At 41.6% G+C, this 72,089-nt stretch overlaps 3 protein-coding genes and 1 pseudogene across 4 annotated transcripts; all 4 read left to right on the forward strand.

The window, feature by feature from the left end:
- The first annotated feature begins 20,679 nt into the window (after positions 1-20,679).
- On the forward strand, positions 20,680-41,575 carry LOC132095236 (gamma-crystallin M2-like). Of its 2 annotated transcripts, none has more exons than XM_059500059.1 (3): positions 20,680-20,725; positions 40,856-41,098; positions 41,290-41,575. In XM_059500059.1, the coding sequence occupies exons 1-3, from the start codon at positions 20,714-20,716 to the stop codon at positions 41,560-41,562; spliced, it is 528 nt and encodes a 175-aa protein (XP_059356042.1). In that variant the 5' UTR covers positions 20,680-20,713; the 3' UTR covers positions 41,563-41,575. The 2 variants fall into 2 exon arrangements, with proteins under 2 accessions (XP_059356042.1, XP_059356041.1); XM_059500058.1 differs by lacking the exon at positions 20,680-20,725 and adding an exon at positions 40,685-40,769.
- LOC132095239 (gamma-crystallin M2-like) lies at positions 36,398-37,427 on the forward strand. The gene is made up of 3 exons (XM_059500061.1): positions 36,398-36,509; positions 36,615-36,857; positions 37,117-37,427. The coding sequence occupies exons 1-3, from the start codon at positions 36,504-36,506 to the stop codon at positions 37,387-37,389; spliced, it is 522 nt and encodes a 173-aa protein (XP_059356044.1). The 5' UTR covers positions 36,398-36,503; the 3' UTR covers positions 37,390-37,427.
- A 3,747-nt stretch (positions 41,576-45,322) lies between the features above and the next one.
- LOC132095237 (gamma-crystallin M2-like) lies at positions 45,323-46,238 on the forward strand (annotated as a pseudogene).
- A 22,023-nt stretch (positions 46,239-68,261) lies between these two features.
- On the forward strand, positions 68,262-69,210 carry LOC132095241 (gamma-crystallin M2-like). The gene is made up of 3 exons (XM_059500063.1): positions 68,262-68,334; positions 68,435-68,677; positions 68,904-69,210. The coding sequence occupies exons 1-3, from the start codon at positions 68,329-68,331 to the stop codon at positions 69,174-69,176; spliced, it is 522 nt and encodes a 173-aa protein (XP_059356046.1). The 5' UTR covers positions 68,262-68,328; the 3' UTR covers positions 69,177-69,210.
- The last annotated feature ends 2,879 nt before the right edge of the window (positions 69,211-72,089 follow it).

Here is a 72,089-nt window from a genome sequence, read left to right on the forward strand (position 1 = left end):
CTTTCGAAACGAATTTTTGAATCTGAGCCTCTAAACGAACTTGAACTGAACTTTTCAAACAACCTTTTGAACTGATTCATTGAACTGCTGTCTACTGAACTGTTTGTTTGTATTTTGTTCAATTCGGTTGAGTTTATTGTTGAATGTGATTCAGTGAGTTGTCAACATTTACAATTGTGACCATTTGTAAAGGTTTATAGGGTTGTATTTGATATTGATTTTGAAGGTGTAGTAATTTAGGATATTCTTATAGCCTAGAGGGTACATCCAACTAATTGAACAAACCGAGTCCAGTGAAATTGTTCATTGATTGTGAATTTAATCCATATAACTGTGGTTTGATATTGATCAAAAGACTGTCACAAATTGTTTATTTAATTTATTTCAATTTATTTATTTTTTTTTAATATCAACCATTACTTCCAATCATTCATTTAAATACAAAGATTTACTTTATTATTTAACCAGTGTTGTCGTTATTACACCTCCATAGTCGAACCTATTGGCCTATAGTGAATATTAGTAACAAGTTCAATATTATTTGACACGTGTGCTACATAATTAGTGGCGAGCAGCCAGGAGGTGTAATTAATAGCTTTACTCCTACTTAACATCCAAAAAGCAAAAATAGACGAAAGAGACATTCAAATCAGTTTATTAGTGTGGCAAGTAAATTGACCCTGAGAACATGGAAATAGTACAGAAGGAAAGTATAAAAATTCCAAATGCTCTTCTATTAAGTGGACCAATTAACACTCTTGAGGATGAAGAGGTCCTTGATCTTCTAAAACGTCATGGTTCCATCGCAAGGGTCCTTCCCATTAACGATCCTGAGTCCAAGTACCATGACCACTCCATTGTAGAGTACAACTCTGGATCAGCTATTGAATCAGTAAGTCCCTTGCTACCCCTTAGCTACACAGATAAAGGCGACCCAAGCTTAACTTACCAGATAAGAGCCCTGAGCAGTGTCTACTCTTGTGAGGAGAGTTTTGGTGCCACAACCTCTTACTTATCCACCCTGAGAACCATTGCTAAGCAAAGTGGAAAATCCTTCAATGCTCTGCTACGAGAAGAACTCTCTCAGATCTCAAGCTCCTTAATTCCAGATGAGGTGGATGCAGATGAGTCTGCGCTTGATGAGTTAAATTCCACTAAAGAGCAGAATGCCTCCAAGAGGAATGTCCAGAGTCCTCGTTCCATTCTTAATGATCCAACACTTGATCAAGATGACTTGCCAAGGTCTGAAAAACGGTTGTCAGGTACTATGAGTCACATTCAGCTCAATCCTGCTGAGGTGCAGAAAGTTGTTGTGGAGCATATAGTTAAGAGTGAAGTCGCTGCAGCCATTCCATCCACTGCTGTAGTTAGTGTGTCCATTCTCAGGGAGAGTTCCACAGCCCAATAATGAATCTGATTATGACACTTGGCGTTGTAATGTTGAATTACTCTTTGATGACCCTTCTGTGTCTGACTTACAAAGAGTAAGGAGAATTATGGAGAGTCTCTTACCTCCTGCCACTGATATTGTCAAGTCTTTAGGGCTCCGTGCTTCTCCCAGAGCTTACCTTAATGTGCTTGATGCAGCTTATGGTGCAATCGATGATGGTGATGAGTTGTTCTCAAAATTCATGAACACATTTCAGAATGAGGGAGAGAAAGCATCTAGCTATCTCCAAAGGCTTCAAGTTGCTCTGAGCAAGGCAGTCAGAGGAGGTGGGATTAAATCATCTGAGGCCAACCATCATCTTATGCGACAGTTTTTCAGAGGCTGTTGGGATGACATCCTTATTGCTGAGCTTCGTCTCGAAACTCGTAGAGACGACCCTATCGAGTTCCAAGACTTACTACGTTCCCTTAGAACCAGAGAAGACAAGAGTGCACAGAAATGGGTGCGCATGAAAAACCACATCAGTGCTTCTAAGCAGAAACCACAAACATTACCTAGATCTGCTCATGCTTATAGCCAAGATACTGCCGTTGCAAGCATATCCCCTCACGAGTCAAAGTTGTTGTTTGAGACTGCTGAGTTGAAGCAGCAAATAGCTGAGTTAAAAGAACAGTTAACTTCATTGACTCTTCCAAAGCCCAGAAAGACTGTCAAACCCAAGCATAAGACATCACCCTCTTTCACCACTCCTGAGTTTGCCAAACAAGCGTTCAAATTAACCGGTGATCCTGTCACGAAATCCAGACCACGCCCTGGTTACTGTTTCAGATGTGGTGAAGATGGCCACATATCTGTTACGTGTGAAAGTTCTCCAAACCCCAGGCTAGTTGAAAAGAAAAGGAACGAATTGCGGTTGAAGCAACAAGAGTGGGATCAAGAGAACAGTCATGTCGGTGCAGCTTCTTTAAACGCCTAACAGTTCCAGTTGTGGGACAAACTGGAACTAGTGAACCTAAAAGTAGTCCCCCCAGAATAAACTCAGGCCCACACCACAAATCTACTCCACACCACCAATTCCGTATTCATCGTCTGGTCGGATCCAAGTGTACAGCGCAAGTCAACATTTCAGGTACTGAAATGTCACTGCTTACTTCACACAGGGTCGCAGGTGACCACAGTTCCTTGGTCCTTCTACCAAGCTTGTTTGATTAATCATCCCATCAAGCCCCTGAATCTTCTGCTTGAGGTCACTGGAGCAAATGGTCAGCCAGTTCCATACAAAGGATATGTAGAAATTCCAATAACTTTTCCAGAAGACATGGTCGGATCTGAGGTTGAAATTTCCACACTGGCACTAGTCGTTCCTGACTTCAAATCTGAAAAACAATCTCAAGTCTTAATTGGAATGAATACGCTTGATTCTCTGTATACTGAATGTTCTGACTTGAATATCCTTGAAAACCATTCTCCATGATACGGGTACTGTGCTGTGCTTAAAACTCTGGAATTACGGCATAAACAGAATGCCAATGGATGCCTTGGACTGGTGAGACTACAGAGCAAGGAGCCCGTCGTCATTCCAGCACAGCAGACAGTTGCTCTCTGTGGAAAAGCAAATGTGGAGTGCTTAACCACTAACGAATGTGTTCTTCTAGAGCCCCCATCAAACTCTTCCCTTCCTGGAGGTGTTCTATTCCAAAGAGGTGTAGTTCAAGTGCCATCGTTTCCAACGCAAAAGCTGAATGTCCAGCTATGGAATGAGTCTCATCGGGATGTAGTCCTGCAGCCAAATGCTGTGGTTGCTGAAATGCATGCCATCGAGAGTATCATCCCTCAAGAACGGGAGGTTAAATCTGTACCTGCTGGTCAGAGCTGTTCCGAAGCAGTGATTACTTTTGACTTTGGCGACTCACCGTTGCCCAAAGAGTGGAGGGATAGGATCAGTAAGAAGTTCAGTGATATGTCTGATGTCTTTGCGCAACATGACCTTGATTTTGGACGAACATCCAAAGTAAAGCATCACATCAAGCTGTTTGACGAAACTCCCTGTAAGCAAAGGGCACGCCCTATCCATCCTCATGACCTGGCTGCTGTCAGACGCCATTTGCAAGAGTTAAAAGAGTCAGGAGTCATCCGGGAATCTGAGTCTCCTTTTGCATCCCCAATCGTAGTCGTACGTAAGAAGAATGGCGACGTAAGACTATGTGTGGATTACAGGAAGCTTAATTCACAAACTGTGAAGGATTCCTACGCTTTGCCGAACCTTGAGGAGTCTTTTTCAGCCTTGACAGGTTCTCAATGGTTCTCTGTCCTGGACTTAAAGTCTGGTTACTACCAGATAGAAATGGAGGAGTCTGATAAGTACAAAAACGCTTTCTCTTGTCCCTTGGGATTTTGGGAATTTAATCGGATGCCTCAAGGAATTACCAATGCACCAAGTACATTCCAACGATTAATGGAAAAGTGTATGGAAGATCTACATCTCACAGAGGTCTTGGTGTTCCTTGATGACTTAATAGTGTTTTCCCAGACCCCTGAGGAGCATGAAGAACGGCTTCTAAAGGTACTGAGAAGACTAAGAGAGTATGGGTTGAAGTTATCCCCAGAAAAATGCAAGTTCTTCCAAACTTCAGTCCGGTACCTTGGCCACATAATTTCGGAGACAGGAGTCCAGACAGATCCTGAAAAGATCAGTGCTCTTAAGACCTGGCCAAAACCAAAGAACCTAAAGGAGCTAAGATCATTCTTGGGATTTTCGGGATACTATCGACGGTTCATCCGCGATTATTCCAAGATAGTGAAACCCCTAAATGAATTAACTGCTGGTTATGCCCCACTGAATTGTAAGACCATGAACAGTGAGTTGAAAGGAAGCTATTTTAACCCAAAAGAGTCATTTGGGAGCCGATGGACAACTGCTTGTGATGAAGCATTCAGCACAATTATCTCCAAACTTACTAGTGCAACTGTGCTTGGTTTTGCAGACCCGACCTTACCTTACATCCTCCACACAGACGCGAGCACCATAGGTCTTGGCGCTGCATTATATCAGGAGCAAGATGGAGAAAAAAAAGCCATAGCTTTCGCCAGTAGAGGTCTTTCCAGAAGTGAGTCTCGATATCCCGCCCATAAGTTGGAGTTTCTTGCTTTAAAGTGGGCAGTGACCGAGAAATTCTCTGACTACTTGTATGGAAATCACTTCTCTGTCATAACTGACAGTAATCCTCTTACTTGCATCCTAACTTCCGCAAAGCTTGATGCCATAAGTTATCGTTGGCTGTCAGCGTTAGCTACTTTCTCCTTTGATCTGACCTACAGATCAGGGAAGCAAAACCAAGATGCGGATGGGTTATCAAGACGTCCCCATGGCGAGTTGATCAATGACATGGTATCACAAAAGGAACTTGAACGGATACAGCAATTCACCGCCAAGCATCTGGGTAAAGATGAAGGTTTTGTCATGGACTGTGCTGTTGTACAAGCTGTGTGGGACAAGCATCTGGTTCAGAAAGGATGTGAAACTCCTCATGCTCTAGTGGAGTCCCTGGCAATGGAGCAGGATGCGATTCCTGGTTGCTTTACTCAAGACCCGACTGAAGATGAGTCTGCAGTACCCGGTTTAACTGACATAGACCTGAAACGTGAACAAAGGGAAGATGTGATTCTGAACCAAGTCATCAGTCACCTGGAAGAAGGTCAAATGCCGTGCCGGGCAGTGAGGTATGAATGTCCAGACATTTCCTTGTTGCTGAGGGAGTGGAACCGCTTGGAACTGAAAGATGGAATTCTGTACAGACGACGGCAGTGGGATGATCAAACAACTTACCAATTGGTGTTACCTGTTAAGTTCCGTGCTATGGTGCTGGAGAGCCTGCATGATCAGATGGGCCACATGGGAGTAGATCGCACCCTCGACCTTGTCCGTTCTCGCTTCTATTGGCCAAAGATGAGTGCTGATGTTGAGAGGAAGGTTAAGACCTGCGAACGGTGCGTGATGCGGAAAGCTTTGCCAGAGAAATCTGCCCCCTTAGTCAACATCCAGGTTACACGGGCCCTTGACTTGCTCTGTATAGACTTTCTTTCCATCGAACCAGACCGAAGTAATGTCCAGAATGTACTTGTCATGACGGACCATTACACCAAGTATGCGGTTGCCATACCCACCAACAACCAGAAAGCCAGGACTGTGGCTAAATGCCTTTGGGATGGATTCATTGTCCACTATGGTTTCCCGGAGAGGATACTAAGCGATCAAGGAGCCGACTTTGAATCCAAACTCATCAAAGAGCTTTGCGAGATGGCAAAAATTCACAAGGTACGGACAACTCCCTATCATCCTCGCGGTAATCCCATTGAGCGCTTCAATAGGACACTCCTAAACATGTTGGGTACCTTGAAGGAACAGGATAAGTCACATTGGCACGACTTTGTGAAACCATTAGTGCACGCCTACAATTGCACAAAAAACGAGACAACTGGATTCACGCCTTATGAGCTCATATTTGTGAGGCGACCCAGACTACCGGTCGATTTAGCCTTTGGGTTACCCGTAGAAAAACCTGTCCATGAGTCGCATTCCAAATATGTTCAAAGTCTCAAAGCCAGACTTGAGGAGAGTTACCGAATCGCCACTCAAAACACTTCAAAGTCTGCAAGAAGGAATAAGGACAGATTCGACAAACGAGTGAAAGAGTCAACTCTTGAAGTGGGAGATAAAGTCCTAGTGAGGAACGTCCGAATCAGGGGAAAACATAAACTCGCAGACAAGTGGGAATCTACTATCCATATAGTAGTGGAACGAGTAGGAGACCTGCCAGTTTATAAAGTTCGTCCACAAGATAAGGATGTTCCTCTACGAGTGTTGCACAGGGATCTATTATTACCTTGTGGTTTCCTTGCATCTTCTGAGGAGAGTGTTCCCAACCCAGTAAGCATCTCCAAGCCTAAGACACGAAGCCAAAGAAAGAGAGAACTGTTAAATGAGGAACAATCAGATTCTGAGGAGGAAATTTGCATATTCAGTAGAATTCCTGTTGGAAAAACAAAGATTATCTATGCATATGACACCGCGAAGTCAAATGCGGCTGATGGGAAAGAAAAAGACTTACCTCAGGGATCTGACTTACCTCAGGAACCAGAACTACCTCATGAAACAGAATTACCCCAGACTGTGAACGGTCCAGCTAACATTCTCCCACTGGATGAAAGTTTAGGAGAGTTCAGTAGACAGCAGACACGCTCTCTCCCACTGCAGGATCCGCTAAACCACGCCGCCCCTGCCACATACCCCCACCGCCCGACTCAGGCCGGGTAGCCATCCGGCCTGCAGCCCCCCCCCCCCTCCATTCCTGGAGAGGAAATTGGCCACAGCCATCTGAACACCCGGCCTGTGGACCACCTTGAACTTAAAAGGCTGTAAAGCTAGATAACAATGAGTGATCCGCCCGTTGGTATCCTTCATTCGGTGGAGCCACTGCAGGGGAGCGTGGTCCGAACAGAGGGTGAATTCCCATCCCAGGAGATAATAGCGGAGGTTGAGGACGGCCCACCTGATGGCCAGACACTCCTTCTCCACGGTGCTGTACTTAGTCTCTCTCTTAGAGAGCTTGCGACTAATGTACAGCACCGGCCGTTCTTCCCCTCTATCTCCTGGGCCAGGACAGCACCCAGCCCCCTGTCCGACGCGTCTGTCTGCAACAAAAAAGGGAGAGAGAAATCAGGAGAGTGAAGCAACGGCCCGCCACATAGAGCAGCCTTCACCTGGGTAAACGCCTGCTGGCACGGCTCCGTCCACTGAACCGTATCTGGTGCTTCCTTTTTAGTGAGATCAGTCAAGGGGCTGGTGAAGTCCGAATAATTAAGCACAAACCTTCTATAATATCCCACCAGCCCCAAGAACTGTCTCACCTCCTTTTTGGTCTTGGGACGCGGACAGGTCGCAACTGCTGCAGTTTTATCAATTTGGGGATGCACCTGCCCATGTCCCAAGTGAAAACCCAGATACTTTACCTCCACGCGCCCAATCGCACACTTCTTTGGGTTGGCCGTGAGCCCAGCCCCTCTCAGCGACCTCAGTACCGCCCTCACATGCTGCATATGCCGCTGCCAGTCATTACTAAATATAATGATATCATCTAGATAGGCAGCAGCATATGCACCATGGGGCCGCAACACCCTGTCCATCAGTCGCTGAAACGTAGCTGGCGCGCCGAACAGCCCGAACGGGAGTGTAACAAATTGGTGTAATCCAAACGGCGTTGTGAAAGCATTTTTTTCTCTGGATAATGGAGACAAGGGGATCTGCCAATAACCTTTTGTTAAATCCAATGTCGAAAAAAAACGAGCCGTACCGAGCGGTACCGAGCCAGTCAAGCAATTCGTCAACTCATGGCATTGGATATGCATCGAATTTCGACACAGCATTCACCTTACGAAAATCCACACAGAACCGCACTGAGCCGTCCGTCTTAGGAACCAAAACTATCGGGCTCGCCCAGTTACTGTTGGATTCTTCTATTACCCCCATTTCAAGCATCGCACCTAATTCTTCCTGAACTATTTTTTTCTTTTTTTCAGGCAAGCGATATGGCCGGCTGCAAACCACCACGCCCGGCTCTGTCTCGATATGGTGCTGAATGAGATTTGTACAGCCAGGTAGGGGAGAAAACATGTCAGCAAACTCTGCCTGTAATGTAGTCAAATCAATGAACTGGGAGGCCGAGAGATGATCTCCCCCTGGGGCCAGAGCGAGAGATTGTTTTTTTATATTCGCTTCTGGTCCAAGATCATCCTCTCCACTAATCACCGTCGCCAGCATCACTGATTCTCCCTCATTCCATTTTTTTAGGAGATTGAGGTGATATATTTGATGCACTCCTCTCCTAACTGAACGTATTACCTCATAATAGAGCTCTCCAACTTGCCGTGTGACCTCAAACGGTCCTTGCCACTTTGCAAGTAATTTTGAACTTGACGTTGGGAGTAATACAAGCACTTTATCTCCCGGTGCAAATTTACGCAAATTGGTTCCCCTGTTATGCAGCTGGCTCTGTTTGTCTTGGGCCTGTAACAAATTCTCCATGGACAGTCGCCCCAAAGTGTGGAGTTTTGTTCTCAGGTCCTTCACAAACTGAATTTCGTTTTTAGATTGAGAAGGTCCGTCCTCCCAAGTCTCTCTTATGACGTCCAGCACCCCCTGGGCTGGTGACCATAGAGCAACTCGAAGGGGGAAAACCCCATGGAGGCTTGTGGGACCTCTCGCACAGCGAACAACAGGGGTTCCAACCATCTGTCCCAATTTTTGGCGTCTTCCTGAACGAATTTACGAATCATTGTCTTAAGCGTGCGATTAAAACGTTCGACCAGCCCATCCGTTTGTGGGTGAAAGACGCTGGTTCGAAACGATTTAATACCCAATAATTCGTAAAGTTCGCATAATGTCCGTGACATAAATGCTATGCCCTGATCAGTGAGGATTTCCTTAGGAATCCCCACTCGGGAGATTAAAGAAAACAGTGCGTCAGCAACACTCTCAGTGGAAATGCTGCGGAGAGGCACTGCTTCTGGATATCGTGTTGCATAATCCACAATGACTAATGCAAAACGATGTCCTCGTGCTGATCGCTCTAATGGCCCGATGAGGTCCGTGCCAATTCTCTTGAAGGGGACCTGCATTAATGGGAGGGGGCGCAAAGGCGCTTTTGGGGTGGCCGGTGGGTTTACCAACTGACATTCACGACAAGCCGCGCACCACCTGCGCCCATTTTCGTGAATGTCCGGCCAAAAAAAAGGGTCATGATTTAGTGTCGTTCCTTGTCCTAAATGACCAGCCATTGGATTAGAATGAGCCGCCTGAAAAAGCATTTCCCGGCGGCTCCTAGGAACTAATAACTGTGTTGTATCTTCTTTTGTCTGAGAGTCTTGGGCCACTCGATACAACCTATCTTTAATTATTGCAAAATATGGATAGGTAAGCGGCTGTCCAGGATGGAGAGGCTGACTGTCGATGGTCCTGACCTGTTCAAACGCGCGTTTCAGCGTCTCATCCTGAGACTGCTCCAGGGGAAAATCATCGCGCTCCGAGAGAATAATTCTCTCGATTTCGCTCTGTTCCCCTGAGGCAGTACTCAGTGGTCCCGATTCAGTCTCTCCCTCCTGCACACTCGCATCCCCCTCCGGTGCATTCTTTCCCCAAGAGGCATCCGTGCATAAAGCCCCCAATAATTCTTTAAACGCTGGCCAATTCGTCCCCAAAATTAACGGATGCCGGAGGTGCGGATTAACTGCCACCTCAACACTGTGGTTTTGTCCCCTAAATTTGATAACGACTGGCAAAATAGGATACTCAACCACATCCCGTGTACACACCATACTTTAACCATGCGGCTCGTATCCAATGCCCTGGATTGTATCAAACTTTGATGGATTGAGGTTTGGTTACATCCTGAATCCACAAATGCCTGATACGTACCCCCCTTGATACTCACAGGTATTTGGTACCACCCAGCCTGACCGGGGGCAGCCTGCGGGACGTCCGGGACCCAAATCATCATCCTCACCTCCATAACGGGACACCTGTCCACAAAATGGTCCGGATCCCCGCAACGCCAGCAGTCCGGCCCAGACCTCCCCGCCGCTCCAGTGGCAGGGAGTGGGTTAAGCAGTTGGCGTGGAGAGAGCGGGGAAACAGGGGTGTGGTCCAACCTGGCCGATGCCCCTGGGCGGGACTCGGGGAGCCGAATAGTGATTTTGGCCATTCCCGCCCCGCCCCCGGGGCGGGACAAGAGGAGGGCCGGGCGGACGGGACCTGGGTAAAGGGACAGGTCGAGAGAGAGAAGGAGAAGAAAAAAAAGGAGAGAGAAAAGCTGATGGAAGAGATTCGCCGACCCCGGGGCACACCACCATATGGTCCTCCGCGAGATCAATAGCCGACTCCAGGGACCTGGGGCGGTGGCACTGGACCCACTTGGCAGTTTTTCTTGGCAGCCGAGTGACGAACTGCTCCAGCACCACACGATCGATTATCTTCTCCACGTCGCTTCCGTCGGCCAGCAACCATTTGCGGCAAGAGTCCCGGAGCAGTTGGGCGATCACGAAGGGTCGTCCGGACTCGCCTAGCTCCAGGGAATGGAAGCGTTGGCGATGCTGTTCCGGGCTCCGGCCGACCCGCTGGATGATGGCTTTCTTCAGGTCGTCAAAAACCAGGAGGTTCTGCACCAGAAGCTGCTGTGCCGCTACCTGGAACTCCCCGGAGAGCAGCGGGATCAGGTGCATCGGCCACTGGTCCCGTGGCCAATCCTGCACACCCGCTGGATGATGGCCCTCTTCAGGCCGTCAAAAACCAGGAGGTTCTGCACCAGAAGCTGCTGTGCCGCTACCTGGAACTCCCCGGAGAGCAGCGGGTTCAGGCGCATCGGCCACTGGTCCCGTGGCCAATCCTGTACCTCGGCTGACTTTTCGAATAAATCCAGAAATGTCTCCGGGTCGTCCTCAGGCCCCATTTTGTGCAGAGGGAGGTGGGCGGGCACATCCAGCTCCGGAACCTCTCGCGGTCTTCCTGCTGGGTTTGGAGGATGGCTTGAAACCGCCTCTCCTGATCGTGATGTATGTCCAGCAGGGCCTGGTGTTGCTCGTGTTGCATGACCGCGAGAGATGTAATCAGCTCCGCAAATGGTGCAGCGGAGGGCACAGGCCCTTACCAGTGTAACAATGTTCGTTGTGTAGGAAGGAAGACGACAGGGTCGGCTGTTACTACTGACTGCTTTATTTCAATCAAAAAAATTACAAAACAAAAGGGCACGGAAAAATAACAACAACATAAATTCCGTGCAGTGTTGGGGGTAAAGAGTTACAAAGTAACGGATTACAGTAACTATATTACTTTTTGGGGTAACGAAGTAAAGTAACGCATTACACTAATAATATTGGATACTACACTACTTTACTAGACTATAGGAACGCGCTTTCCTGCGTTACACATGCCGTGTTTGCCTGTGTGTAAAGTTCTGGCTGGGGTTTCCCGATAACGATTGATCTTAGCGCTTAACCCTCAAAGACTCATTATGGATATTCAGAGGTGCCGTTGTGTATGTGATCACGTCATCGCATTTTGACAACATTGATTCGTCAGAAGAAACCAATGCTTTCGTTCCTCTGAGCCAAACAGAAATGATTGTTGACGCTTAGTCCCACCCCCGTGCGCAGATTGGTTCAAACTCTCCCATATTTTTTGAACTACTTAACATAGCCTATTGCTTTGGAAAATGAACGAAAACAAAGTGAAAGTAAAGTCTGTCATGAGTGCATGAATACAAACACACAATAACATTTGCATGAGAAAACTCTCAGAAAAAACAGAAAAAACACTCGACAGAGTACTTTGACATAAAACAAAACAAAAACAAGGATGAAACACATATCTGATAAAGCACTGGGATTTATGTCTTGGGTCGTTAGTCGATGTCCCAGTAAAATCGATTCTGACACAGATTACAGCCAACGAATCGATCATTTATAATATGTATATTTTGTATACTAAGTAAATCATTATATCCTTATACAGTTCATAAAGATAGTTGCACTATTTTATTCTGTTGCACTCTGAATATTTCTCACTCATTTTGTGTGTAGTTTGTGAATCATTTGCACTGTTATTGCACTGTATTGTTGAAGACAATTTGTGCAATTGTTTTTACTATATGCTGCATAGTTTGTGTTTATTGTTCATACTCAGATTGAAAATATATTTCTCAGAAGAAGAAAAAAGAAATGCAATTTATCTTTAAAATAAAATCTAAATTTGTTTTGTTTTATGCCTTCATTTGATAACCAGAAAAATGTAAATACACAACAGAATTTCTGAGGGGAAAAAACATTTCATAAGGCTATTTTAAGAAAAAAATAATAAATGAAGTTGTTTTTATGCATTTAAATAATTACACATGCTAAAAAAAATAAAACATATGGTGAAGAAATAAAACATTTCATAGGGCCCTGAACATTAAATTTTTGTTAAACTTTTAATAAATTGCTGTGAAAATGTATGTGTTATGAATTAAATGAATTAGACATACTTTTTGATGAATACAATTAAATGTAACCATTAAAAAGGAGTTGAGAAAAATAAAAAGTGTAGTAATAAGTAGTGAAGTTACTTTTCAAATGCAGTAACTAGTAAAGTAATCTCATTACAATTTACAGAAGTAACTAGTAACTAGTAACTAATTACATTTTTTGAGTAACTACCCCAACACTGATTCCGTGGTCCAGGAGTGTAGCAGCCAGCAGTCCTTCTCTCTCTCCCCCGCTCCTGTTTCTCCTGGTGTTTTATACTCTCCACGCCAATTACTGCAAGCAGAGACAGGTGTTCATTATTTGTGCTTAACCCACTCACTCACCGCGCGTTTCCTGACGCTTTCTCCCGCTGCAGGGTTTGCTAAACCACGCCGCCCCTGCCACATTAACCAATTTATATATAAAAAGAATGATTTGCTTTAATAATATCAAATGTGTATGTATGCAACTTTTCCTGTTTCGCTTTAGATCTAACCTTAAAAGGGTTTAAGATAAATATGTAATGTTCTTTATTTTTATTAAGATATTTATTACATGTTTCACAAACAACCTCTGCTTGAGCACCAGCCCCTTTGCCCCTTGGTGCACAAAGTGCCCTTTTGTCAAAGCAAATTTTCCTCAAATTTTTTGTAATAACATGCCCTTTTGTGAATGCCTGCCCATGCCCAATCTAAATATTAGTAAAATTTATTAACAATAATTTAGTCGTAAATACAAAAAGGCCAACATGATGACCTTTCACCTGACGACGACGACCTCCTCCGAGCGGGACGATTCCTCTCAAGCTGCACGCGCATTTTTTAATTGCTAGAGGATATTATTAACACCGCGGCAGCTGGTAAGTGGTGTTTCATTCTCAGCGAAGTGATTTTGATGTTTATTTACTTATTATTATTTTACAAGAACGATGTGATGTGAGAACATGCAGATATGTTGTTTATTTTGCTGTGTGTAGTCTGTAGTGCATAGAGTAACGTTAGCGTGCTGTTTAAGGGAGAAAAGTTTCAAAGGCATCGAGGGGTATGGTATTTTTTATGTTATTTGACTAAACTAGTATTATATTACAGTATTTATTTATTTTTTAAAACATAGAGTGCCTTAAAAATAATTATCACAACACTGGTAATGTTTATTCAGATTTTCTCATTCTCTGAATTATCATTATAAAAATAAAAACAATTAAGAAATGAATTAAAATATAATTATATTTAAATGTGACACAAATATATATATATATATATATATATATATATATATATATATATATATATATATATATATATATATATATATATATATATATATATATCGCGGACATCAAAGTGCAGTGTGAAGGAGATGGATGAATAACACTTGTAGCCTGTCATTTGTTTACATTGCAAAGGTGTTCAATTTTAAACAACAACAACTGCAACAGTAATAATAATATTAATCACTATACTCCAGTGTATCAGTTGTTTAATGTTTTGTATCAATATTTAAGGTGGACTTATTGATTAGGTGCAAGAGTAGACAGTAGTGATGGTTAAAATAATAGATTAATGCTGAAATAGTAAATTATGCCTTGTTTCTAAATGGACAGAGAGTTTAAAATAATAGAGCTGGGGCCCGTTTCACAAAGGAAGTTCAACCAACTCTGAGTTTAAACTTGAACTCTGAGTTGACTTACCCTGAGATGGGAAACTCTGAGTTTTCGGTTACAGAAAAGCTGAAATTAGTTGGTTTAATCAACTCTAAATTGACTCTGAGTTAAGCGCGTGCACCACAACTATAAAAAGCCATTATCAATGGAGCGCCGATATTACGATTCACCATGGCAACAGCTCCCGCCAAAAAGCCGTCTGCATACTTCAGACTCGATACAAATGTAATTCTTCTCAGTGTTATAATATCACAGGTGAAAACTGGCAGAAACATTAGATTAATGAATTAATAGCTAATCATTTTATGGTATCTCATGGGCAAAGATAATCATATTAATAATAATATTTTAAGTGTATTTTTCTTATTTTACAAATGATCTGCCAATAGAGTAAGAAAAATACGGGAGTGGCTATTTACACTAAGTGGAATTGACATACTTTCTTAGCGATGGATCCTATTTACAGTATGCTAAATGCAAGTAGCTCAAGATACTATTTACAGAAAAAAATGTACAGTGAAAATTGTGATATGTTCTATTTACCATGTAAAAGTAGCAGTTCTTTGCTACAGGCTAAGTGTAAATAATAATTAGATGCTAGTTATTCTTTATACTGGCAAATACATTTGCACCTGAGTATTGTGATACATTAACAGGATGCAATAATAACATTGTAAATGATTATATTTATTACAATTATAAATAGTTGTATCATTATTAAACACTCGTTAGGCACTTTACTTCCACTTTTAGAACATTTTGTTCATTTTTATTGAAAATAAATTCTAATGTTGTTACGGATCACTCGGAGACAGAGGAGTAACAGATGAAAGATGTAGTTTATTAAATGGACACAAGCAGAGGAGCGGGAAGTAAGGAGTGGATGGGTGCTGGGATCCGTGCCGGGAAGGAGGGTACCACACACACACACCGTGGGGTCTTTGGGAGGATCTTGGAGGTAATCCTTGGAGAGAAGACGGAAGAAGAGACTTCGGAGGTTATCCTTGGAGAGAAGGTAAAGAGGAGTTAGTCCTAATAGTTAGTGCAGGAATGATCTTGTCGCGAACGTGACCGGACAATGACTGAGTGCGTGTGTGTGGCTTTTGTGGTGCTGAGGTGGATGAAGGTGATGCGGATCAGGTGGTGGTGATTAGTACTCAGGTGAGGGTGTGCATCGTGATTGTGTGGAGGAGGAACCTGGCGTGTTTGTGACAGTACCCCCCTCCCCAGGGCCCGCTCCTGAGGGCCGGGGACCCCGACGTCGTGGTGGGCGTCCTCTACCCCTGGGAGCTGGTCGGTTGGGGTGTCTTGAGTGGAAGGTATCCAGCAAGGAGGGGTCCAAGATGTCGTTGCGTGGGACCCAGGAGCGTTCCTCTGGACCGTAGCCTTCCCAGTCCACTAGATACTCAAGCTGCCCACCACGCCGCCGGGAGTCCAGGATGTCCTTGACCGAGTAGGCTGCGCCGTCATCTAGGAGGAGAGGAGGGGGGGCTTCCGTCTCGCCAGGTTCTGTGGAGGGAAGAACAGAAGGATGGTGAGGTTTCAGGAGTGAGACATGGAATGTGGGGTGAATCCGGTACTCGGGAGGAAGTTGCAGTTTGTAGGTGACCGGATTGGTCTGCTGAGTGATAGTGAACGGGCCAATGAATCTGGGACTAAGCTTGCGGCAGGGTAGACACAGGCGGATGTCCCGGGTAGACAGCCAGACCTTCTGACCGGGTTGGTACTGGGGGGCCTCGGAACGGCGAAGGTCGGCTGCCGTCCTGCGTCTACGGAGCGGCCGTGGAAGTTGGTGATGGGCCGCGTCCCAGACCCTCTCGCTCTCCTGGAACCAATAGGAAACAGGGGTGGCTGGTAGCCGAGTACGCACTGGAAGGGTGTGAGTCCGGTGGTGGGTTGACGGAGGGAGTTCTGTGCGTACTCGGCCCACCCCAGGAATTGGTTCCAGGAGTTCTGGTGGCCGTGACAGAAGGTACGGAGGAAGCGTCCGATCTCCTGAACCTTCCTTTCCGTCTGCCCGTTGGACTGCGGGTGGTAGCCGGAGGACAGGCTGATGGCCACACCTAGGAGGGAGTGAAATGCTTTCCATACCCGGGAGATGAATTGGGGGCCCCGATCCGACACTATGTCCTCTGGGATGCCGAAGTACCTGAAGACATGGTTAAACATCAATTCTGCCGTTTCCATGGCAGTGGGGAGACCCTTCAGAGGAAGAAGACGACATGCTTTAGAAAATCTATCCACAACAATCAGAATACATGTGTTATTGTCAGAGGGAGGAAGGTCGGTCATGAAATCCACTCCCAGGTGTGACCACGGGCGGTAGGGGACGGGCAGAGGATGGAGTTTGCCAGATGGTAGATGGCGAGGACTCTTGGACATGGTGCAGCTGTTACATCCCCTCACGTACCTTCTGACATCCGAGGCCATGTTGGGCCACCAGAAGCGTTCCCGTAGCAACGAGAGGGTTTCATTGACCCCCAGGTGACCAGTGCCAAGTGATGTATGGGTGGCGTGGATGAGAGGAGTGCGATGTGTCCTGGGGATGTACTGGTGCCCTGGTGGGCAACCCGGCGGAGCGTTGGCAGGAGTTTCGGCTGGAGGTAGGGTTTCGGCAGACCAAGTGATAGGGGCAACAATAACTTTGTCTGGGAGGATGGGTTCGGGGTTCTCAGACCTCTCTTCGGGTGAGTAACATCTGGACAGAGCATCGGCCTTGACATTCTTTGCCCCAGGGCGGTACGTGATGGAGAACTGGAAGCGGGTGAAGAATAGCGCCCAGCGGGCTTGCCTGGGGTTGAGTCTCTTGGCTGCCCTAAGGTATTCCAGGTTTTTATGGTCAGTGAGAACTTGAAAGGGGTGTTTGGCTCCCTCCAGCCAATGTCTCCACTCCTCCAGGGCAAGCTTGATGGCAAGTAGCTCCCTGTTGCCAATGTCGTAGTTTGAGCTTCCTGGAGAAGAAGGCACATGGATGGAGGCGGCTGGGCGTCCCCTGCTGCTGAGACAGGACCACACCCACTCCGGTGGTAGAGGCGTCCACCTCCACGACGAATGGTAAATCTGGGTTAGGATGCACGAGGAGTGGGGCAGTCGTAAAGGCCAGCTTCAGGGCCTGGAAGGCTTCGGTGGCGGCTGGAGTCCAAGACAGGGACTTGGGCTTCTGACGAAGGAGGTTGGTTAGAGGACTGGTGATGGTACTAAAGTTCTGAATGAATCGTCTGTAGAAGTTTGCGAAGCCCAGGAATCGCTGTACTTCCTTGATGGTGGTAGGAACGGGCCAATCCCGGACGGCGCTTACCTTCCCCTCGTCCATCCGGATGCCACTGCGGTCGATGGTATAGCCAAGGAACTGCACTGAGGGCTGATGGAATGAGCACTTCTCTGCTTTTAGGTAAAGCTGAAAGTCCCTCAGACGTTGCAGGACTTCCGCAACGTGGCGTCGATGTTCGGCCTGGCTCCCGGAATATATCAGGATGTCATCGATATACACTAGGACGAATTGATGGAGGAAATCCCGGAGCACCTCATGCATGAAATCCTGGAATACGGAGGGGGCGTTTACTAGCCTATACGGCATCACGCAGTACTCGTAGTGGCCAGTAGGGGTGATGAAGGCGGTCTTCCACTCGTCCCCCTCGCGTATCCGGATGAGGTTATACGCGCTGCGGAGGTCCAACTTGGAGAATACAGTGGCACCACGGAGATGTTCTAGGGCCGCTGGGACGAGGGGAAGAGGATAGCGAAACTTCTGAGTAATTTTATTCAGGGCTCTGTAGTCGATACATGGCCGCAAACCTCCATCCTTCTTGGCCACGAAGAAGAAACTCGAAGCAGCAGGGGAGGTAAATGGGCGGATGTATCCTTATGCCAGCTTCCCTGAAGTAATCCTCCATGGCCTACTCCTCGGGAACGGATAGGGGATAGATCCGTCCCCTAGGCACTGGTTCACCCGGCAGCAGATCTATGGCACAGTCCCATGGCCGGTGTGGAGGCAGCTTGGAGGCCCGCTTCGGGCAGAAAACATCACTGAAGGGGGCGTAGCACTGGGGTATGGAGATGGATTGGTTGACGACAGGGCTTTCAATAGAGGTGGTGTAGACTGGTAGTGATTCGGGGGGACATTCCACGGGAACTGGACAGCCGGAGATACAGGATTGAAAGCAGGCTTCGCCCCACTTCAGGATTTCTCCGGTCTTCCAGGAGATTACCGGGTTATGCTGCTCCAACCACGGGCGCCCTAGGATGACGTCAGCGGTGGAATCCTCCAGAACCAGCAGATGAATGTTCTCATGGTGAAGGAGTCCAGTTTGGAGAGAGATTGGACCCACGCAGTGGCGTACATACTTCTTGCTTAACGGCCTGCCGGTGATGGTGTGGATTTGGTAAGCAGCCGCCGTGGACGAGGTTGGGAGACTGAGTTGACGGCAGAGGGCGCCGGAGATGAAGTTGCCGGCTGACCCAGAATCGAGGAGTGCGGAAACTGGAAGAGACACATCAGCCGCAGTAAGTGTCACAACAGTGGTGAGTGGTTTCATAGAATATCGTGAAGGAAGGATGGCACCATGGGACGAGGAGGTCGGACGGGGCACCCAGCTATGGTATGCCCCGGAGCTGCACAGTACAGACAAAGATTCTGGGCCAGCCGTCTTTGACGCTCCGCCATAGTGAGGCGGTAGGAGTCCACGACCATGGGCTCGCTGGCTGGTTCTGGGGAGCTGACGTTCTCTGGCCGGCAGAGTGGAGAGGAGGAATGCGCCTGGCCCTGGTGCTCTTCTAAGCACGACTGCATACGAGTGGCGAAGCGGATGAACAGCTGGATGAATCGCTCGAGGCCGATGGTATCCTCGTATGCAGCGAGATGCAACCGCACTCTGGGCTCCAATCCTTGGCGATAGGTAGTGAGAAGGGCCTGTTCGTTCCATCCACTAGAGACCGCCAGAGTCCTGAACTGCAAGGCATAATCATTGACAGACATATTCCCTTGTTTCAAGTTGTATAATCTCTCACCTATAGAGGAGTCCCAGGCAGGTTTGCCGAAAACTTCCCGGAAGTGTTCGATGAAGCTAGAATATGACTGGGTTACAGGATTATTCTGGGTCCAGAGAGAGTCTGCCCATTGTAAAGCCTTGCCTTGTAACTGGGAGATAATGAAAGCTACCTTGGCTCGATCCGTAGGGTACGAGAACGGTTGCATCTCCAGGACCAGTGAACACTGAAGCAAGAATCCGCTGCATTCCTCCGCCGAACCAGAGTAGGGCGCTGGCCGTGCCATGGGACTGGCGTGCACGGCAGGTGAAGGAGGGATGATAGGATCCGCGGAAGTGCTCGCTGGTGGTGGTGATGCAGGTGCTGACATAAGTGTACGGCGGAGTGCATCTACTAATTCCTGGAAGGGATCCGTGAGGCTCATGCTTGTGTCTCTCGGTGCTGGTCCGGTCATCTGTTACGGATCACTCGGAGACAGAGGAGTAACAGATGAAAGATGTAGTTTATTAAATGGACACAAGCAGAGGAGCGGGAAGTAAGGAGTGGATGGGTGCTGGGATCCGTGCCGGGAAGGAGGGTACCACACACACGCACCGTGGGGTCTTTGGGAGGATCTTGGAGGTAATCCTTGGAGAGAAGGTAAAGAGGAGTTAGTCCTAATAGTTAGCGCAGGAATGATCTTGTCGCGAACGTGACCGGACAATGACTGAGTGCGTGTGTGTGGCTTTTGTGGTGCTGAGGTGGATGAAGGTGATGCGGATCAGGTGGTGGTGATTAGTACTCAGGTGAGGGTGTGCGTCGTGATTGTGTGGAGGAGGAACCTGGCGTGTTTGTGACAAATGTGACATGTGATGGGAAAAGTGAGAAGAATGAGCTCGGCAAAAGCCTGACTCTAACCCAATCAATAGCGTTACAAGCTAGTTTCCGTGCCAAAAACATTACTGCCTAGTGCCTACACCAATGAAGCCATTATTCACATGTGTCATATTTAACCTTATGTGTCGATGGAGGGCGGAGCTAAAGTAGATTTGGACTTAGTAATAGAAACTCAGAATAAGGTTTACCATTTGCATTAAGATTATTTTTATTACCACACTAGCATATAATTTTGCTTAAGTAAAATGCACTTAATTTAGATCCCCCCCAGGAAACAAGACAAAATTTCTTATATCATTTTCTTATATAGAAAATCTTTATTTAAATTTTTTTTTTAATATTTGTACTTGGGCAAAAAAAGAAGAAAAAAAACCACTTTTTAAAAAGGGGGAGTAGAGTGAAATAAACTCTGGGTTTATCGAAGGAAACCTGCTCCCAACCAGGTTAGGTTCATAGTGTAAGTTACCATGGTAACTGACTCTGAATGTAAGAGTGTATTTGCTGCCGTATCAATACATAATCATCCATATCGATACGCGAATCAGCAAGGAATGCATCACAATATATTGCTGTATTGATATTTTGAACAGTGCCATTTAAAGCCTTGTTCCACGTGCCCCTTTTATACTTTGAGCACCTGCCCCTCCAAAGGTCTCTGCACGTCCTTGCAGGTGACAGTCAGTCAACAAGCAGAATCAGCTTCAGCTTCTCCTTCGTGGAACTACTGAGGATCAGTCAGTGCAAACATGATGGGCAAGGTAAACTTCATACCAGCTAACATTTTCAATGTGCAATGTACAATAAAAAAAATCAATCAAACAACTAAATGTTAAAATGTGATTTTTCAGGTAATATTCTATGAAGAAAGAAATTTCCAGGGTCGCTCTTATGAGTGTATGGGCGACTGTGGTGACTTCTCCTCCTACATGAGCTGCTGTAACTCTTGCAGAGTGGAGAGTGGATGTTGGATGATGTATGATCAACCCAACTACATGGGAAATCAGTATTTCTTTAGGAGAGGAGACTATGCCGATTACATGTCTATGTTTGGAATGAACAACTGCCGTATGATCCCTATGGTGAGTTCCAAGAATATTTTGATGTAATTTATATCCTCACTCTCTCTTGGCCCCTCTCCTCCTGACTAAAAACTTTATCATAAGATGTCCGACTTGACAGTTTCTCTGATTTCAGCCAGTTAAGCATATTTATAATATATATTATGGAATGAATGAAACGAGTTGGCACGCATATTAGCCTGCAGTACATAAAAGAACAGTGAGTTGAAGACAGCATCTGTCTTTTCCATCGAAAACTAATAAATTATAGTTTTTTTAATTTAAAATAAAAGCGATTACAAAGGAAATGTTTACTGTTCATTTTTTTTTAATTGTATGGAAAAATCCCATTTAAAAAAAACAGACCGCCATTACATTTTTCCTCTCGTGCACCCCCTGGTGCGCGCACCACACTTTGGGAATCCCTGAACTAAACGATCATGAAGTCGCTGAAGAATATACTGCTTTAGATATTCCTAAATTATAAGAAGAGAAAGATGCATTTCAATGTACAGACAATATATTTACAAATTAAACAACGTTTCTAAATATCTGATGTTGTTTATCTTTATTGAACTACATTGCTTCAACGTAGTGGTTAACAATGACTAGGCTACATGTTTTAAAATGTATTACTGTAAGAAAGTACACACTGACCTAACAGACATCAATTTATAAAACAAGATTATTTAGAATTATAATTTCACAACTCTCAAAATGTTACTTTTGTCTTTACAGGTCTTTCTTTTTACTATCCTGATTGCAGTTTAATTTATAATTACTGTAACTGTCCTGTTACAACTGTATTTTTTTCTAACTAGTTTTCTAACTAGAAAAACTGTCTTGATTGAATGTGTTAACGATAAAATGTGTAAACTCAGACTTTTATGAAATAAACTAAACTCTTACCCATGCTTCCCGTTCTTCATTCGCCATGCTGGATTACTGATGTGAAGGCTTAATTTCCGTTCTAATTAATCCATATTGCGCAAAAGGTGCGCAGAATCGTGCTCCTTGAATGCACTCTCAGTGGCTTATGATATGATTGGTTGAATGGTAAGCTCGCATCTGATTAGCTAAAGAGTACGACAGACCCACGTGGGAAGAGAGCTCTGCCAGGAAAGTCTCAAAAACACACACACACACAAATCCGAGTGGATTCGTAGTAAATGACGATTTGTACATTCAGACACTCGTACATTTTAAACATTCAAAGGTTTTTGTGCACAGTTGTATATCTACAAATTGTTTTTTGCATTTGTGAAATGTATTTTATAAATATATAATTTTTTTTTGCGCTTGTGAATTGCTTTTTGTGAATATATATTTTTTTTTCATGCACGTGAATTTTTTTTGTGTGTACGTAAATTAGGTTTCATGCATGTGAAATTGTCTACGCATGTGTAAATCGTGTTTTTTGCGTGAATTATATTTGAGACTAATTTGCTTCTATAGAGAACTTCATGGGGTCAGATGTACGAGATGATGGATGATTGTGACAGCATCATGGACCGTTATCGCATGTCTCAATGCCAGTCCTGTCATGTGATGGAAGGCCACTGGCTCTTCTATGAGCAGCCCCACTACAGAGGCAGGATGTGGTACTTCAGGCCTGGAGAGTACAGGAGCTTCAGCAATATGGGTGGCATGAGATTCATGAGCATGATGCGTATCATGGACTCCTGGTACTAGTGTTTATATAAATAAAATAATTTCTCTACAACAATAAACAATGTCTTGAAAATCATTAATTCCACTAATCACAAAAAGAAAATCCACAAAACACAAATAAAAATGTAATTTTATCTTTATTTCCCAAACTTCCCAAAACTACTTCCATATTTTCTCTAGATAAGGAAATATCTATGATTTTAGAACAAATATATTTCTAACCCACTTGCTGTCCTGAAATGAAAGAAATACAGTTACTATGGGGTGGAATTTTAGGATCTAATGCTGATTCTAGAAATTACAATCCAATTCTAAAGCAATTTTTTTACTATTATTTTTTACAGACTTTGAATATCAAATTTGTATGTTCAATTTTGTTAAATTACTCATGTAAGTACTTTAATTTTACAAATAATAATAAATCAAAACAATGGTTTGTTAAGAATGAATAACTGCTGTAACAAAATTTTGCATGTTTAAACAACATACACGCAAATATGCAGTATTAAAGAACAAAGTAACACATTACAAGAACAATCAAAAAATGTTTTCTGTATCTGAGAGTGCTTAAGTATTTGAAAAATTGTAGAAGGTCTCTAGTTGGACTGAAGTTTATACAGTAGTCATATAATACAGTCTTTGTTAGAAATGTCAAAATGTTTTTTCAAATAAGTAATTTCCATGATTTTAGGATCTGTGTTTTTTTCTGTAGCACTTTTTGAACGTTTGTAAAATAAAAATTAAATATACTATGTGGTTCTATACATAGATAATAGGCCTACAACTGTTCTCTCTGGCTCACCAGCAGAGTGAAAAATGCAAATAAAGATTTTAATTTTCAAATCCTAGTGTTAAGTGTTAAGAATTTAAAAAGTAATGAACAATTATTACTGTAAGTTCTGTTGTACTACAGTAAGATAACAGGCCATCCTCTCATAATATAAAGAATGCATATTATAATAATAAATAGACCATCCTATTCCCACTGTATCATAATAACAGACTGGTGTGAATGAAGAATAATTTAACAATGGCACAGTAGCATTCCAGGGACCAGTAAACTGCAATGTATTCACTTCACCTGTTCACTACTCCATCAGTACACTGACTGAACTGCTGTGAAAAGAGAACTGAAGATGAACACGGGCAGAGCAGCTGTATTACTACAGGTGCATATCACGTCATTCATGTACATCACAAGCCAATGCGCACTTTAGTCAGAGCAGCAAAAATATTGTGATTAAGGTGTTTACATGCCTATATATTTTGCTAAATATATATTTTAAGATCTGCGTGCACCACCTATATTAATGTGAGTGAGAGATGAGAGGAGGAGTGCAAATATAAACCCCCGCCCTCAACTCAATATTCTGTTTCAGTTGGAAAGACTCCACCATACTGAAATAAAGTTGGCAGCAACCACTGGGTCACACAGACTTTAACAGACACATCACAATGACAAGGAAAGAGACTTCAAGACAGTCAAGGTTCAGCTCTTGCAAGTAAAACTTTTATATCACATTCAGTTGCACTTCATTTGCAAAGGACCCAGCATTGATGGACCTCATCTGACTCTCGCAAGTCTGAAATCAGTGTAGCCCAGTCCGCAAAAGTATAAGCAGACAGTACCTGAACCACATGGCTCATCACCCATGCAGTCTGACTGCAAAGGACCCTGTGAAGACCCATCTGACCCTGCTGCCTGGTCGACACTCTAAGGATTCTCTCAGGAGCTGGTCCACTCTAAGGAGCCAGCATATTGATTTATCAGAAAGCAACTTTGTGCCCTCCCCACTGCACACAATCTGCATCACCAGTGGAAACAGCTCTAAAACCAGACTGATCATCCGACCATGTGGAATGCAAATATTTAATTAAGATGGCACCTGTGTGTAATTTGGCATGCCGTCTTTTGTGTGTGTTCTATGTGTTACCTGTTCTTTTGCTGTTTTCATTATTGCTTGTGTACCAAGTCAACTGGCTTCACGTGTATGAGCGTGAGCTCCTGCTAAGTCTTAGAAAGTCAGATGTTGTGGCTTTTAGTTGGCACTCGGGTGGCCATTAGACATGCGATCCCCCGGACATGGCGTGTGCTTTGTAGGACTGGTTTGGGCTCATGGATTGTTGCCGATACCGAAGGAAATGCAGCAGGAGACGGGGCAAGCAAGGAGGCATGTTGGTGAGACTGACTACTGCACGTGCGTGTGCCTTCACTGCTGGTCTGGCCGGACATGCAAGCTCAGTGGTGGATGACCTCAACTTCGCAGTCCAGTATCTCTCACATTGGCTCTGGGATATAAGGTACTGTGAGCTGGTTGCACTTGTTCCCATGTCGGGAAGTGTCATCAAGATTCAAAATTATTCTTTGCCATTCTAAGCAGAGGGGGGTTAATTCTTATAACCTTCGTTCTATGGAATATGCGCCTCCAACTTACCAAATAAGGCTTCTGTTGATTTGTCTGTGAAGATGGCCTTGATAAATATCAGGTTTATTACTAATAAAACATTTTTAACTGATTTCTTCACATGGCCTGGACTTTTTTTATGACTGAGAAGGCTTAATGAGGGCGATTGGGTCTCTCTTGTGACTTTTCTTCCTTGAACTCTTCAAGGATTGGGGGTCGGGGTGGGGATGTTGCTAATATTTTTAGGAGCTGTTTTAAGTTTTTAAAGTGGATTTGACTAGGCCTTTGATTTTTGAGCTTTTATACAGACCTCCCAAATATAAAAACGATTTTATTTGGGAATTCTCTGAATTTTTATCTTCTATGATAACTTGTTGTGATAGCCTTGTCATCCTAGGCAAATTTAATATTAATCTCTGTTGTCTGGATAGGCCCCTTCAACCTTACTCAGTCAGTAGTGGGCTCTACTCACGCACATGGTCATACACTGGACTTGGTTTTGTCTTGGGGTATTTTGGTGTGTGAACTGGCTATAGAAAACATCAGGCTCTCAGATCATTATTTTATTACTTTTAATATGGTTTTCTCTATAATTACTTGAGGCAGTGAGTCAGCAGGTCATCATGTAAGGCCCATTAATAATTTTACAGAGTTTTCAGAGGCACATAAATAAGTCCCATATGCATTTGTGTGCCACAGAATTGTCCCCATCATGCCCAGATTCAAATATGTTGGTCGATAGTTTTAACTCAGAGTGTAATCGATTTCTGGATTCCATAGCCCATTTTAAAAAGGTGAAATCTAAAACTGTTTCTCAACCCTGGCTTAATGCAGAGAACCAATTAATTAGGCAAAAATGTAGACAGACAGAGAGGAAATTGAAAAGAGATAAGCTCCAAAACCCTATGAGATTCTCAGAGATGCATGCCTACAAACAGTTTGTTAAATCTCTTAAAGCACATTATTTTTCAGCTCCAAGCTCACAGAATCATCTTGGTCTGAGAGTGCTATTTCGTACAATAATTACAGTCCTGAATACTGGAGGCTCAGCTGTTTTTGATAATTCTGAGAAAGCCTGCAAAAGTTTCTCACAATTTTTTTGTGTGGATAAGATCAGTACAACTAGAGCTAATATCTCAATCTCTGCTTCAAATCCTATCTGTCTCCTTGCTCAATCTGACTCCTGAACTTCTGCTCAGTTGTCTATGTTAGAGCCAGTTTCTCTCTCTTGAGTTGCTAGTAGTTATTCAACATCTTAAGCCATCTTATTGTTCACTTGATTTTATCCCACCTCATTTATTAACACAGATCTGGGATGTGGTGGGTTCTATGATCCTGTCCATAATGAATAAGAGTCTTTCAAAGGGTGTAGTTCCAACATATTCTAAACATGCCTTGGTGCAGCCTCTTTTGAAAAAGCCCACTCTGGACTACAACTGCTTTTCTTTGCTAAGTTATTGGAGAAGGTGGTTCTGAATCAACTTTCTAAATGTTTAAATGAAAACAAAATGTTTCAGTCCAGTTTCAGGTCTCAACACGGCACTGAAACTGTCCTTCTCAAAGTGTCAAATTATTTGTTGCTGTCTGTAGACACTGGAAATTGTGCTATTTTGGTGTTTCTGAATCTTAGCACAGTGTTTGACACTGTAGATCATAGGATTCTTCTTGACTGTTTGCAGGAGTTGGGGGGGGGGCATTAAGAGGTTTGCTTAATAGTGGTTCTCTTCCTATCTACATGAAAGATCCTTTGTGGTGGAGCTAGGAAGCTCTATTTCTTCTTCATAGTTTATTTCCTCGGTGTTCCTCAGGGTTCATGTCTTGGTCCTGTGCTGTTCTCTTTATATATGATTCTGTAATGCATTAAAACGTCATAATAATCGGGAAGAAGGAGGCGGGAACCGGCGGACAATCAAACTGAAACTTTAATTACAAAATAAACACAAAACAGCGCAGCAGCCCCTCACGGCCGACTGCCGCGCACAAAAAAAAATAAAAACACAAACTAAAATCCAAGCCTGGTCCTCTCTCGGTCCTTCACTGTCGTCACTCCTGTTTTATATCCTTCCATCTCCTCCGTGGGACTCGAGATCGGTAGGTCGAGCAGGTGTCGCTCATTTCTCAATCACTCCACCGGCCTCGCCCTGTTCCCACAGCTCTTGGCCCCACCCCACTCATCACATAACTCGAGACTGCACTCTCTCGGGGGCGCTCACGGTGACCTGCGGGAACCTGGGGGTAGGACAGACGAGGCTAGAGAAAAGGTGACGGAAGAATGAAGAGCAACAGAGACGAGAGGGGAGAGAGGAGAAAAAAAAAAATTCCGGTTCCCTGATGCACTGCCGCTCGGCCCTCCACCAGTTGGGTGATCTCCTCCGCAGTGCCTGGCGGTGGCACTGGACGACCCTCGGCGGACGGACAGACACTCCTACGCCGCCCGGTGGACGACGATGGCTCCTCCGGTTTTTGGCAGCCGGCAGGAGTCCCCCGTTCCCTGCTCCTCCCCGTTCAGGCGGACGGCAGCAGGCAGCAGATTTTTGCGTACCGTTACACCCCTAATGTACATGATTGTATTTTTGAGAAAAAAAATGTTATGCGTGGTTAGTGAAAAACTAAAAATGTTCTCAAATCACCTGAATAAGGCAATAAAACACATACAGAACATTGGTTCCCGGGACTTTTGAGAACTGGAGCTTGTAGCCTGGAATTTTTCTTTCTCAATTATGTAAAAATGATCTTGTTTACTCGCTCACAGAAAACAATATATTGATTTAAATTTTCTAAGACACTTTTTGTTGGTAAAAGTCATATGCGAGTAGCCGTCAACTATCATGAATATCATTGTGATTTACACCAAAGGCCTGCATAATGAGCTGCATAATGAGCCTTTCAGTCAGCTGTGCCACTGTGAGGGAGGAGTTACAAGAAAGAATATGAGGACAAAATAAATCTATATAATTTTATGTTTGTAGTTTATAAAGAATATATTTAATTATCCCACAACATAATTTAATATCCACTTGGGGGAGCAGTTAAACAGTTTATCAGAACAATCAAAGCTGACTTCCAAACAAATTTTTTTGGCATCATTACTCCAGTCACACAATCCTTCAGAAATCCTTTTAACAATCTTATTTTCTACAAAAAACATTTATTGTTATTATTATCATTATTGTTATTATTATTATTATTAATGTTGAAAAGAGCTGAGGAATTGGATTTCTGAGGAAATCCATTTCTCAAATCCTCAACCACATCACATCTTTTTGGGGTGATTTATGTCTTGTTCCTCTCATCGCGAAGCAAACAGTAAAATAAAAAAACTTGAAGAACAGTCTCATTGTTTTTTCTTCTGTGTGGGTGTATTCAAGCCGCTCGCTTCAGTTTGAATCTGAATAGCGCGTTCAGCGCGGGGGCGTGGTCACATTAGATATAATGAAGGGAGACGTGAAAAGCGGACATCGCGTTGTTTTCATATGGATTACTGTATCACAGAATATCTGTTTTCGGCAGCACTTGTTTAGTTTAAAAGTAGACATGTCAAGCTTTCTATAGATATCTCTCTCATGTCTCTTCGTTGAGTATTCACGGAGTTACAGTTCATTTTAATGACGTGTTTGTAAATGAAGATCAGCACAGACAAAGGCTGCAGACAGCACACCTTGTTTGTTATCTTTATTTTATAAGTGCACAAAGTTTGGTTGTTATTATGTCTTTATCCAAAAAAAGTAGACCCTTTACAGATTCGATTGATGTATTGCTCTTATCTGTACGATTAAAACTGAAAGTGTAATTTAAGTTCTTTTCGGGGTTATCAGGAGAAAATGACTCATAACGCGTATCCGTGTTAATCGACTCCAGAGGGTTAAAGAAGATGTTTTTGTTTAGATCTAGAAACACTCTTCATTAACTGCAAGCTGTTCTATTCGCCGCGGGAGTTTCACTCGGTCATTCTGGTGAGTGTTTACATCCCTCCGCAAGCGCACGTGAGCCTGGCTTTACAGAAACTCGCCGATCAGATCACAGAGACAGAACAACAACATAATTCTCGGGGACTTTAATAAAGCAAATCTCTCCCGTGAAATGGCAAAATACAGACATCACATGCCCCACCAGAGACAGTAATATATTGGATCACTGTTACACCACAATAAAGGATGCATAACACTCTGTTCCACAAGCAGCTTTGGGGTACTCTGATCACTGTTTGGTTCATCGTATACCGACCTACAGGCAGAAACTATAATCAGCTAAACCTGTATTAAGGACTGTAAAAAGATGGACTAATGAAGCAGAGCAGGACTTACAATCTTGCTTTGACCTCACTGATTGGAGTGTTTTTGGAGCTGCTGTCACCGATCAGGACAAGCTCACAGAGACTGTAACATCTTAAAGCAGTTTCTGTGAGGATATCTGTATTCCTACCAGGACTTATCTAACTTACAACAATGACGAACCGTGGTTCACTGCAAAACTCAGAAAGCTCTATCAGGCCAAAGAAGATGCTTACAAGAAGGGGGGGAATGTCTTGTATAAACAGGCTAAATACACACTGGAAAAGGAGATCAGAGTGGCAAAGAGGAATTATTCAGCAAAAAATAAGGACTCAGTTCACTTCCAGTGACTCAGCATCAGTGTGGAAAAGTCTGAAGGAGATCACCAATTATAAGACACCATCCCCCAGCTCTGTGGAGAATCAACAACTGGCAGACAATCTGAACGAGTTTTACTGCAGGTTTGAAAGACCACCCATCACCTGCACTGAACACCTCTCCACAGAAATGTTCACACGATTTACACCTCTTGCAACCCGCCCTGAACACCTCTCCAAACCACCGCTCACACCCCTGCAGCCCCCCTCTCCCCCACACCTGCAATTCAGATCAGTGAAGAGGAGGTGTGCCAGGTCTTCCGGAAAAGGAAAAAGCACCAGGACCAGATTGTGTTACATCAGTCTGTCTGAAATCCTGTGCTGACCAGCTGGCCCCCATCTTCACACAGATCTTCAACAAATCACTGGAGCTGTGCGAAGACCCTTCATTCTTCAAACGCTCCACCATCCCCATTCCATCACCATCCCCATTCCAAAAAAATCCAAAATTACAGGACTAAATGACTACAGGCCTGTGGCTCTAACGTCTGTGGTCATGAAGTCATTTGAAAAACTGGTGCTGGCCCACCTGAAGGACATTACCGGACCCTTACCTCTTCAGTTTGCCTACAGAGCAAAAAGGTCTGTGGACAATGCAGTAAACATTGGACTGCATTATGTTATGCAACATATAGACAGACCAGGGACTTATGTGAGGATACTGTTTGTGGACTTCAGCTCGGTCTTTAACTCTATAATTCCAAACTCAACTCTCCATGCCCACCTCCGTCTGTCATTGTATCAACAGCTTCCTGACATACAGGTAGTAGCTAGTGAGGCTGGTAAAGTACACATACAACACCCGTATAACCTGCACTGAAACTCTTCAGGGCTGCGTTCTCTCCCCACTGCTCTTCTCCCTGTACACCCATAACTGCACATCTAATGACCCCTCTGTCAAGCACCTTTGCTGATGACACCACACTCATTGGCCTCATTCAGGACTGTGACGAGTCTACTTACAGACGGAAGGTTAAAGAACTGCCTGCCTGGTTTCCTGGAGCTCAACACGCTCAAAACACTGGAGATGATAGTGGACTTCAGGAGAAACCCCCCACTGCACTCCCCCCATTTACCATCATGAACAGCACTGTGACTGTAGTGGAGTCATTCAGGTTCCTGGGAACAACAATCTCTCAAGACCTGAAGTGGGACATTCACATTGACTCCATTGTGAAAAAGGCCCAGCAGAGGTTGTACTTCTTTCGCCAGGAAATTTAACCTACCACAAGAGCTGCTAAAACAGTTCTACTCCACATTAACTGAATCCATCCTCTGCACTTCAATAATTGTCTGGTTCAGCTCAGCTACCAAATCTGACCTCAGAAGACTACAGAGGGTAGTCCGGACTGCTGAGCGAATCATTGGTATAACCCTCCCTTCTATTCAAGAATTGTACTTATTCAGAGTGAGCAAAAGGGCTGGCAAAATCACTCTGGACCCCTCACATCCAGCACATTTCCTTTTTGAACTGTTGCCATCTGGTCGACTCTACAGAGCTCTGAGCACCAGAACTACCAGACACAGGAACAGTTTCTTCCCCCAGGCAATCCATCTAATGAACATTTGATAATAACTGTGGAAAACACAACACTATTTATACACTCATACACTTATTTATCTAACACACATACTTAGTCTGCACTTCAAATTTGCACATAATATACCTATACATATAAAACTGCCTAATGTAATATACCTGCACATTAGAGCTGAAGATCTCTGCCTGAACCCAACGGGACCCGATGGGACCCGACGGGTTCGGGCTTAATTTTTATCATCTTGCGCGGGCTCGGGCCGGGCTCGGGCTTGCGCTCCGGTTTGCTAGGTAAAGAGCGGACTGAAATGTGTTTCGATTAGCGCGAGAAAGATGCGAAAATGCTGAGTAGGTGAAACGGAGGCTTGCCTCTGGCGATTACGTTTGGGTTGCACCAGCAACTAACTGTGCATTCACACCGCCGGCGTCGAGAGCGTCAAAATCGCTCTTGCCACTCTGCTCACGACACTTCAGAAAGATTTGTGAGCACTCAGTCGCTCTGACGTTGACCGAATGCTTATTTTGTATTTAAAATGGCTGCAAAGCAAACAAGCTTGTTGATCTCGTGCAGACTAACCACAAGGAGGGTAACGTTATAAGTTAACCTCATTAAATATTGTTGTGGACGAAGTATTAAGATCCTTTACCTAATAATGTATAAAGCACTGTACTGTATACTCTGATGCAAGTAAAAGTCTTGCATTGAAAATGCTACTTAAGTAAATATAAACAAGTATAAACATTACTTGATGTAAGTATAATCAGAGAAATTTGTTTAAAAGTAAACTGGGACTACAGTACTATTATTTATTATATCATTATTCCTATAACGTAATTGCACATCAGCAACTCACCAGGAAAATGAACAATCTCAGACACCTTGGTCCACGTATCACTTTTACGCAAACAGGGACACATTATAGATTATTGCAAACGCGAAACCGCAATAATCAACCTGTCCTCCATTGTGCTTGGGAACTAATGTGGTCGGAGCTGCGTTCTCTGGAATCCTGCACGTCTTGATTTTGCTGAGTTAGATGTGTTCCTAGGTCAACATATTTTGTTGACCCTGGAACAACATTTTACTCCAAAAATATATTCTTGACCATATCCCCACACCTAAACCTAACCTTAACCATGAGTGATCCTTAAAATCAGAGGAAATGATAGATGAATGACACTGATGTACAAGCACCTAAAAGTGATTGTAAGCGTAAACTTCACAAAATCTATAAACTGGTTCTTCAAATCTGATTGGTTGATCACAATGTTGTTCCAGGGACAACAAAGATGTTGTCCCAGGAACATGTCTCACTTGGTAAAATCAGGTTCTGCCTGGAATCCTCTCAAGCGGTGGACTTCTACGTTCCGATTGGTTGCTGCCCAACCGCATCATAGCTCATTACCATAAAGTTACCTTGATTTCAACTCTCCTTGACGCTCTCAACGGCCAAGTCGCGCCACGCCGCTCCTCGCCGCTGCTCGACGCCGGCTTACATTAAAAATGAATGACTTCTGGACACTTTGATGCTCTCGACGCCGGCGGTGTGAATGCACAATAAAGCAAAGTCTGAAGTGTGGAAAAGTTTTGACCGTGTTTATAATGAGAATACTGAGTGAATAATGATGCACCATCAGTGAGCGTAGGAACGCGCTGAAGCAATCTACAGTGGATTCAATCATTTTCCTCCAAAAAAACATGTAGGTTTAGCCTAATCTCTGTGAGTAAAGGTTTTTCAAATGATAACTAAATATTCAATGAGTCTTAAATGCATAATGTGGACAGAGTATATACGCTAATGTTGGCATTATTATTTTATTAAATGTCAGCTGATAGCACTGTTGGGAACGTTACTTTAAAAAAGTAATTAGTTATAGTTACTCACTTCTTGTTCCAAAGAGTTAGTAACTGAATTACTCTATAATAAAAGTAACTCGTTACCAGGGAAAGTAACTATTTGCGTTACTGTTTAAAAAAAAAAGTTGCTATATGTCAAAGAATTTGTATTTTTTTAGCAGTTTTAACAAGTCAGTTGAAATGAGTAGAACAGACAGGTGTTCGTACATAACTTTCAATAGTTATTGCACGTCAACAGACAGCAAGAGTTTTATTCTGCACTTCAAATATTATCTTTGTAAGAAAATTGTTTTTGGCCACTAGCTTTGTAGATGCGTGTGTTGTTGTGAGATGCTTCATTAAATTAGAGTTGCTTACAACGGATGTCGACAAAGTCTTCGCTTCTGGACATAATGTACACATTACATGTACGTTCTTGCCTTTGACCACAATGAATTTGAAGTAGTGCTAATATCTCCACCTTTGAAAATGCCAACTTTTCATTGGATTGCTCCTGACTGGCCATCTCTGCTGCTGCTGCGAAGCTGTTGCTTGTGTGTGTGTGTGTGTGTGTGTGTGTGTGTGTGTGTGTGTGTGTGGTGCCGCTGGCATGTGTGCTGGCATGTGTGTAAAAATACTGGCTTTGATTGGCTGGCATGAAACACATGACTCTGCCTTAGCCAATCAAAATCGCTTATCTCGTTATTAACCAACCTCCTCACTCGCTGTTTGAGCCAGGGGTGCGTTCGGATTCGGATTATACAGTTTATTCAATCAATGCATAGTAACGCACCGCATTTAACGTCCAGTAATGTTAACGGCGTTGTAACGACGGGAAAAGTAATTAGTTAGATTACCCCGTTACTGAAAAAATAACGTCGTTACCTAACGCCATTCTTTTAAACGGCGTTATTCCAAACACTGGCTGATAGTGGCGAAGCAAATCCGCCGGTGCCTTTATCTTAATTTCGTTATTGCCAACTACCCATCTTAATAAAAAATGTATCTTAATTTAATTTGTTAAAAAAGACTCGTTTTTATTGGTGCGTTGATCTATTTTATAGGCTAAATGAGTCTAGGCCTATTTAGAGTGCTGAGATGTTACGATGTTACAGAGGACTTATTTTATTTCCTTTTCCAACTTCCAAGTGGTCTAGTCTATGTTAGTTATGAATAAATTATGTTAAAACATGTATAAATGACTCATACTTGACAAAAGGCAAAAGAGCTGTGTGTGCATGCACATTTGAATAATGTCGGGCTGTAAACGGGTTCGGGCTTTTAAAAAGTTGTCAATCAAAATTTACTTGTCGGGCTCGGGCCGAAACCTGTCGGGCCGAAACCTGTCGGGCTCGGGTCCTGTCGGTCCTAACTTTTAAGGCCCGATTATAGCTCTACTGCACATACAATTTTCAGTTTGTATATTGTTATTCCTTACCTACTTATTTGTATTTTTTTTCTTTTATTATGTGTTTTTTGTTCTGTCACTGTCATTTTGTTGCACTGTGGAAGCTTCTGTCACGAAAAAAAATTCCTTGTATGTGTAAACATACCTGGCAATAAAGCTCATTATGATTCTGATTCAAATTGAAGAGAATTATGTCTTTTGAGGATATGGAAACTGTGATGCTTATATTTAATCCAGATTGGATTATTGCAACTCAATATAAAGTTTTGATAATGGCTTTTAAAGGTTTGCGTGGCCAGAGTATATTTCATGTCTGTTTACAGCAGCTCTGTGTTGCAAAGCCTCTAAGATCATCACAGAGTTTGCTTTTACATGTTCCCAGATCACAGTTGAAAACCAAAGGTGATCAAGCCTTTTCTGTGGCAGCTCCACATCTTTGGAATAGTCTCCTATTGCACATTAGATAATGTGTTTTTACTGTTTTAGATTATTCTGTTTTAAATCAATGTTGAAAACAGACCTTTACTCTGTTGCCCCTAGCTTTTGGGACATTGATCAGTGGTGGATATTGTTGTGTATTCTGTCTGTTTAAGTAATTTTTAGGCATGAAAGCACTGTGGTCAACTGGTGTTGTTTTAAATGTACTATATAAATAAATGATGATTTACTATAAACTTGCCAAACCTCTTTCTAGAGACCTTGGCCTTAATTTATACCTAAAGCCTATGTTTTCCTAATCTGGTTAGATAACATTTACCTGGGGTCAGCATTACAAATAATAGCTATATTATTTGCTTAAAGACAAAGAAGCAGTTATTTATCATCAATTCTACCAGAACAATTATGTGGTTTCCTGTAAGAAGCATTACCATAAAGTTATTTTTTATTGCTACATTAAGCTCAACAGCATTGCGTTTATCCATTCTGTAATCACTTCCATTATTTATCTCTACAATTTAATTAAATATCTTCCTACTTGTTTCGTCACATATTATTTATTAGCAATGCATATTCATTTATTGGTATCATTAGCCTAGTAATTGTAGTATTTACTCTTGCATATCTATTGTTAATAAATCTAATTAATCTTATTACAACTGTGACTTCCTTGTGTTGATGATCCAAGGCTCTACTTGTTATCTGAAATCCCACCAATCCTTTAGATAAATCAGTTGACAATCTACCTCCAGTTTGTGTTAATTATTATTGCCAAGCTAACATTCCTTGACTGGTGCTCTGAACTAAGCGATGAGGGATTTGGTCCACTGATACTCATAACTGAAACTTAAGTGATGTGGGGAGTGGGGGGGGGGGGGGGGGGGGGGGTGAGGGTACAGCAAAAAGAAAAATATGTATATATCGTATAAATCAGAAAATGATTAAAAAAAATCTATATTAAAAAGATACAGTTCACTCACTCACAGACACTATATTTAATAATCTGTTCAGATGAGAGCTTGTCAAATCAAGTAAGTGATTTTCAGTTATATTATTTGAAATTAACAATTTATCACACAATCAGGCCAGTATAATACAGCCAGGCTTCACAAAGATATGTAATCATAAGGAAACACCAAGTATCATTGACACCCCCCCACCCCAACCCAAAAAATTAAAATAACAAAAAAATCTGCACAGTCAGAATTAGGAAATCTGGAACAAAACTATTTGTCAGAATGAAAAATAATAATTATTATTATTACTATTACTCTTTAGCATTTATTTATTAATTTTAGCAACATATACTTTAGAAATTCTACAGTTCAAACAATGTAAACACTAAAATCTACATACCAAGCTTTAACTAGAATAGCCTATGTACCAAATTGCACAGTCAGGAATTGCCTAACAATAGAGGCTGTGCAGTCTTTAGTCTTGGTCTAGTATAAAAGCACAGGTGACAGTCAGTCAACAAGCAGAAACAGCTTCAGCTTCTCCCTTGTGGAACTACTTAGGATCAGCCAGTGCAACCATGAAGGTAAACCTTTTTCCAACACCAATTTCCACACAGTTTTACTCCAAAATGATTCCATTTGTTAACTTTAATTTTAAATCGGTTAAAATATCAATTTAAAATTTTCAGGTCACCTTCTATGAAGACAGGAACTTCCAGGGTCGCTCTTATGAGTGTATGAGCGACTGTGGTGACTTCTCCTCTTACATGAGCCGCTGTCACTCTTGCAGAGTGCACAGTGGATGTTGGATGATGTATGATCAACCCAACTACATGGGAAATCAGTATTTCTTTAGGAGGGGCGAATATGCTGATTACATGTCTATGTTTGGAATGAACAACTGCATCAGGTCCTGCCGTATGATCCCTATGGTGAGTTCCAGAAATGAATTGCCTGTATCCACTCAAATCCACACGCTTTTATTAATACCATTTCTGATTAAATATTCAATTTATATTTATCTGGAATCATGAAGCAAAAAGCTGATATAGAGGCAAAAATGCCAAAGCAGAGAGGATCCTTTCAGAATGTGTATTTATGAGGCAGAACAATACAGTAATTGTATTTGTTTACATTACATGTTCTTTCTACATGACAAATTTAAAACAATGTACTTCTCTTCCACTACAGTACAGGGGATCCTACAGAATGAGGATCTACGAGAGGGAGAACTTCATGGGTCAGATGTACGAGATGATGGATGATTGTGACAGCATCATGGACCGTTATCGCATGTCTCAATGCCAGTCCTGTCATGTGATGGAAGGCCACTGGCTCTTCTATGAGCAGCCCCACTACAAAGGCAGAATGTGGTACTTCAGGCCTGGAGAGTACAGGAGCTTCAGTAATATGGGTGGCATGAGATTCATGAGCATGAGGCGTATCATGGACTCCTGGTACTAGGGTTTATATTAATAAAATAATTATTCTACAACAATAAACATTCTGTCTTGAAAATCATTGATATCAGTCATTTTTACATGAGTAGTCAAATAACACCTCATAAATTAAACAGAACTGCAAGAAATTTCTGAATTATGTTATATTATTTTAAGATAGCAATCTAACTTATGTACTGTAAACATGAGGGATACATGCTTTCAAATGACAAGGTCCAGCCAGACAAGAAACCCAAACTACCTAGACACAAATTGCATCAAAAAAAGCTGGTTCCTCACAGCCTTTGGTTAAATTACAAGTGCTTCTATTTTATTAGAATTTATCAGAAATAAATGCATCAAAAGTCCATATGGCTAAATTAAGATAAATAAATAAATAAATAAACTTTCTTATGTGGTATATTTTAATGATATTTTGATATATATATATCCATACAATGAAATTCAGTCAAGTTTAATGTTTTTGGGTCCAAGTATCTAGATAAAAATGTAAAAGTAAAAAAGTCTACATTTAAAGAAACAGAACTCGCTATGAACATCTGTGGTTCCTCTTCAAGTTGTTTGTGAGGGTTGCAGCTAGCTACAAGCAAAAAGCACCAATATTAAGAAAAAGCCATATTAAGACATAATAATAATTTAAAAAATTCATATATGCTTACAAAAAATTCCATATCTGCTGTTCAGTAGACAAACATATAAAGTTTAATTATTTAACATAGTTATATAATTCTCAGTACTAGCAGGAATTGTAGGAAATGACCAATGCTCTCTTGCATCTTCAGTAACCACGACTGAAGTGCCCTTGAGCAAGACACTTCCCGGCACTGCAGCAAAAAATGGCTGCCAACTGCTCTGGGTGTGTGTGTGTGTGTGTGTGTGTGTGTGTGTGTGTGTGTGTGTGTGTGTGCCCTTGCATGGGTCAAATGAAGAGCACAAATTCTTATTATGAGTTACCATACTTGGTCATGTCACCATCATGTCACGTCACCTTTACTGTTTTTCACAGTCTGAAATTTGCTGCCAATTCAAATTTGATGTCATTGAATTAGAGGTCTTCACTTTTCCTCCTGGATCCAAAAACCCAAGGTCCGACTGAGACCTGACTGGGTTTGGGTCCAAAACTTTGATAAGTCCCTTAGACATAGGTTAGGATTGCTATTAACAGACTTAGGTAATTTAAAATAAATGTGCTTTTAGTGAATGGACCCGAGAAAACTAATTCTTTTAAGCTATGCAAATTTTCAATTATTTGTTTTGGACATTTAACACTTTTTTATTATTTAAAACAAATATATATTAAATAATTGCTAGACAATGTTAGACAACGCAAGTATAAATTTTTCCATCTATTTCTGACAGTCTGCATTCCTGTAATTTACCAATGCCTATAGCTGCCTTTGCCAAGAACTATTTCACCACCATGTGGCTGGATGGTAGACTAACAGCAAGTATTTTAATTTCCTTTAAAGGGGTCATATGATGTTGCTAAAAAGGACATTATTCTGTGTATTTTTGATGTAATGCGATGTGTTTATGCAGTTTAAGGCTTTTATTTTCCACATACTGTACATTATTGCTGCTCCTCTATGCTCCGCCTTTCTGAAATGCGTCGATTTTTGCAAAGCTCATCATTCTGATAAGCAAGGTGCGCTCTGATTGGCCTGCTATCCAGTGCATTGTTATTGGCCGAATACCTCAAGTGTGTGACGGAAATGTTATGCCCCTTAACATTCTGTGATGCCATGTCTCAGCGCAATGACACAAAACCAATAAAAACCCATTACAAAGGAGGCATTTGTTGCATCCAGTGGGGACATTATTACTGATTATAATGACTTTTACAGGAAAAGAAGGTTCAACACTCTTCAGCAATAAAAAAAAAAAACAATGATGCCCAATTGTTTGTTTATCTTAAGTAATTTTTGTTTATTAATATGTCTGAACTGGATCATCAAAGGTCAGCAGAAAAGACATTAGTTAATAAAATGGTATTAGATACATTTGTGTTATTTAACACATTTAATTATTGCAGGTTTGCGTCAGAGTTTGCATTTCACTGTCTTAATTTATTTTGATGAATACTATCGTTTTTTTTATTTTTTTGCGAGTGGGATGAATTAATGCACATTCACATTTAGTCTAGAACTACATCATGTTCACACAGCACACACAATGCCTCTGCACTTCTGATTTCTCCCAGTATGGGGACAGGAGACTTGTCAGTTAATACACTGAAAAAAACTTTTGTTTTTACTTTTTTGAAAAAGTAACTCAGATATTTTCTTGTAAATTAAAAAGTAATGCGTTACTTTACTAGTTACTTGAAAAAAGTAATCTGATTACGTAACTCGCGTTACTTGTAATGCGTTAACACCAACACTGATCTCTAGATTATAAAACACTGTACACATCCTCCGTAGTATACCTTTATTTGTACTTAACCTATAAAACAACAAATAAACAAAAAACAATTATTTAATTAAACTAACACTGTTCACAAAAAAAGTCAAGTAACACATTCAATCGCTACATTTCTCAATGTCCTAAAGTTCTAGAAAACACTAGACAATATATCTTAAACCAAACGCACAATGTGCTAACATCTAGCCAATTAATTTCTAATTTCTAGCCAATTAATTTCTTTAAAAAATTAATTTAATTACATAACAAATTTTACATTTTATACATATAAAGAGCCCTGCTTTGCATCTTAGGGGAAAAAGACAACAACATCCTACACTGAAAAATATTTAGTGTCGGATTTGCTAGTAAACTCCAAAACAATTATGATGAAACAGCAGGCAACATTAAATTAAATGTGAAATTAGTAGAAAATAAAAAGACTGAAATTATATATTTTTGTAAAACATAAGAAAATCTCCATTTTATTATACTGAGGTAAGGATTGTGAGTAAACACACACGCATGGTTACTTCTTCATCAGTCCACAAAGATACCTAAAATTACAAGTGAGGAGATGCTAAAACATTTGCTCAGACGTTAAGAATAAAAAAATATCTAAACAGAATTTCTATATCCTAGAAAATAAATGTCAAATTTTCCCCCTACATTTTATTCTCTGTTAATGAAAGAAGCACAATTAATAAAGTATTTTATATCTCCTTCATGTGTTTAGTGCTTCATAATTACAAATTAAAGTTCTAGGACAAAGGTGAGTAGCGGGACCTAAATACTATGCTTCAGCTAAAGTGGCCTCTTTTCTAACTTGCACAGTCAGGAACTGACTAATAATGGAGGCCCTGTAGTCTTTAGTCTTGGTCTTGTATAAAAGCACAGGTGACAGTCAGTCAACAAGCAGAATCAGCTTCAGCTTCTCCTTTGTGGAACTACTGAGGACCAGTCAGCACAACCATGATGGGCAAGGTACATTTCATTCTAACATAAATATCTACACAATTTAACTCATTCATATTTGAAATGACTTAAAAATTAACTTTCATTTTTTTCAGGTCATCTTCTATGAGGACAGGAACTTCCAGGGTCGCTCTTATGAGTGTATGGGCGACTGTGGTGACTTCTCCTCCTACATGAGCCGCTGTCACTCTTGCAGAGTGGAAAGTGGATGCTGGATGATGTATGATCATCCCAACTACATGGGAAATCAGTATTTCTTTAGGAGGGGCGAATATTCTGATTACATGTCTATGTTTGGAATGAACAACTGCATCAGGTCCTGCCGTATGATCCCCATGGTGAGCACCACTAATATTCTTATTTGTAATGAATTCAAAGAAGTTATTGTGATGAAACATTCAATTTACATTGATTTGGAAACATTAAGCTGAATTTTGGGACAGTAAGGAAATAAAATGGTTACTTTCAGAATAGCTATTTATGATGCAGGACTAGACAGTGAAAATAATTGACTTCTCTTCCACTACAGTACAGGGGATCCTACAGAATGAAGATCTACGAGAGGGAAAACTTCATGGGTCAGATGTACGAGATGATGGATGATTGTGACAGCATCATGGACCGTTACCGCATGTCTCACTGCCAGTCCTGTCATGTGATGGACGGCCACTGGCTCTTCTATGAGCAGCCCCACTACAGAGGCAGGATGTGGTACTTCAGGCCTGGAGAGTACAGGAGCTTCAGCAATATGGGTGGCATGAGATTCATGAGCATGAGGCGTATCATGGACTCTTGGTACTAGAGTTCTAGTATTTATTTGTAGCATTTCTTAAATTGTTAATAAAATAATTCTTCTTCAACACAGTGTCTTGAAAAATCATTAAATGCCACTAATAATTCCATTAGTAGTCCAAAAAAACCTCACCTCATGAGGTAAATAAGTCTGGGTGGTGTATCAGTGCTACTGATACTTTCTGCTCCACTCTTACATCTTGCCCCTTATCTTTCAGGCCAGCCCGTAACACCCCTTCGGCCCCTTGGTTATCTGATGTTCTACACGAACAACGTTCTAAGCTTAGAGCTGCTGAAAGGGTGTGGCGCAAATCCAAAAATACTACTGACCTTAATGTGTATCAGTCACTCCTATCTTCCTTCTCTGCTAATGTCTCCACTGCTAAAATGACAAATGACATACTAATAACAAAATTAACAATTTGTCTAACTCATGCATGCTTTTTAAAAAAATTTCCTCACTTCTATGTCCTCCTCCTCCCCCTCCTGCTTCATCTCTAATAGCTGACGACTTTGCCATGTTTTCATTAATAAAATTAAACACATCAGTGCACAATTTTCCACACCACAATCAGTCAAGCTCATATCACCAGCAAACATACACTCATTTACATCCTTCTCTTCACTCTCTGAGGCAGAAGTCTCAAAATTCATCCTTTCTAATCAACCTACTACTTGCCCGCTTGATCCTATTCCATCTCATCTCCTTCAAGTAATTTCTCCTGCAGTTGTACCTGCACTCACTCACATCATCAACACATCCCTCCACACTGGTGTTTTCCCCTCATCATTTAGACTGGCTTAAGAAACCCACCCTCAACCCATCTCTTTTAGAGAACTACAGACCAGTTTCCCTTCTTCCTTTCATTGCAAAAACACTTCAACGAGCTGTGTTCAACCAAGTCTCTACATTTCTCACACACAACAGCCTCCTTGACCGCAACCAATCTGGCTTCAGAAGTGGACATTCAACTGAGACTGCCTTGCTCTCAGTTGTTGAAGCTCTAAGACTGGCAAGAGCGGAATCCAAATCTTCAGTACTTATTCTGCTTGATCTGTCCACTGCTTTTGACACGGTTAACCACCAGATCCTCCTATCAACCCTACTGGCAAAAGGCATCTCAGGAACCACACTTCAATGGTTTGAGTCTTGCCTATCAGATAAGTCCTTTAAAGTATCTTGGAGAGGTGAGGTGTCCAAGTCACAACATCTCTAACTACTGGGGTGCCTCAGGGCTCAGTTCTTGGACCACTTCTCTTCTCTGTCTACATGGCATCATTAGGTTCTGTCATTCAGAAACATGGCTTTTCATACCACTGCTATGCTGATGACGCTCGACTCTACCTCTCATTCCATCCTGATGATCCGACGGTAGCTACTCGAATCTCAGCTTGTATAACAGACATTTCTTGCTGGATGATGGACCATCACCTTCAACTCAACCTTGCCAAGACAGAACTGCTTGTGATTCCAGCAAACCCATCGTTTCATCACAATTTCACCATCAAGTTAGGCACATCAACCATAACTCCTTCAAAAAAAACTAGAAGCCTTGGAGTTATGATGGATGATCAGCTGACTTTCTCAGACCACTTTGCTAAAACTGTCCGATCCTGCATATTTGCTTTATTCAACATCAAGAAGATCAAGCCTTTTTTTTTTTCAGAATATGCTGCACAACTCCTTGTTCAAGCTCTTGTTCTGTCCAGGCTGGACTATTGCAATGCCCTCTTAGCAGGTCTCCCATTCAGTTCTATCAAACCTTTACAATTAATCCAGTACGCGGCAACAAGATAAATTTTTAATAAGCCAAAAAGAATACATGCCACACCTCTGTTTATCAATTTGCACTGGCTTCCAATAGCTGCTCGCATAAAATTCAAGGCATTGATGTTTGCCTACAAAACTACCACTGGCTCTGCACCCATTTACCTAAATTTGTTACTTCAGACTTATGTGCCCTCTAGAAGCTTGCGTTCTGCAAGTGAACGTTGCTTGATTGTGCCATCCCAAAGAAATACAAAGTCACTTTTACAGACTTTTAAATTAAATGTTCCCTCCTGGTGGAATGACCTCCCCAACTCAATCCGAGCAGCTGAGACCTTAGCCATCTTCAAGAATCGGCTTAAAACCCATCCCCTCCATCTTTATTTGACCCTCTAACTTTAACACTCACTATTCTAATTCTATTCTTTAAAAAAAAAAAAATCTAACTACTTTTCTAATCTTTTTGTATTCTATTTTCTTTTAATTTATTATGTAATTGTGCGTGTGTGTGTGTGTATATGTAAAGACCTCTAACACTAAAAAAGAAAAAAAAAGAAAAAAGGTGATCCTGTAGATTTTTTTAAACATTCCAATATAGCTGATAGTCAACTGATAGTCTGATTATTTGTTTGGGGGCGGTGGCAAAATACATTACCAAGAGTCAAGTCAGAAATTCACAGGGAAAATGTGCTAGGATCTTTGCAGATACAAACATGGTAAATAATGTTTTATGTTTTGATTAAAAGACAGTTAACATTAAACGTCAGCAAAACCCTAAAAAAATAAAAAAAAAAATAAAAAATAAAATATATATATATATATATATATATATATATATATATATATATATATATATATATATATATATATATATATATATATTTATCATGGTGAAGGGGGCATTTATAGGTTTACATGTTACATGCATGGCTCAGATGATTACCGTATAAATAGCTTGTGCTGTGTGTGTGGCCAAATTACAGATAATGAGCTCAGACTGAAAAAACTCTTGCTGGTTTCACATGGATTACTTTAAGAAATTTGTTCTCTATGTCTTGCTTCAAAGACACTGCAAGCTTTCCACAGACATATTTCTCATGTCTGTGTGGCAAGTAATCACAGAGTTTTGCTGAATTTTTGTGACACATTTCAGAAAGTACCGAGATGGCAGAAAGCGAACCCTGACGGTTTTCTTAATTTTACAAAATCGCTTTTTGTTGTTACTGTAAAATAAAAGTAGAAACTTTAAAGTTTCTAATTAATTGTTACTCTTATCTGTACAATCAAAAAATTATGGAGAATTTACATAATTTTCGCCGTTATCATGAAAAAATAAAACAATACTCCAGCGCAACTCACCAACCTAAGAAGATTAAATGTTAAACTTTATTTTTCTAAATAAAAGAGATACTCCTATATTCACAAATATTTACTTGATTTAATCTAATTGCTGCGAGAATGAGACCATTGTACCAGACACACAAACCTATTCATAATGTTAGCAAACATTGAGGAAAATCATGTCTCGATCAAAATTAAAAAACCTCACAGAAAAAGAGTTTTCTAAGTCATTGAAATAACAAAAACATGAAAGGCTGAATCACTCCATAATATACCTACAATTGGAAAGAGGAGAATGGCACATTAGTAATATCAAATTAGTAGGATTGTTGTGGCTCTATATTCGCACTATTTGTATAATATTGCATTTATCCAACATTTGAACAGGACAAGTATGTAAATAAATAAGAAACAACAACTTATTATTTACTATCTGGCATTGGGAACTACTCCCTTCCATCACAGAAATGATGAGTTGCTTCATGGAAGTTAAAAGCTTATTGTATTATGTTGTTTTATGAGAGAGATTGAGTGTGATTACTTGCATCTGATACAGTATTAATTTTCAGCTCAATCTCTTAAATACTATTATTAAAATACTAATATTAAATATTACTCAGATTCTCTTTTGTGGAACTACTGTGAATCAGCCAGTGCAACCATGATGGGCAAGGTAAGTTTCATTCTAGCATGTCCAAATTAATTGATATTTCACTTTAAATTTCTAAAATATTAACCAATATTTTAGGTGATCTTCTACGAGGACAGGAACTTCCAGGGTCGCTCTTATGAGTGTATGGGTGACTGTGGTGACTTCTCCTCCTACATGAGCCGCTGTCACTCTTGCAGAGTGTAGAGTGGATGCTGGATGATGTATGATCATCCCAACTACATGGGAAATCAGTATTTCTTTAGAAGAGGAGACTATGCTGATTACATGTCTATGTTTGGAATTAACAACTGCATCAGGTCCTGTCGTATGATCCCTATGGTGAGCTCAATTATCAATATATTGTTTATTTATTATTTATTTATATTATTTATTTTTAATTTTTTTGTTGGTTCTGCTTGATAAACTTGAAAATAATGCACTTCTCTTCTACTACAGTACAGGGGATCCTACAGAATGAGAATCTATGAGAGGGAGAACTACATGGTTCAGATGTACGAGATGACGGATGATTGTGACAGCATCATGGACCGTTATCGCATGTCTCAATGCCAGTCCTGTCATGTGATGGATGGCCGCTGGCTCTTCTATGAGCAGCCCCACTACAGAGGCAGGATGTGGTACTTCAGGCCTGGAGAGTACAGGAGCTTCAGCAATATGGGTGGCATGAGATTCATGAGCATGAGGCGTATCATGGACTCCTGGTACTAGTTTTCTAGCATTTCCTAAATTGTTAATAAAATAATTTCTCTACAATACTATGTGCCTGTAAAATCATTACTGCCACTAATATTTGCATGTCTAATCAATCACAAAACATAATTACTTACGGATTAAACATTAGGCTTATAAGACTACACTCAAAAAGAAAGAAAAAAGAAATAAAAAAATGCTGGTTTATTTTTTAATTCAAATTCTGGGTTCAGCCTGTTGCAATTTGGTTATCTTTAATATTTTTATCCAGGTGCTGGTTAGTTTTTCTGTAACTCTGCTGCTTGATCATTTTCACTGTCAGTAAAAAGGATGAACACTTTCACACACCTACCCAGCGCTGGGTTAGTGTAACCCAAAGTTGGGTAAACTGTGCCAAACCAGTTAAAACATGATACATTTGTTAACTGTCATTTTGTGTTCTGTCCTGAGAGAAAACCTGACAGGAACCTTTCTGAATGAAAGGTTTGCATTATATTGTATTCCTGTCAAACTGTAACTGTATAAATAGGAACATGCCTGTAGTTTTACAATTTTTCCTTTTTTTATTTTTATGTACATCACAGCCTGGCCGTAGGGGCATGTAAAAGTCTGGGCCCGTCTATTTAGAGTCTCAGCCTAAAAGGAAATAAGAGTGCAGTGGATTTATTTATTTATTTACTGTATATTGCTGCATATATAGGGTTAGCATCATCTGGGGTCCTCTGAGGGTCAGCATCATCTCTTCTCAGGTGTTCTGGATCAAGACTGAAGCTTGTGTAAATCCTAGTTACGGCAAAACAGAGAAACAAATAGAGACATAATTAGCATAGCTGCTGTTCCAACCAAATAAAATTAATTAGTTTAACCCAAGCTAAAGAACAATAATGCTAATTTGATCAGATATAACTGCAGTCCAAAATTATGAGATGCATTATTTGAATGTTTGGCCTAATAGATGAGTCTTTAATCTAGATTTAAACAGAGAGAGTGTGTGTGAACTTCTCTCTATTCCAGAGTTTGGGAGCCATATGGGAAAAAGCTTTACCTCCTTTAGTGGACTTTGTTATCCTAGGTATTACCAAAAGTCAGCGTTTTGTGACCTTAGGGAGCGTGATGGACTGTAGCATGGTAGAAGGCTAGTTAGGAATGCAAGAGCTAAATCATTTAGAGTAGCAATCCCCAACCCCCGGGCCGTGGACCAGTACCAGTCCGTGCGTCATTTGGTACTGGGCTGCACAAGAAAGAATAAATAACTTACATTAAAGCTGCAGTCGGTAACTTTTGGCGCTCGCGTCTGGTGGAAGAACATTGTAGCCGTAGCTACAGTACTTCTCTCTGTTTACATGTATGGCGAGTCACGCGGGTAATGTGCTATTCTGCAGCGTTGCTGACACCAACCAGACTAAAATTGTCCAAATATAAACACTTACTATAGGTGTACCATAGTGATTCAGGATAAGAGAAAAACACGGTTTGGAAAATGGATTCATTAAGTGTACTCGCTCATTATATATTTTTCATGTTATGTTGTTGGCGCGATGTTACGAGGACGCTGCTAATAAAGTTGCATACGAATACACAGTGGATTCATGCTTATTATTATATTTACAATATACCACAGTTTTTATGCCAGTTGTATCATTTTATTTTGGTGTATTTATCCGTCACACCTTAAAGCCCGGTCCGTGAAAATATTGTCTGATATTAAACCGGTCCTTGGCGCTAAAAGGGTTGGGGACCGCTGATTTAGAGTCTTATAGGTAAGTAATAATATTTTGTAACTGATACAGAACTTAATAGGTAGCCAGTGCAGAGACTTTAGAATTGGGACAATATGATCATATATTATTGACCTGGTAAGGACTCTGTTTGCTGCATTTTGGACTACCTGTAGCTTGTTTATTAAGGATGCAAGACAACCACCTAGAAGTGTGTTACAATAGTCCAGTCTAGAGGTCATGAATGCATGAACTAGCTTTTCTGCATCATAAACAGGTAACATGTTTCATAGCTTGGCAATGTTTCTAAGATGGAAGAATGCTGCTTTTGTAATATGGGAAATATGGTTTTCCAAAGACAAGTTCCTGTCTAATATAACACCCAGGTTTTTGACTGTAACAGTACATCTGTCTAGCTGCAAATTGTAATCTACTAGATTATGTGTACTGTTTTTGGTCCAATAAGTAATATCTCTGTCCTATCTGAATTTAATAAGATACAATTATTGGTCATCCAATCTTTTTCATTTTTAACACATTCTGTTAGCTTAGATAATTTTGAAGTTCCATCTGATCTAGTTAAGATATATAGTTGAGTGTCATCAGCATAACAGTGGAAACTAATCCCGTATTTTCTAATAATTTAGGCTATGCATCAACATTCACAAACCACTGTTCATTGTTATTCACTGTTATTTTAACAACAACAAAAAAATGCAACATGCTCGTAATCATGACTTCATAAGTGGGAAATAGGCAGTTTCCCATAGCATGTGAAGACAGCAGAAAAGTGCTCTTGCTCAGCACAGTGGAGTGCATCGTTTTGTTAACTTTATGGTTTATTATTTTTATAACACATGGCCCTCTCACAATATAGTGCTTTACAGATCTATCACATCGGTGCCCGATGCTGTTCCGGAGGCCGAGGCGGTGCCCGATGCCGAGGCGGTGTCCGTTGCCGTTCCCGATGCGGTGTCCGAAGCCGAGGCATCTCACGTCTCCACAGGCAGTCCTAATTCGAGTCAGGTGTTCATGGACCCTCCATGAGTCAGGGTTAGTCACCGTCGACCATCCAAAGTCAGGGCTAGTTCCAGTGGACCCTCCAGAGTCGAGTCAGGTCCCAGTGGACCCTCCAGAGTCGAGTCAGGTCCCAGTGGACCCTCCAGAGTCGAGTCAGGTCCCAGTGGACCCTCCAGAGTCGAGTCAGGTCCACTCAGGTCCCAGTGGACCCTCCAGAGTCGAGTCAGGTCCCAGTGGACCCTCCAGAGTCGAGTCAGGTCCCAGTGGACCCTCCAGAGTCGAGTCAGGTCCCAGTGGACCCTCCAGAGTCGAGTCAGGTCCCAGTGGACCCTCCAGAGTCGAGTCAGGTCCCAGTGGACTCTCCAGAGTCGAGTCAGGTGATTGTTGAATTTTCAGAGTCGAGTGAGGTTCCGGTTGACCTTCCAGAGGCTAGTCAGGTGCTTGTGGACCCTCCAGAGTCAGGGCCAGTCACCGCTGACCCTCCAGCGTCAGGGCCAGTCACCGCTGACCCTCCAGCGTCAGGGCCAGTCACCGCTGACCCTCCAGCGTCAGGGCCAGTCACCGCTGACCCTCCAGCGTCAGGGCCAGTCACCGCTGACCGTCCAGCGTCAGGGCCAGTCACCGCTGACCGTCCAGAGTCAGGGCCAGTCACCGAGGACCGTCCAGAGTCAGGGCCAGACACCGATGACCTTCCAGAGCCAGGGCTAGGTACCATGGACTCTCCAGAGACAAGGCTAGTCATCGTGGACTGTATGTTCGTGTTATGTTATTGGATATTCTGGTTTTGACCTTGCCTGGACTGTTTACCTCTTTTGGATTGCCCCTCAATAAAACTCGTACCTGCATTTGGATCTCTCCCTTGTTTCTTGTATCACCGTACGTGACAAAAAGTGTCTTGAGGAATAGTTAATTGAAGAAGCTTCATTATAGACTTGCTGTATTACACTTTAATTTGAACAAAATGTATCTCAATAAAGATTGCTAAACTCTAAAATACATGTTTGTCTGTGTTTTCAGGGCATGAGCTCTTACTCTGAGTTCGTGATATAAAGAGGGAGCGTGTGTACATGGTTTCTAGTTTTGGCAAGATTAAGTAAACCACTGACCAAAACACCTATTGATTTAAGAAAAGAAAAGCTTGTTTCAGGATAAATAACCAGAGGGCAAATACTGTAGAAGGCTATCCTTAAAAAAAAAATCAAGAGATTCAGAAATTGTGATAGTTAAAATATGATTCTTTTTCAGCCGTAGTCAAACCATTAACAAAATGATGCAGGTACACCCAACAACGCTACACACAGATGATGGAAATGTGGGTTACACATAAGAACAAATAACAAAAAAAGGAAATATTAGGATGTGAACTTGCAACAGACACAAAGAGTATACACTCCATGTGAGCCGGCAAGTCCCCCCATACCAGTTGGGGCAGAAGATAGGACAGGGCTTAGGCAAAGGAACATGGCACTGCTGTTCTCTACAGTGGGAATTGAATAAAACTGGGAAAGCTTACTTAAGGAGGGGAATGCTACGGAACCACATCCTGCGCATAGGAGGTAACGTGGAAATTACACATATGGACTGGCCATAGGGCAGTTCTACATATGGAAGTCCCTGTTGTAGACTCAGCCCGCCTTGGGTGAGATCACTATGCAGCAGAGATGGCAGAGAAATCTCTGCCAGGGAAAGACACAAGCTTACCGTGAGGGAAGCCGTACCATGGAATAATACACATGTGGGATCACCCGAAGGGGGAAATCACTGCACGGGCACCTAGCCCAGCACAAGGGCTGACCTTGTGCATACACACAAGTGCTGGACCTGGCGTGATGTCCACAGAGGGGAATAGCGCAGCAAGCGTGATAGACACCGAGCAGAGACCATATGTGGAGAATCCACAGGTCTGGGCACGGGTGCCAGAGTGTGCCCCCTTTCTGAGAAAGGAGATCCTTCCTCAGAAGAATATACCAAGGAGGCGCTGTCGCAAGGAGCATTATTTCTGGGAACCAAGTCCGACTGGGCCAGTATGGTGCTACTAAGAGGACCTGCTCCTCGTTCTCCCTGACCTTGCACAGCGTCTGTGTGAGAAGGCTGACTGAGGGAAACGGATACTTGCTGAGACCCCGATGCCAGCTGTGTGCCATCGCAACCGTGCTGAGGTAGAACAGCTGGCAGTGGGACGTATCCGGAGGCAAACAGGTCTACCTGAGCATCCCTGAAGCGTCTCCAGATCAGCTGGACTGTCTCGGGGTGGAGTCGCCATTCTCCCAGAAGGGCGGGCTGTCGTGAGAGCTCGTTGGCAGTGACCTTAGATGCTTCTGACTCTAAAAGAAGGAGATGGCGGTCGAGTTGCGACATGCGACGGAAGGGTAGACCCCCCTGGTGATTGATGTACTCAACGGTCACAGTGTTGTCCTTGCGGATCACTATGTGCTTGTCGCGTAGCCTCGATCTGAAGCAACACAGAGCAAGCCATACTGCCATACTGCAGGTGAGGCCAGGTCCAAGTGCCTGATGCTGTATGCCTGTTGCACATGGCACCCCAGCCGATAGCAGAGGCATCTCTTGAGAAAACAACATGCCTGGACACTTGAAATAGGGGGACCCCTGTATGCAGAAAAGCAAGGTCCGACCAGGGGCTGAAGGTTTGGCAGCAGAACGGGGTCACTAAGACCCGGTGCGTGCCGTGTTGCCATGCCCATCTCGGGACTCGATTGTGAAGCCAACACTGAAGCGGTCTCATATGAAGACTCGAAGGCCTTTCGTCTCTCTAGTGAGATCCCAATTCGTAAGTCATTGACGTAACATTGAACGTGACTGATTGAAAGGGAACCACCACATCCCAAAGGTGCTCTATTGGATTGAGATCTGGTGACTGTGGAGGCCATTTGAGTAAAGTGTACTCATTGTCATGTTCAAGAAACCAGTCAGAGATGATTTGAGCTTTGTGACATGGTGCATAATCCAGCTGGAAGTAGCCATCAGAAGATGGGTACACTGTAGTCATAAAGGGATGGACGTGGTCAGCAACAATACTCCAGTTGTCTGTGGCATTTAAAGGATGCTCAAGGGGTACTAAGGGGCCCAAAGTTTGTCAAGAAAATATCCCCCACACCATTACACCACCACAGCAAGCCTGTACCGTTGAGTCAAAAGCAGGATGGATCAATGCTTTCATGTTCTTTACACCAAATTCTGACCCTGCCATCTGAATGTTGCAGCAGATATCATGACTCGTTAGACCAGGCAACATTTTTCCAATCTTCTATTGTCCAATTTTGGTGAGCCGGTGTGAATTGTAGCCTCCATTTCCTGTTCTTAGCTGACAGGAGCGGCACCCGGTGTGGTCTTCTGCTGCTGTAGCCCATCTGCTTCAGGGTTCGGCGTGTTGTGCATTCAGAGATTGTATTCTGCATACCTTTGTTGTAATGAGTGGTTATTTGAGTTACTGTTGCCTTTCTATCATCTCTAACCAGTCTGCCCATCCTCCTCTGACCTCTGACATCAACAAGGCTTTTCATCCACACAACTGCCTCTCACTGGATATTTTCTCTTTTCCTCACCATTCTCTGTAAACCCTAGAGATGGTTGTGGGTGAAAATCACAGTAGATCAGCAGTTTTTGAAATACGCAGAGTACAACCATTCCATGTGCATAGTCACTTAAATTCCCTTTCTTCCCCATTCTGATGCTCAGTTTGAACTTCAGCAAGTCGTCTCCACCATAACTAGATGCCTGAATGCACTGAGTTGCTGCCATGTGATTGGCTGATTAGCAATTTGAGTTACCAATCAATTGAAAAGGTGTACCTAATAAAGTAGCTGGTGAGTGTATGGTAATAATGGTAAATTTGTCAAAATTTTGATTTATACATAATCTAAAAGCTGAATAAATTAAGCTTTCCATTGATCTATGGTTTGTTAGGATATGACCATTTTTGGCTGAGATACAAATCTGAAAATCAGGAATCTGAGGGTGGAAAAAATTTAAATATTGAGAAAATCACATTTAAAGTTTATTAAGTTAAATTAAGTTTTTAGCAATGCATATGTCTTATCAAAAATTAACTTTTACTATATTTAAAGTAGGAAATTTACAAAATATCTTTTTGGCATAAAATAAAAATCTGTAATTTTGACCTATAAAATGTATTTTTGGCTATTGCTACAAATATACCCCAGCGACTGGTTTAGTGGTCCAGGGTCACATATCAAGAACTTAAAATGTGTATACCGTAAGTACAAGTACAAATTCAAAAGGGACATAACATAATAAATTGGGTCTCAAATTAAATAAAAAGGTCTCCAATGAAATTAAAGTTGGACAAAAAATGATCAATCATGGTCAATCATCCTTTTTAGTAAAAAGAAATCATTGTAACAAATTGCACAAACACATTTTAAAGGGGTCATATAACGTTGCTAAAAATAACATTATTTTGTGTATTTGGTGTAATGCAATTCATTTATGCGGTTTAAAGTAAAAAAAAACAAATCAAATTTTCCACATAATGCCACAGCCATAATGACGGCCCACGGAGCCAACGAAGGGAGGAACCATAGAGGCGGAACCATAGAGGAGGAATGGCTGCCAACTCCAGGGGGCCGACCAATGGTGGCTTAGCAGGTGGTGGAGGAGCCCGAGGCGAAGACAGAGACTTGATTAGCCAGGGCGATGGGGAGGATCCGGAGGTCCTAGGTGGAGCTGATGGCACTGGGAACTGACTCAAAGGCGTGGATCTGCGAGGCTGTGGTGGAGCCGGAACGACAGAGGATGGTGGGCTGAAGGTGAGCAGAGGGGCTGCCAGATGACAGAGGAGGAGAAGCTGGTGGGAGGGCGGTCATTCATGAGACTCCAGGCATTCAGGGCTAAACTCTGGATCAAGGGCCCCCTGGCTGAATGTGGGAACAGGATTGTGCTCTGGAGGAGCAGACACTGGAGGGCACTTTCTAGGAGCGGGCACTGGAGGGCACCTCTTTGTTTAGGCACTTTGGCTATGCCATACTCAGCTCACCCTCAGCCCCTCTCTGCCCTCACACCATCCATTGCTCTTTCCCTCGTGGTGGGCTCTGTAGCTGGCTCTCGCACCTGGACTGTATCAACTCTATCACTCTCTCTGGTGATGGCTCGTCGGTCATGGTGGACTCTGGCTCTCCGTCAGCGGTGGGCTCAGGCTGATGCTCCATGTAGCAGGGTGATGGTGGGCTGAGCTCTGGGTCGGGAGTGGACATTATGGGATCATACACTGGGCAGGATTGCGATCAATTTCTCGCCAGAGTCCACTCCATGAAGGCAGCGAATTCAGCTCGAGGGTCATCTTTAGATAACAACACTCTGCATGTGGGGTTGAGGCTGGCATCATAGAACGCACAGAGCACGTCGTCTGGGGAGGTGGTGAGGTGGGCAATAGCCAGATACAGTCTGGTATGACCCTCAAGCAATTTTTGCTTCTGCCCCAGCAGGAGGAGGATGCATACAGGGTGGGCGAGGGGGAAACAAAAAACACTGACCGGAAAACGGAAACAAAATGGAGGGGAAACACACAATAAATGGTTTGTTGGTCAGTTCTTCAGTCACACTTGCCTACTGTTCAGAGCAAGGAACAAGGAAACGAGGGATTTCACTCAGAACAGACTTTAATAATCCACAGGAGGAAACAAATAGCACAACAACGTTCAGAACCAACCAACACAGACTACACAGACTGGGGCTAGTCATAAGAGTTAGGTCACCCTGTAAATGAACAGACAGAATTTGTGATATTTAAACAATGATCTAAACCATTTAACCACAATTTTATATTATTGTAACGATATCAACCTTCATATTCATCCGGAAGAAGGAGGCGGGAACCGGCGGACAATCAAAAACATTTTAATAACAAAATAAACACAAAACAGCGCACCAGCCCCTCACGGACGACTGGTGCGCATAAAATAAAAACCAAAACACAACTAAAAGCCCAGGCCTGGTCCTCTCTCGTCCTTCACTGTCGTCGCTCCAGTTTTATATCCTTCCATCTCCTCCATGGGCCTCGAGACCGGTGGGTCGAACAGGTGCAGTTCATCTCCAATCACTCCCCCGGCCTCGCTCCCATGTCCCTCGGCCCCGCCCCACTCGTCACATACCCCCATCGCCCCTCGCAGGCCGGGGGGTACTCCCGAGACTGCGCTCTACTCCCCCCCCCCCTCCCTCGGGGGGGCCGCTCACGGGGACCTGCGGGAACCTGGGGGTAGGACAGACGAGGCGAGAGAAAAGGAGATGGAAGGAGGAGCGACAGAGACGAGAGAGGGGAGAGAGGAAAAAAAAAAAATTCCGGTTCCCAGACGCACCGCTGCTCGGCCCTCCACCGGCTGGGCGATCTCCTCCGCGGTGCCTGGCGGTGGCACTGGACGGCCCTCGGCGGACGGCACGACACTCCTCCGCCGCCCGGTGGACGGCGACGGCTCCTCCGGTTTTGGGCAGCCGGCAGGAGTCCCCCGTTCCCTGCTCCTCCCCGTTCCGGCGGATGGCAGCAGGCTCCGGCCACCTGGCGAACGGCGCCGACTCCTCCGCTCCCTCACGGACGGCAGCCGTCTCTCCACATCGTGGGCGGCCGGTAGCGAGCTCGCCCGTCCCCGGCAACTCGCTCCAGCCCACCGCCTCGAGCGTCCATGGCGGCACACTCCTCGCCAGCTCGTTGGCCCCGCGGATTCACCACAGCGGCGAGGGATCTTCAGCAGCGCGTCCCTCCTTCTCCCGGGTTTCGGTACCACTGTAACGATAAAACCTTCATATTCATCCGGAAGAAGGAGGCGGGAACCGGCGGACAATCAAAAACATTTTAATAACAAAATAAACACAAAACAGCGCACCAGCCCCTCACGGACGACTGGTGCGCATAAAATAAAAACCAAAACACAACTAAAAGCCCAGGCCTGGTCCTCTCTCGTCCTTCACTGTCGTCGCTCCAGTTTTATATCCTTCCATCTCCTCCATGGGCCTCGAGACCGGTGGGTCGAACAGGTGCAGTTCATCTCCAATCACTCCCCCGGCCTCGCTCCCATGTCCCTCGGCCCCGCCCCACTCGTCACAATTATGCAGTGAATAATAGGTAAAAACAACAACAATAATTTTATATCATGCAAATCTTTGCTCAGATTTATACTTGCCTGAATATGAGAATTAGACCAATCACTCATTCTGTATGCTCATCAATTCATACTCCAGGTTATTCTGCAGTGAATCCTATGACAGCGTTTTAGTGCCATATTGAAAAAAAAATAATCTAAGATTACGATATTAAAGTCGTAATATTTTGACTTTATTCTTAAAATATTACGACTTTAATCTCGTAATCTTAGATTATTTTTTTTCAATATGGCACTAAAATGAAGTCATAGGATAAAATAAAGAATAAAGTCGAAATATTATGAGAATAAAGTCAAAATTTTTCGAAAATAAACTCAAAATATTACAAGAATAAAGTCTAAATGTTTCGAGAATAGAGTCAAAATGTTTCAAGTATAAAGTCGTAATACTTCGAGAATAAAGTAAAAATATTATGAGAATAAAGTCGTAATACTACGAGAATAAAGTCGAAATGTTTCAAGAGTTTTAATAGTAGAAAATAAAGTTATATTATTTTGAGAGTATAGCCTTTATTGCACATGGAAATATCCCTGATTGAGAGCACAAGGAGAAGTTGCAGGCCATCGGGATTGATTTGAATATTGAGGAAGAGTCAGATTTAAGGACTTGCAGAAACAGCTTAATATCAAGAATATGATATTTATTAACAGACTGAACAGCAACAACCTTTTATCTTAACATCAGCTCACACACCCAATCAACATTCCTTTGGGGGGTGCTGTGGCTCTCTTATTTAACCCTTTTTTTTAATACAGTACACTACAAATATATGTGGGATTATAAGCAGAAATCATACCATGTGTCATACTCGCGAGGCTATGAAATAATATTTCATATCTTCCATTGCATTCGTTATTTGTAGTGCGCCAGCCACCCAATAGCAATAAGATTTGTGCTTTTGATAGACCTACTTTTAATGTATCAGCTTTCAAAATCAGTTATATAGTGAAACACAAATTGTGTCTTATGTGTTTTTCAAGCTCTTTAATGATCAGATCACTGTATTTATGTGAAACAATTCATTAAATGAAACTATTTTTTTGGTAAAAATTCCAAATATGTGAACATTTATTCTTGTAATATTTCAACATTATTCTGGAAACATTTCAACTTTAATCTCGAAATATTGCGACTTTATTCTCTAAATATGTCGACATTAATCTCGTAATATTTCAACTTTATTCTCGAAACATTTTTACTTTAATCTTGTAATATTTCAACTTTATTCTCGTAGTAGGCCTATTTTGACCTCATAATTATTTTTTTGTAACGCGGCACTAAAACCCCATCGTAGAATCCAAAGCCTTTCTCTTGATAATAAAAAAAGTGTTCATAAGACTTTGCTTTTTAACCAAAAAATGAAAGATTGTTTGAGCAAAAGAAAGATTTAACTGACAAGACTGGATGGAATTAACTATAATTAAGTTGAACACCATCATAAAGAAGCGTAAAACACATTTACTAACACTTTCTATTCACACTTTTCAAAATCAGTCCTATAAAACATAATCACTGGTGGCAACAGGTGCTTCAGGGTTAGGCAGTATGTTAGCTTAGCATAAAAAAAAAAAAATCCGGTTCCCAGACGCACTGCTGCTCGGCCCTTCACCAACTGGGCGATCTCCTCCGCGGTGCCTGGCGGTGGCACTGGACGGCCCTCGGCGGACGGCACGACACTCCTCCGCCGCCCGGTGGACGGCGACGGCTCCTCCAGTTTTGGGCAGCCGACAGGAGTCCCCCGTTCCCTGCTCCTCCCCGTTCAGGCGGACGGCAGTAGGCTCCGGCTCTCTGGCGAACGGCGCAGACTCCTCCGCTCCCTCACGGACGGTAGCCGCCCCTCCACATTGCACATAGCTCGCCCGTCCCGGCAACTCACTCCAGTCCACCGCCTCGAGCGTCCATGGCGGCATCCTCCTCGCCTGCTCGATGGCACCACGGATTCACAGCGGCGAGGGATCTTCAGCAGCGCGTCCCTCCTTCTCCCGGGTTTCGGCACCACTGTAACAATATAAAAACTCCATAATCATCGGCAAGAAGGAGGCGGGAACCGGTGGACAATCAAATAAAGACTTTAATTACAAAATAAACACAAAACATAAAATAAAGCCCAGGCCTGGTCCTCTCTCGTCCTTCACTGTCGTCGCTCCAGTTTTATATCCTTCCATCTCCTCTGTGGGACTCAAGACCGGTGGTGGGTAGCACGTGTCGCTGATTTCCCAATCACTCCACCGGCCTCGCTCATGTTCCCACATCCCTCGGCCCCGCCCCACTCATCACAATACTACAAAAAGAAAACTTTGTCTCCCACTGCCAGCAGCTTAAATTCCGGAGACGGGATAACAACTGCCTACATTCAAACAGAAGAGAGAGAAAATGCCTCTTGTTGGATCTACTTGTTAAATATGTTTTCACGGTTGCTTGGGCTGAACACATGGCTACAAAGATCTTGTAATATAAAAGGAGTGAATTTCATTGACAACTTCAATCTTTTCTGGGGCCATAGACAATTGTTTAAACTGGATAGCCTCCACCCAAACAAACTTGGTGCTAGAGTGCTTAAGGACAATATCTACTTTTCCCTCCGTCATCCTTCAGCAGAGTGTGTCAATCCATTCAGCACACACACACCGGGTCCGAGTCATCATGTGGTTGACATATCCCACAAGGACACTGATAACACCATGCAGCCAAAACAAGCACTGCTGATAGACACTATCCCGACTGAGCCCTGCCCACAGAGCTCCTCACAGACTGACTGTGATGTCTCAAAACAGCTACAAGATTCAGCAGTCAGGGATGACTTTCTGGAAAACAGCCAGGGAAGGCAGGAAAACATATCCCAGCCACCGGAAACACCAGAGACACAGCCCATCTCACCAGACACATTATCCCTTTTTCCAGCATCTCCACTTCTGTGCTTCTAACAGAAAATTGAGGAATTGGTGTATGCTGGGACTAAACTCTCTCACTCATTTGCTGCAAGCCCTCAGATATCAACAAAAAAACGGCGGGCCCCCCAACCACCAAAGCCTGTGGTCCCTGCTCCTGCGAGAGCTCTTCGACCACTGCCACAACGCCAGGGCCCAAACACTCTATCTGCTGAAGGTGAACCAAAAACAACTGATAACAGCTCTCAGTGATATGTATCGGGTCCCCGCTATAATAATAGCAACATTCACAAAGGCCTACAGAACAAGCGGGAACCTAGTGTGCCTGAATTGCATAGTCCTTCTTTGCCATGAAAATTAACTTAATCCCAAAAAAACCTTTCCACTGCATTTCATTGCTGTCATTAAAGGACCTGCTGAGATCATTTCAGTAATCGTCTTGTTAACTCAGGTGAGAATGTTGACGAGCACAAGGCTGGAGATCATTATGTCAGGCTGATTGATTGAAACTAAGATTGATGTAAAGACACAAAGCACAGCCATCAAGTTAGCATCTTTAAACATTCGCTCACTAAACAATAAATGCATTTCTAATCAATGACTTTATAACCACAAACAATCTGGATTTTATGTTTCTAAATGAAACATGGCTTGAAGACAGCTGAAGTGCAACAGTCCTTAATGAAGCAGCCCCTCCTAACTTCACTTACATGAGTGTCTGCAGGACTGTTAGGAGAGGTGGAGGTGTAGCTGCTCTATTTAAAGATGTCTATCAATGCAAGCAAGTGTCATTTGGTCAGTACTTGTCTTTTGAATATCTAGGGGTTGTGCTGAAAGGTGCTCCACGCATTCTGTTTATTATTATTTACAGGCCTCCAAAATACTCTCCAGCCTTTGTTGAAGAGGTCACAGAAATATTATCAATGATTTCCTCAGAGTTTGACTGTTTTCCTATTGCAGGGGATTTTAATATTCACATAGATAATGCAGAAAACAAAACTACAAAAGAAATGATAACGGTTCTAAACACTTTTGACTTGACTCAGCATGTGCATGGACCCACACACAAAGGTGGACACACTCTAGACTTAATCATCAGTAGGGGTCTAAACATTTCATCCATTGTTATTAAGGACATAGCACTATCTGATCACTTTTGTATTTTTTTTTATATTTTGATGTCTGCTACAACTGAATCTAGATCGGTCTCTGTCAGAAGGAGATGCATTAACGAGAACACAAGTGTACAGTCGTGGCCAAAAGTTTTGAGAATTATATAAATATTAGTTTTCAAAAAGTTTGCTGCTAAACTGCTTTTAGATCTTTGTTTCAGTTGTTTCTGTGATGTACTGAAATATAATTACAAGCACTTCATACATTTCAAAGGCTTTTATCGACAATTACATGACATTTATGCAAAGAGTCAGTATTTGCAGTGTTTGCCCTTCTTTTTCAGGACCTCTGCAATTCGACTGAGCATGCTCTCAATCAACTTCTGGGCCAAATACAGACTGATAGCAACCCATTCTTTCATAATCACTTCTTGGAGTTTGTCAGAATTAGTGGGTTTTTGTTTGTCCACCCGCCTCTTAAGGATTGACCACAAGTTCTCAATGGGATTAAGATCTGGGGAGTTTCCAGGCCATATGACTTTGCCCCAGTCCTAAGCAGTCCATTCACTATACTTTCTGCAGAAGATCAATCTGTCCCTGATGTTTTTTTTGGAGAGAAGTGGCTTCTTTGCTGCCCTTCTTGACACCAGGCCATCTTCCAAAAGTCTTCGCCTCACTGTGCGTGCAGATGCGCTCACACCTGCCTGCTGCCTTTCCTGAGCAAGCTCTGCACTGGTGGCACTCCGATCCCGCAGCTGAATCCTCTTTAGGAGACGATCCTGGCGCTTGCTGGACTTTCTTGGACGCCCTGAAGCCTTCTTTACAAGAATTGAACCTCTTTCCTTGAAATTCTTGATGATCCTATAAATTGTTGATTTAGGTGCAATCTTAGTAGCCACAATATCCTCGCCTGTGAAGCCATTTTTATGCAACGCAATGATGGCTGCACGCGTTTCTTTGCAGGTCACCATGGTTAACAATGGAAGAACAATGATTTCAAGCATCACCCTCCTTTTAACATGTCAAGTCTGCCATTCTAACCCAATCAGCCTGACATAATGATCTCCAGCCTTGTGCTCGTCAACATTCTCACCTGAGTTAACAAGACGATTACTGAAATGATCTTAGCAGGTCCTTTAATGACAGCAATGAAATGCAGTGGAAAGGTTTTTTTGGGATTAAGTTAATTTTCATGGCAAAGAAGGACTATGCAATTCATCTGATCACTCTTCATAACATTCTGGAGTATATGCAAATTGCTATTATAAAAACTTAAGCAGCAACTTTTCCAATTTCCAATATTTATGTAATTCTCAAAACTTTTGGCCACGACTGTACTATTTATGGAGGCTATATCTTTAACACCAATAATTTCTGCAGGCTCTGTTGATATTCTCCTTGATTCCTTTAACTCAAAAGTTAAGAATGTTATTGATAATATTGCTCCAATAATAGTCAGTAAGAAAACAAACAGACAGAAATCAGTTTGGAGAAGATCAACAGCAGTTCAGACTATGAAAAGACAATGCAGAAAAGCAGAGCGGATGTGGCGGAAGACAAAACTTGAAATTCACTTTAGCATCTATAAAGACAGCCTTCATGCTTTTAATGTGAAACTAGCCACAGCTAGACAGAATTTCCTCTCAAACCTTATAAACAGTAACTTAAATCAGTGGTTCCCAAACTTTTCCATTCCACGACCCACCTAGACAAGTGTAATATATTTCACGACCCACCAAAATATTAAAAAAAAAAAAAAAACAACGAGTGAAATTACTTTAAACCTAATCTTACTTAAAATTTTTATGACAGAAATTAAGTATTTAAGAAAAATAACCATTTTATTTTAGAGTACAACTGAAAATTTCACTACAAATTTACAAGTTTTAATTTTTGTTTACTGGCGTTAAAATATGTAGTGTCCATAAAAACGTGAAGCAGGCTCACTCCAGTGAAGTGTGATCTGCGCTGCTGTGTTTTGTTGCATTCATGATCCTTCCGTGTGTGTCGGCGAGAACGGAGCACAATCCAACACTTTTTTAGAAAAGCATAAGAAGCAAAGCAGAACTATCTAAAACAGTTTGGAGATTAAAATAATTGTGAAATAGGTAAAAAAAGACCGATTGAACCTTTTAATGACATTGCTCTGAGACCTTCAAAACACGCAACGCACACGGACTTAATTGCAATTTGAAAATCACACTAAGGATATTGCAGTTCATTATTAATGTTGGTGGGCTATATCGTTGTGATGAGTGGGTTCCCAGTTCCCGCCTCCTTCTTCCTGTGATTGTGAAGATTTTAATGTTTTACACTGGTGCCGAAGCCAGGGAGGAAGGAGGGGCGCGCTGCCGAAGATCCTTCGCCGCTGGGGTGAATCCGCAGTGCCATCGAGCAGGGCGAAGGAGTCTGCCGCCGAGGGTGCTCGATGTGGTGGGCTGGAGTGAGTTGCCGGGGGGGGGGGGGGGCGAACTCACTCCAGCCCACCGCCTCGATGACTCCTTCGTGGAAAGAGGTGGGAACCGGCGGACAATCAAACAAAGTTTTAATAACCAAATAAACACAAAACAGCGCGACAGCCCCTCTCGGATGACTGCCGTGCACAAATAAAAAACAAACACAAAATAAAACCCAGGCCTGGTCCTCTCTCGTCCTTCACTGTCATCGCTCCTCTTTTGTATCTTTCCGATCTCCTCCGTGGTTCTTGAGACCGGTGAGTGTTGCTCATTTCCCAATCACTCCACCGGCCTAGCTCTGTTCCCATGGCACTAGGCCCCGCCCCACTCGTCACATTCGTGCAGCCCTAGACTGAACTGTGTTAGTGTCTGTGTGTCATTGAAACGCAAAATTAGCTGCAGCCAAGTGACTTTGTGCGACCCACCTTGTTCCATTCCGTGACCCACGAGTGGGTCGCGACCCACAGTTTGAAAACCCCTGACTTAAATAACACTCGTACTCTTTTTGCCACTGTTGAGAGACTGACAAACCCCCCAAGTCAGATTCCCAGTGAAATGCTCTCAGACAGCAAATGCAATGAGTTTGCATCCTTCTTTTCTGAGAAGATCATCAATATCAGGAAGGCGATGGGCACGTCCTCAAGAAATGCAGAGGTCAGACAGATTAGGCCACAATATCAAAAAGATACTATGTCTACTTTTGAAACAATTGATAGCAAAATTCTGGAAGACATAGTGCAGCACCTAAAATCGTCAGCCTGCTATCTTGACACACTTTCCTTATCTTTTTTCAAAAGTGTGCTTAACTGCTTAGAAGCAGATCATTTGGAAGTGGTGAATGCCTCACTTCTTTCTGGGACATTTCCAAACTCCTTAAAAACTGCAGTTGTTAAGCCCCACCTGAAAAAAAGCAATCTTGATAACACCATTTTGAGCAATTTTAGACCAATATCTAATCTTCCTTTTATAGGCAAAATTATAGAAAAGGTAGTTTTTAATCAGCTGAACAAATACTTAACCTGTTAGCCAGCACCCCCCATTATGGGACGCACAGCTGAAAGTGCTCTACCTACATTATAATTGTAATAGTTTTCTACTTCAGTGTGTTACAAACATAATTTTGGTGTCTTTGGAAAGAAGACCCTTTGGGCTTTACTTTTTATCAACCAGATTTGATAATGCTCAAAAATATAAAAAGTTATAGACACTGAAGTGCCTTGAATTTTTTTTACCCCACTTAAATATATATATATATATATTTTTATATAAAAATACATGAAATGAGTATTGGAGCAATCTAGAAAAGTAATGGGTTGAAAGCCACATGTCTCACGAGTTTCTATTTCAAATCTAAAAAAGATATCATGAAAAATGAGACTCCTGCAAATATTTTTATGAGACTATGTCTACACCCCCCACCCCACAAATATACAAAAATATATTTCCCAATAGTATTGAAGGCTTCTACAAACTATTTAGTCAGTAAACATACCACTGCATAGTTTTTTTCAATTATAAAACACTAGACAGAAACTTAGACATCATATAAGTGATTTATTTGAGCACTAGAAAAATACAATAAGAATAATTGGAGTAAGAAAAACAAGAATAATAAGAAAAATAAAAAAAGATTTAACTTTGTTTGCCAATTACAGAAAATCATGAGATTGCTAGAAATGCATCATTAACAATGAATTATAATGCAAATAAGTGCTGATGGCCACTTATACAGATGGTAATAACACAAAAGTGCCAAAGTAAATAATCTACTCTCTCTATTCACATAGACACGTTCACTTTGATAGCCATGATCATACAGTAATAGCGAGCTGATTTGGGCTGATTTGCACTCAAACAGATGGTAATCATGTAGATACATTCACATTCAACATACAAACACACTCTCACATATATAAAAACTGTTGAAAAATAAAACAAAGAAAAAGGCAATCGTTATAAGTTCCGCCTCCATTAGCTGACAGGTGCGTCAGAGCGCGTAACGAGGGAGCGCCAAATTCAAATAAACTATCTTTCGCCTATCTTTCATTCATTCTTTTTTCCGGTGGATCGCCTCATTCTGTTTGTGACACTGTACGCTGCAGTGACGCTACTACAAAGACGCAGTTTCCGACCATGAGTTATTCCATAACAGACGAAAACAGTTCTGTCGCTGAAGAACTGAAACGTAAACAAAGGAATTATTATCCATATTACAACGTTATTGCTTCGTTGGACTAAACGTGCTCCATGAGATGTCGTTCAGTGGACCTTTACCTTTCTAACTAAACCGGGATTTACAGCTGTGGATGTGTTTATGACTCGTTATTACGACGGATCTGGTATGTACAGCGTTTCCATTGTTCATGTTTGTATGTGTACTGCTTACACAAATGTAGCAAATACAGTCTTTATAAGCTTTCCATTGAAAAAAAGCAATCTGTCGTCGATGTTTGAGGCTTAGTTCTTTATAATGATACATAGATTGTCAAGATTTCATTTAATCTATTCATAAACACTGACACGTGCAAGTTGAAAAGCGTTGAGGACGAGGACGTCTTTGTGCTGTCTATGAGGTTTTTAAACTCAAATGGATACCTGGACTATTTTCAATCTGGTTTTCGACCGCATCACAACACAGAGACAGCACTCATTAAGATTATAAATGATATTCGCTTAAATAGAACGCATAGGTAGGTTTTTTTTTTTTTTTTTTATTTTTTTTTTTTTTATAAAAAAAAAAAAAAAAAAAACCTACCTATGCGTTCTATACTAGACTAACTGAGACTTGTCATGGCACTTGTATACTGTTGTTGTTCTCTTGTTGACCTGACTGCTTCTATTGTTCTCATTTGTAAGTCGCTTTGGATAAAAGCGTCTGCTAAATGATTAAATGTAAATGTAAATGTAAATTGTGACTCTGGCAAAATATCGGTGCTGGTATTGCTAGATCTCAGTGCTGCGTTTGACACTGTCGATCATTACATACTACTAGAGAGACTGCAAAACTGGGTCGGGCTTTCTGGGATGGTACTCAAATGGTTCAGGTAATACTTAGAAGGGAGAGACTATTATGTGAGTATAGGAGAGCATAAGTCTAAGTGGACATTCACGACATGCAGAGTCCCAAAAGGGTCAAATCTTGCACCGCTCTTGTTTAGCCTGTATATGCTCCCACTAAGTCAAATAATGAGAAAGAACCAAATTGCCTATCACAGCTATGCTGATGATACCCAGATTTACCTAGCCTTATCGCCAAATGACTACAGCCCCATTGACTCATTCTGCCAATGCATTGATGAAATTAATAGTTGGATGTGCCAGAACTTTCTTCAGTTAAACAAGGAAAAAACTGAAGTCATTGCATTTGGAAACAAAGATGAAGTGTTCAAGGTGAATGCATACCTTAACTCTAGGGGTCAAACAACTAAAAATCAAGTCAGGAATCTTGGTGTGATTCTGGAGACAGACCTTAGTTTCAGTAGTCATGTCAAAGCAGTAACTAAATCAGCATACTATCATTTAAAAAACATTGCAAGAATTAGATGTTTTGTTTCCAGCCAAGTAGGGCTGGGACAACGCGTCGAGGTCATCGATGCAAAATATGCGCATCGATTCGTCGACCGGTTTTTATTTATCTAAAAAACGTTTGCAAAACGTTTACCTTATGTGCGCTGAATATACGCGATGGCTGGATCAACATTCTGTCCAACGTTATATAACCAATCCAGGGGTTTTTCTGCATTGATCTTTTTTTTTTGGCGGCTGTCAAAGCCTTATTTGATCGGTGAGTGACAGTGACAGGGCGCGTACGAGAGAGAGCCCCGGCTGCGCGCGCACTCACAGTCTTCAAACTCACGAGCGCTGTCTTGCTCTCTCTCTCTCGCTCTCTCTCTCTCTCTCGCTCTCTCTCTCCCGCGTGCATATTAACCAAAATCATTAGACACGATAGAAAAAGGGCGGAACGCCAAAGTTTCACGTGGAGCATTCAGAGATTTTTTTTTTCTCCATGACAGGCTGCTGGCTCCCACTGTTAAATTTGTTTTTTTTTTTTTTTTTTTTGTAAAAGCACTCCCTGTATTAGCTTAAAGCCCTCAAGTTTACATTGGTTACTGTATTCTTTCAATTGCTCTAAACAAGTATTTTGGGTGAACTTTTTTATTGAATGCTAGACATCAAGTTGTTATTTTCATCTGAAAGAAGAACTTTTTTCAGTAAGCTAGGCCCTATGTGTTCAGTAAGCTTGTTTCAGTAAGCTATGTGTTTTCAAGGCTTCAAGGTTTTATTGAATGCTATCTCTATACAAGTGCAAAGTAATGCATTCTTAGTCAGTCTTTTATTTTGTAATTTTAAGAGCAATAAACATATATTGCAATGTTAAGGAATTCATGTTTTTTTTCATTCAGATATGTAAATCAACATGTATAAATTGTTAGTAGTCAATTAATGGGGAGATAACTGAAATCGAATCGGCCTGAAAAAATTAATCGTTAGATTAATCGATGCATCGAAAAAAATAATCGCTAGATTAATCGTTTAAAATATAATCGTTTATCCCAGCCCTACAGCCAAGACTTGGAGAAACTTGTTCATGCCTTTATCACCAGCAGGGTGGACTATTGTAATGGGCTCCTCACCGGCCTTCCCAAAAAGACCATTAGACAGCTGCAGCTCATCCAGAACGCTGCTGCCAGGATTCTGACTAGAACCAGTAAATCTGAGCATATCACACCAGTCCTCATGTCCTTACTGGTACACTGGCTTCCAGTTACATTTAGGATTGATTTTAAAGTACTTTTACTCGTATATAAGTCACTAAATGACCTAGGACCGAAATATATTTCAGATATGCTCACTGAATATAAGCCTAACAGACCACTCAGATCATTAGGATCATTTAGTAATACCAAGGGTTCACACAAAACAAGGGGAGTCCGCCTTTAGTTACTATGCCGCCCGCAGTTGGAATCAGCTTCCAGAAGAGATCAGATGTGCTAAAACACTAGTCACATTTAAATCTAGACTCAAAACCCATCTGTTTAGCTGTGCATTTATTGAATGAGCACTGTGCAATGTCCGAACTGGTTGCACTATATTTTCACTGTTTTTTATTTTATTTTATGTAAAATCATTTTCTAACTGTTTTAAATTAATTTTAAACAAGTACAATTTTTAATAATTTTAAAAGTTTTAAAATTGTTTGTTTTATTCTTGTTATTATCTTTTTTTCATTATTATTTTACTTTCTTTTATGTAAAGCACTTTGAATTACCATTGTGTACGAAATGTGCTATATAAATAAACTTGCCTTGCCTTACAAATGCGCATGAATGGATTCAAGGCAAGCATGCTGAACTTTTAGATTAAAATGTACTCAATATTTTTAGATTTATGTGCAATGACTATAAAACATGCAAATATTAATAAAAGTTACTCTTCTCATGCAGTTAATTAATTACATGAATTAAATATGTACATTTTACTTAGAAAATTGTTGTTCTCCTTGATTTTTAATATTACAAGGATATATGATGATTAATTTAATATATTTTACAGCACCAAAAAAAAAATATATATTTAACTGATGGAGGGCAATCAGAAGACAGATGCCCATAAGGATAATTCTGAAGTTCAGTACAAATAAAAAGGAATGAAAGAAAAAAACTGAAACAAGACAATACATTAACACTCTTTGTTTAAATCTTTCTTTAGCATTCCACTTTTCAAGTTCTTCATTTTAGCAAATAGAAACTTATGAAATTCTAGATTCCTGAAAATGTGAGGACAAAAAATCTACGGACTATGCAACAGCTATAATGGCCTCTATTCTAACATGCACAGTCAGGAATTGACTAACAATAGAGGCTGTGTAGTCTTTAGTCTTGGACTAGTATAAAGGTAGGGGTGACAGCAGTCAGTCAACAAGCAGAATCAGCTTCAGCTTCTCATTTGTGGAACTACTGAGGACCAACCACCGCAACAATGAGGGTAAATTACATATAATTAAGCTCCTATTTTATACATTTTCACTTAAATTACCATATTGTGGTGTTTACTACAGCTAAGAGATTAACTTTTGAATTTTCAGGTTACCTTTTATGAGGAAAGAAATTTCCAGGGTCGCTCTTATGACTGTACCGGAGACTGTGCCGATTTCTCCTCCTACATGAGCCGCTGTCACTCTTGCAGAGTGCACAGTGGATGCTGGATGATGTATGATCAACCTCACTATATGGGCAATCAGTATTTCTTTAGGAGGGGTGAATATGCTGATTACATGTCTATGTTTGGAATGAGCAACTGCATCAGGTCCTGCCGTATGATCCCTATGGTAAGCTCTATGAACCTGCTGACATATTTATTAATTGACAATAGAAAAAGGTCCTAAATTTATTCGTAACCATTTGCTTAGAAATCTTTCAACTTGAAAAGAAACAGATATTTTCAGAATGATGATCTGTGAGAGACAGACCTAGAGTGCTGCTGAAGATATGGTTACACGTGATAATTATTCTTCTTAATTAATTTATAAATAACTGACTTCTCTTCCACTACAGTACAGGGGATCCTACAGAATGAGGATCTACGAGAAGGAGAACTTCATGGGTCAGATGTACGAGATGATGGATGATTGTGACAGCATCATGGACCGTTATCGCATGTCTCAATGCCAGTCCTGTCATGTGATGGAAGGCCACTGGCTCTTCTATGAGCAGCCCCACTACAAAGGCAGAATGTGGTACTTCGGGCCTGGAGAGTACAGGAGCTTCAGTAATATGGGTGGCATGAGATTCATGAGCATGAGGCGCATCATGGACTCCTGGTACTAGTGTTTCAATAAAATAATTTCTCTACAGCACTAAACCTTGTGCCTGCAAAATCATTACTTCCACTAATATTTGCATGTCTAAACAAACACTAATGAATTAAACACATTTACTATTAAGCTTGTGAGACCAGAACAGTGGATTATTTTCTCTTTTAAAGCCAAGTTTAAATGAGGATAGGTAAAATGTTTTGAACGAAGAGTTATTTAATGAAAGGTGCTTGAAAGTGGTCTTCAACAGTGAAAAACAGTTTTACACTCGCATTAAAAAACAAAAAACAAACATAACTTAAAAACCACACAAAAGATTAGTAATTCTAGCTATCTAGACAAATCTACTGTATGTATTGTGGCACTGTGAAATGCACAGAGAGTTGGCAAAATGTGTAGCCTGACACCACCAGCATTCAATATTATCTCTCTAATCTAATTTCTCACATATATCAGGGAAATGTATTAATCATGCATATCAACAATTATGTATACCAGTCTTCCTCAATTAGTTTTCACCGGGGGCCGAATTCTGTCAATGATACCAAGCCAAGTGCCACTGACTGATATATTTTATATAATCAAATAAAAATAATCACAAGATAAATATTCAGATTTGTTTTATTCAAACAATCATGAACATTTTTGCATTTAGATACAGAAGAACGTTGCCTGTTGAATATTACAAATATATGAACAAACAAAAAATCTGGATCTCCATGTCTGCCATGCAAATCAACTGTTACTGCTCATCTCCAGACTGGATCTCTTCTTTCCACTTTCCCTAATTGCAGATTCAATTATTAGATCTGTTAGCATTAATATTTTTATACTTAGATTTTGGGGGGGTCAAACTGTAACACTGTGTGTCCATACCGCGACAGCAACACATGACAATATGTGACACGGAATTCTATTTTAGAAATGCTTTTTATTTTCTGTGACGTGACAGGAACAACATACAAAATATGACAGTGATAATCTTAGATAATTAATAATATGCTTTATTTGGTGTTAAAAGTGTCTAATATGAGTTTAAATATTATTTTGTATGATCTTTTTAGCCATAGTGAAAATAAATTATGCTAAAGCAAACTTAGCTACCTCAAAACTGTGAACTCACTGTGAACCAACATCTATAACAAAGCTAGTAACTTATCACTCACTCACTCAAAACTGTTCAGTCCATTCACATTTGAATCATCTATTTTCAGTATCAGAATCAGAATCAGAATGAGCTTTATTGCCAGGTATGTTCACACATACGAGGAATTTGTTTTCGTGACAGAGCTCCGCAGTGCAACATAACAGCGACAGAACAAAAAACACAATAAGGAATAAAAAATACAAAAAAATACAAATAGGTGGGTAAGGATTGACAATATACAAATTGACAATGTATGGCAGGTATATTAAAAAGAGCATTTATGTATGTACATGTATATTATGTGGAAAAATTGTAACTGTACGCTAAGTATGTGTGTTTGGATAAATAAGTGTATGTGTATATAAATATAAATATAAGTAGTATAGTGTGTTCCATGTATGTACATGTATATTATGTGCAAAAGATTTACGTGTACGCTAAGTATGTGTGTTGGATAAAAAGTGTAGTGTATATAAATATAAATAGTGTAGTGTGTCCCACAGTTATTATCAGCTGTTCAAACATGTAGCACTTTTATGCACTTTTCTTTACTTAACACTCACCATGTTTTTGCTGTCACATCGTATATCTACACTGGACACAACAGAGCATTGCAAATCATTTGAACATTATGTCAGTCAGAACATCATAAATAGAATGAGTCAGCAGTTTCCTGTTGAGAATTTGTCATTCCGTGCTGCGCCACATCGAGTGTAGACAGCATCACAAATTATAATAAGTTCTGTTGTATTTAAAATTTTAATGCCACTTTATTTGGTTACACTTTATTTCGATAGTCCACTTTAGACATTCTACTGACTATAAGTAACTTTGTAACTACATGTCAACTACATATCAACTAAATCTCAGAAATTTGCAACTACATGTTTACTAACTCTCAGAGTAGACTGTCTGGGTAGGTTTAGGGTTAGTGTTAGGGGTAGGTTTAGGCTTAGTATAAGTTGACAATAAGTTGACAAAGAAAGTGTTAGAAGATATTAAGCAGACAGTCTACTAATACTCTACTAACTGCTAGTTGACATGTAGTTGCAAAGTTACTTACTGCTAGTAGAATGTCTAAAGTGGACTATCAAAATAAAGTCTTACCCTTTATTTTAAATTAGCGCGGGCCAAACATTTTTCTCTCATGGGCCGCTTATTGAGGAACACTGATGTATACCATTATTCCCCCACTTGCCATTTTTGCCAATTTTCAGGCGCTGATACTACGAGTGATATTATGCAGTGATATTAGCTTAGCTAAAAGTGCCACTGCCAGACCTGGAGATCAGCTGAATGGATCAGAAAACGGTAAAACTCAACTGTTTAACTCTTTGGAAAATGAGCCTATTTTCAAAAAAAGTGGAGTGTTCCTTTAATGGTTAGAGACATCTTTTAAAAAATACATATATAGAAAAACTATTTAAAAATAACCAGAGATGTATAGTAACGAAGTAAAACTACTTCACTACTGTACTTAAGTACTAAAAGGCGGTATCTGTACTTTACTAGAGTATTATTTTTTTCTCCTACTTCCACTTTTACTTCAGTACATATTTTCGATGAGTTTAATACTTTTACTCCGATATTTTTTTTATGTGCTGCATCGTTACTCGTTACAATTATAAATATGTTACGAATCATTCCATTACAAACAGAACTGTAGATGGCAGGTTTGATTAAGCTGGCACATAATTGAGCGAATCAAGCGATTAAAAAGACTGCGCGTGCTGACTGAACTGCTGTGAAGAGAGAGATGAACACCGAGCCGAGCCAGAT

The sequence above is a fragment of the Carassius carassius genome, chromosome 19 (assembly GCF_963082965.1).
Source record: "Carassius carassius chromosome 19, fCarCar2.1, whole genome shotgun sequence".
NCBI lineage: Eukaryota > Metazoa > Chordata > Actinopteri > Cypriniformes > Cyprinidae > Carassius > Carassius carassius.

Excerpts from the sequence above, each read along its gene's own strand:
- LOC132095236 (XM_059500059.1), top strand. Across the intron at positions 41,099-41,289 it reads CCTGCCGTATGATCCCCATG|TACAGGGGATCCTACAGAAT; the intron begins GTGAGCACCACT and ends CTTCCACTACAG.
- LOC132095239 (XM_059500061.1), top strand. Across the intron at positions 36,858-37,116 it reads CCTGCCGTATGATCCCTATG|TACAGGGGATCCTACAGAAT; the intron begins GTGAGTTCCAGA and ends CTTCCACTACAG.
- LOC132095241 (XM_059500063.1), top strand. Across the intron at positions 68,678-68,903 it reads CCTGCCGTATGATCCCTATG|TACAGGGGATCCTACAGAAT; the intron begins GTAAGCTCTATG and ends CTTCCACTACAG.